Source organism: Onychomys torridus, chromosome 4, assembly GCF_903995425.1.
Source record: "Onychomys torridus chromosome 4, mOncTor1.1, whole genome shotgun sequence".
Lineage (NCBI taxonomy): Eukaryota > Metazoa > Chordata > Mammalia > Rodentia > Cricetidae > Onychomys > Onychomys torridus.
In genome coordinates this window covers 131590758-131650288 of record NC_050446.1, presented here as the reverse complement: position 1 = coordinate 131650288, position 59531 = coordinate 131590758, and the positions used below count along the sequence as shown (strand labels likewise).

Here is a 59531-nt window from a genome sequence, read left to right as displayed (position 1 = left end):
TACACAGATTTACACACAAATGAACACACACACACACATACACACACACACACACACACACACACACACACACACACACACACACGCAGGTTCACATAAGCAGTAGGACAGCAGTACCACTGCCACCTACACACTTCCTGTCTAGGGGTGTCAGAGAGATGTGACATGTCTCTCTAGAACCATGTGACCATGAGAAGTCTGGAGGGCGGTAAAGAGGTGCAGAGGGTGATCTGGAATGAGAGAGTCCCTGCACCCCCAGCTCCCAGGAAAAGGGGAGCCCTCTCTCTTGGCTACTTGGTTTTAGATCTGTCCATTGTAAGGAAGGTAAAACTGAGGCTCCAGGAAGCAAAGTTGCCTGCAGCAACTAAAATAGGCAGGCAGGGAATTCCATGCCCAAAGGAACTCTTGATACACACCTGGCTCCACAGCCTCCCCTGGGTCCTGTGGGCAGATCTTCCTCACTGGCCCAAGCAGGCTGACGGCTGGTGCCCTCTGCAGCTGTCTCTCTCCCCATTGCAGTGGGGTCAGAGACCTCAGCTGGCCCTAGCCAAGTCCTTTGGCAAACCTTACCCCTAGTGCCTTCCGTCAAGACACTGGAAATTGGCTGACCCACGGGAGTGCTCATGCCTAACCCAGGACATGTGGGAGCAGAGGCCTGTGTGTGCTTGGGGGGTGGAGGCGTGACTCAGCCACTTTTGAGGTCCCTGCTGCAGCCAAGGACCCCAGGACCCTTGCACCTCCTTGCTCTCAGGGCTCCAGGGGAACATTCCAGAGCTTCCAGCTGGAAGTTCCTCTAAAGGGGCACACAGAGGAGCGCTGGGTGCCACTGCAGTGGGGCTCTTGGACCCAGTAGTGAGGAGATCTCTGCTGGGTGAGCACTGCCAGCAGGGTGCACAGCTGAAGAGCCTGGCCAGGCCCCACTGCTCAGGCCTTATTTGGTAAGACCCTGTGCTGGTCTGGTCACTAGGACTCCAGAAAGTCCTGGACTGACCTCAGTGCTACCAGATGGGCAGCCACCCTCAACCACCCAGCCAGGGGCTGGCATATTCAGACGTGGGAGCTCTAGGGTCAGGTGGGTCCCCTGGGACTCCATCCCAGACCTGGACAGGGATTCCCTAGCCTTTGCCTATATAAGGCTTAGGAGAGACACTGGCACCGGCAGACCCACAGCCCCAGAGGTATTGTCTTAAGTGAGTGCTTGGCACTGGGCACTGAAGCCTTGGATTCTTGTAAAGACCTGGCAGAGACATTGTCTGACCATTCTGATGGTGTGCTGGAGTTTCCTCTTCTGGGAAGCCGCCCCAGCGAGTGCAACACCAGGCACATGGACACAGCTCTGGCTACTAGGACCCTCCTGTGAGGGAGAGGGGCAATGTGCCTCTGTCCGCAGGGAAAGGGAGTTTCCAGGGCTGCATGCAAGACAAGTGTGGTGCCTGAGCTTCTGAACCCCAGGTCTAAGAGCAGGCTGGCGTACTTATCTCTGTCACCTTGTTTGTGACAAAGGAAGACCCTGAGCTCCTTGGGGGCCCTGATAAAGGGGGTAGGGGGCTGAGGCCAGAAGAAAAGAGTTTGTTTTTTATTGTTTGGTTCCGGGAATTGAATCCAGGGCCCTCCCTTCACATGCTAGCCAAGGACTAGTGTTTACCTGCCTTCTGACTAATCACGCTGAGTGTCCTGTGCTCAGGTCAGCACCATCCTAAACCTGGGACAGTCACAACAACCCAGCCTGATAGTCACTGCTTCAAATAAGGCTGCAGGGAAGGCCTCCCCATGTAGGTGACTTTTATTTTGTTTTGTTTTTCCAAACAGAGTCTCTCTGTGTAGCCCTGGAACTCACTTTATAGACAAGGCTGGCCTCGAACTCACAGAGATCCACCTACCTCTGCCTCTTGAGTGCTGGAATTAAAGGTGTGTGCCACCACCGCCTGCCTCATGTAGGTAACTTTTAAACTGAGACCTCAAAATAAATAGGAGCTAGACTTAGGAGGTGGCTGGTGTTCCCAGGCAGAAGACTCAGCCCTGAGGCAGGGAAAGCTGGATCCAGTGTGGTCCCATCTGGTGACCATGTGGCTGGAGCTGAGTGAGCAGGATGAGCGGGGCCAGGTAGATAGAGACACAGGAGCCGTGGCATCTGTCCAGGAGTTGGGTGCCATTGGGAGCAGTAGGAAGCTGAACCTGAAGCAGGGGACCCAGCGATGTCATCAGACTATGCATTCCATCTTCAATCCTTTGGGTTCTGGGTGGTTTCTCACTATTTCCCTCATCCCTAGTAGGGGTGGGGTGACCTTATCCCCACTTCATCAAAGAGGCACTTGAGGCCCCACTAGGGATGAGACGGGATAAGGATAATTTCCTCTGCTTTGTCTGGTCCCAAGGTCAGGCCAGGAACAGAGGCAGCTAGGGGCAGCACTGCCTGGGCCACTGCAGGTGGGGGACGGGTCTTCTCCCACCTGCTGTCTCCCCCTTTGCCCCCATCAGTCTCCTACTACCTGACAGCCTGCTGGGACATCTCCCAAGAAACTCTGCCTTCTGGGCATCAAAGTGTCTGTCACCTGTCCTGGCCAGCCCAGCTGTAGCTTAGGGGAAGAGAGGAGACAACCAGGTTCCTGGCCTGGGAAAGAGACCTGCTGTGGATATCGCTCTGTATAAATAAAATGCTGATTGGCCAGTAACCAGGAAGGAAGTACAGGCGGGACAAGCAGAGAAGAGAATTCTGGGAACAGGAAGGCTGAGTCAGGAGACGCTGTCAGCCGCCGCCGTGAGTGCCGACATGTAAGATACCAGTAAGCCACGAGCCATGTGGCAAGGTATAGATTTATAGAAATGGGTTAATTTAAGATGTAAGAACTAGACAGCCAGAGGCCTGAGCCATTAGGCCAAACAGTTTAAATAATATAAGAGTCTGTGTGTTTACTTTATAAGTGAGCTGCGGGACTCCTGGGGCTTGGCGGGAGCTGGAGAGAAACTCTCCAGCTATAGAGACCAAATGACCACCCCCCTTCTCTGGCTCCAGATTTGGCTGCCCAATAGTGACAGTGAATTGTTAGGCCCGGGACTTGGCCACAGCACATGTCCCCTAGGCACAGAGTTAGAGTCCCCTAAACCTGCTTTTGAGAACCAAAGCTCCATGGCTTGAAGCACACTTGGGCCTCCGGGCTGGCAGACCATCTTTTAAGGGACACAGAAGTAAGTAGCCAGGCTTGCTGGATACCAGGTGCCATAGCAGGTATATCAGGTATTACCCGAGTACCTGTGCATCTTGGTGAGAAGGGCCTGCTACCATGTGCACACAGAAACAAAGCCCAAAGAGGCTGACACAGCTGCCTTGGGTCACACAGCTTATAGTTATTGAATGAAGATCTGGGCCTCCAGCTTTAGAGACTAACCAGAAGGGGGCATCATGGGTTTAGTAGTCCCTTAGGGGACTACTAAAGGGTCCCCAAAATAGACCTCCTCTGGGCACGGTCTCTGCTACCCACCAGGCACCTGCTGGACACTGGTGTGTGTGTGTCCACAGCGGCAGCAGAGAGCTGAGAAGCCCAGCCTGAGGCTGCCCTCTGAACAAAAGAAGCAGCATCCCGTTTGGGAGGAGAGAAACTAGGGTTGGTGCTCCCAGAGAGTGGATTTGTAAGTAGAGTCTGTGGGACCACAACCGCACCCATCCCATCCCATGTGTCCTAAGGGAGCTTTAGCAGTACTACCCAACGGTGTTAGTGGCATCTGGCCCACAGGCCACAAGGGCACCAGAGTGGCAAGGTTAAACTTGTCACCCTAGTCCCCCCCACACACACACCTACCTGCATGACCCATGGCCCTGCAGTACCTGCCTGGGGCCAGAACACAGTGTGTGAGCCTCATCCACAAATGTCAGGACCACTGGAATGGAGGGGGTCTGTGGGGCAGGGCATGTGCAGTGGGGGCTGTAATGAGGAGCAGGGCATGTTGAGGGGACAAAGGTCCAAGCTGCTGTCCCTGGTACTCCTCAGCTGCCCTCCCTCCACCAGCCATTCTGACTTAGTTAACAAGTGCAGCCAGGCCACCTGTGGGAGGTGACCAGGTCCTATTGGGAACTGGGGGGAGAGGGGCGGGGGGGCTCACCCCAGGCAGCCCACCCCTCCATGAAGAAAGCCCCCCAGCAAGACAGGAGCAGGGATGCGGTGTGGGGGTGTTATCAGAGCTGATGCTCTTGGGGCTCAGCTGTAGGGGGAGGCATGCTGGAAAAAGGCAGAAGGGAAGGGGTGAAAGGAAGGAGGAGAGGGGAGGGGAAGATGAGGAAGAGGGGGAGGAGAGAGAGGGCTTTTAGCCACTCTGCCCCAGGAAACAGCGGCAGGGGTGAGGGAGGTGGAGCCCCACCGCCGGGGCCAGGCTGCCAGTGCCTGAGCTGGCTTTAGCCACAGTTCCCAAAGTTGAACCTGGAGGAACCTTTAGGGCTTTGGCCAACACCATGAGCTCTCACTTTGGTTTCCTACGACCTGAGTGTGTTTAAGAGGGAATTCTCCAGCACCCATGTGAACTGTCCCCACCTGTCCTCTTTGCAGGAGGCCGGGGAGCCCATAGAGAGTGTCCTGTTCTAGAGCACCTCCGGGTTCACAGTTGCCTTCAGGTTGTGGGGTCTGGCACCCCACTCTTCCCCTATGTGGACAACCCATGCAGCGTAGACACTGACACAGGGGAACCCCGAGTTTGAGCATCCCCCAGTGTCTGCTCCCCAGTGTGAAGGATGCTGACTTGCTTCCGTGGTGAATAGAGAGCCGCCTAGGTCAGTGACTGGGCCCAAGCCCCTCTGAACCGACCACCAAATGCAGGTCCCCAGGTATAGTGATGTCCACGTTCTGGAGTTTCAGACCAGGGCACGCCTGTGGGCGCATGCTTGCATTTGCTGCCAAGCAGAGGAAAGGAAAAGGCCCTTTGTTTCCAGGTGTCTCCTGGTGACAGCACCCTCTCAGAGCTGTCTGTATCTCCCTGGTGCAGGACTCTGTCAGGAGGACCCGTGGGACTGCCTGGTTCAAACCCAGGCTCGATCGACCATGGCATCTGGTCACTGGCAGAATGGGGCTCTCAGAAAGGACACAGACCAAGGAGTGGCCGAAGGGTGTCAGCTCAGAGCTGGGGACGTGGTCAGTTGGTAAACGGCTTGCCTGGCATGCATGAAGCTCTGGGTAAATCCCCAGTACCACACATACCTAGACTCCCAGCACAGGGGAAGCGGGGCAGGGACATCAAGAAGTTCAAGGTCATCCTCAGTTACTTATCAAGTTCAAGGCCAGCCTGGGTTACATGAGACTCTTCCTCAAAAAACTGAAAAGAAGATAATAAATAAATAACCATGGACCACTAGTAACTGGCCAGGACACAGCACTTTAAACAGTGTGGGGGCCATAGAGACATGAATGAGGGTTCTGGGTTTTTCATTTCCTTCCCCTCCTGATTTTTTCTTGTCTTGTTTTGTGTGTGTGTGTGTGTGTGTGTGTGTGTGTGTGTGTGTGTAAATACACATGTGAAGGTCACAAAGGTTGCCCTTCGGTATTTTCCTCTATCATTATTTTTTAGACAAGGTCTCTCACTGAACCTGGAGCCACACTATCCGACCTCAGGGATCCATGTGAAACCACACCTGACTTTTTACATGAGACCTGGGGATTCGAACTCAGGTTCTCATGCTTATGCAGCAAGCACTTTATTGACTGAGCCACCTTCTCACCCCTGCCCCTCCTGGTTTTATTCAGCACCATTCAGAACACTTGCTCCTGAGTCGCCTCCTTGGCTGGGACACTTGCCACACGGTGATGGACCGGGCCAGACAGAGCTGGGAAGCTTCATGGCGCCTGTCTGGTGGAGCCTCAGAATCTGGTTTGTAAGTCTGTGGTCTTTGGTATTTTCACTTCTGATGTGAACAGCGTGGGGTGGGCTTTGTCTACACTCCTCCCAGCTGCAGGCTGGCCCTCTTCTGAGTGACACAATGGCTGTCTCTCTTCCTTTAGCATGCGCCGCTTGTTCGCCTCCACTGTTTCCCACGTGATCTCGGGGTCACATCTCTCCACGTCACAGGTCAGGGTGCCCTGTAAGGAAATGTCATTAAATTTTTCTTACATTTATGTATGCACTCATTCATGTATTGCTTCTATGGGGGGGGGGGGCACACCACACACATGTAGTGATCAGGGAACAACCTCCACCAGGTCATTTGGTGGCGTCTTCAGGGCAGGACCGCAGGGAAGGGGCCAAGTACCCACCCCAACCCCCACCCCAGCCCCCACCCCAGCCACACCATCCAGAGGACCCTGTGGCTGAGCTCTAGGATCAGCAAATCCAGTGGGCCAAGAGCACCAGACGCTTTTCCTGACCCAGGGACTTCCATCCTGCCCATCTCCTGGAAGTCCCCAGGTCAGATCAGAGCAGCCCACTCCATCGGCTTATTCCAGTGACAATAATGCTTTCTTCCATGGTCACCTGTGCACCAGGTACTGGGTGAGCAGGACCCCAACCCCCCCCCCCCCCCACCCCTCGCCAAAGACTCTCATGCTGTAGTCCAACTCCACCATAGCTGTGGCTTCCTGCCACCACGTGGAGGGGAATTAAAAATGGATGAAGGTCCTGTGGACATGCATGTACCCTTTGGGGTGCCCATGCTGGTTGGACCACTGTCCAAGTCTTGGAAGGCACTAGTACTCAGGTGTGGAGTCCATCACTTTCATGGGTGAATGCCATTTTCATCTGTCCTGCACCCCTTGGTTCCCACACACTCATGCACACTGGCCGGGCTCAGCAGCACCTGGGATACAGCAGGGGTGACTGTCAGCTTGCGGTCAGCACAGTTGGCAACCACTTCTGGCCCTTTTCACACTCCTGCTGCATTTCCATTCAGAGGTGGCCTGACCTTCCCCAGACCCCAGGACTCTAGGATCTGTCCTGGAACTCAGGAGTTCAAACAGTCCCCACCCACCTGCACACTCCAGACATCAGCCTTCTCCTCCCGTTTTTCCTGTGCTGAGGACTGTCCTGGCCCCTGCAGAGCATCTGTGTCCCTGGCCTTCAGCAGCTGAACACCTGTGCCGGTGACCGCCACATCTCCAGACTTCACCGGTGTCGAAGGGTGACTCCCGTGGGCTATTGCAAACACCCCCATCACTGCTCATCACTGCTCCTACCGCCCACTGTCACCCTTACCTTACCAAGCAGAGTGACTCTCCAGGGCTGGTGCCTCGTAAGGTACCAGAGTGGCTCTCCCTCCCTGTTTGGAGTCATTCCTGTCCTGGTGACCCAAAGGGGCTTTTCCAGGCTGAGCCCACCTGTCTGCAGCTTGTTGACCGATTTTCAGCCAAGCCCCCAGGCCCCCACACCACACCTTTAACCCTTCTGCCTCAAGCTCCTCCCACGTACTCAGGGATTCCTATCCTGTGTTAAACATTTATTTATTTACTTACTGGGTAAGTAAAGCCATGATGTACACATTTCACCCACCTTCCATCAGGTGGGGCCTGGGTTCAAACTCAGGAAGTTCGGCTTGATGGCAAGTGCCTTTGCCTGCAGAGCTATCTTGTCCCGCCCCTTAACACAAGGCTTCCTATAGGCCAGCCTGGCCTCAAACTTGCTGTTGCCAAAGATGACTAAGTTCCTGATCCTCCTGCCTTCACCTCCTCAGTGCTGTGATTATAGCTGTACAGTCTGCCTGGTTTATGTATCATAGGAAGTCGAACCCAGGGACCTCACACATGCAGGGCAAGCCCTCTACCAACTGAGCCACACCCCCAGCTCCGGGCTTTTTCTTAAATTGCCATTTGTGATTTCAATTTCCACCGAAACAGTGCTCAGGGCTCACATGGACAGGGGTTCTATTGCCTTTATTCTTCTACCCAGGTCTACCACAACAGGGGGCTAGAAGACCCTCAGGAAACACAGGTGCCCTGGAGGAAGGAATGGGCCGGCAGCACCCCCTCCTTTGGGAAGGACCTTGCCCTTCCTGTGGCTGTAAAGAGGAGGAGTAAGTGCCTGTTTGGTGCTCTGTGCAGTCTGCAGCTCGGCTTGCAGGTGCCTCTGGCCTAGGGTGCATGAGAGGAAGCAGGTGGAGATGTCAGCTCAGGAAGCAGCCGCAGGCCCCAGCCACACCCGGACTCTGAGCCTGAGAGGTTGTAGCTCTAAATATAGCTACAGGTTGTGCAAGGAAGTGGTGGCTTTGATTACCCTAGGGCGGCTCGGCCCTGCTGAGCCCTCTCAGCCCTAGGAAAGAAAATGGGGAAATGAAGTCCTCCAGTTGGGGCCTCCCACGGACCAGGTTCTGCAACACTGGCCCAACCTAGAGTGTCAAATCAGGTGCTGTCCGCTGTGGCTTTTAGAAGACCTCTGGGCAGGACAGAGAAATGGCAATGTGGAAGGGAAGGGAGCCCCTTAACCTGGAGTCAGGTTAAAGCCTCTGGAGGACAAGAGTCTGGAGTTCCAGCAGTCAGCCAGGCCTGGTGATGCTCACCTTTAATCCCAGCACTCGGGAGGCTGAGGCAGGCAGATCTCTGAGTTTGAGGCCAGCCTTGTCTACAGAGTGAGTTCCAGGACAGTCAGGGCTACACTGAGAAACCATGTTTGGAAAAACAAAACAAAAAAGAGTTCCAGAAGCCTACAGCATTGGCTGTGAAGGTTGCCAGCATAGAGGCTTTTGTGTCCAAAGTGCCCCCCAACCCCCGACCCCTGCCCAAATAAACAACAACCCTACAGCCCTGGTGACAAGGTTAGGAATGTTACTGGGTAAACTGAGGCCTAAGGGTGGGTTTCTGTTTACCAGCAAGTTCCCTTAATCCATCTCCAAAGGTCATCTACCTCAGGCAGGGAGTCTAGTCCAGGTCAATTGGAACAGCCTGTATCAGCTCAAGGCCCCCCACCCTGCTGACTGTCATACCAAATCTGCTGGTTTTCCATCATTTTGCCCCCCTCCACCCAGAGATAGCCTTGATAGTCTGACCCCCAATAAAGCTGTCTACCATGGAGAGGTCCACTTCAGTGATTTCACTGTGCCTTCATTTCCAAAGGCAAGATCCCTTTTATATATTTCTTTTTGAAGATTTATTACTGTTGTTGAGACAAGCAGTCCTAGGTGGGCTGGAGCTCACTACGTAGACCAGGCTGGCCTCGCATTCATAGAGGCTTGTCCATCTCTGCTTCCCTTCTGGAGTGCTGGAATCAAAGGTGTGTGCCACCACATCTGGCCTTTATTTTTCATTATGTGAACATTAGTGTTTCTATGTGTGGGCATGTATGTGCACATGCATATAGGTGTCCTTGGGTCCAGAAAAGGATGTCAGATCCCCCAGAACTGGAGTTACAGGTGGTTGGGAGTTGTCCAGTGTGAGTGCTGGGAACTGAACTTGGGTCCTCTGCAAGACTGAATCATCTCTCCAGTCCCAAGTGAGGGTGACACGGTGAAGGATGAGGAGTCAGAAGGGCAGGCCTGAGCTTCCAAGCTCCACTCAGTACCTCAGAGAAGTTCCCAGCACTCGGCTGGGGGCCAGGCCATATGCTTTGCCTGAACTAGGCAATGCCCCACACTAGTGGCAAGCAAGATGCCCCCAAAGAGTCTGTGCAACCATTTATCCAGTTGTTTATGGCAGAAACAATAAGCCCTGATTGCAGGAGTGGCGCATGCCCGAGTCAACACCACAGCACACGCTTGCATCCTTTACTACTCATGATCTAGGACATGTGAAGAGTTGCATGAAGTCACATGTACATCAAGCATGCAGCTGTGTTTGCAGGGCCAGCCTACACAATAAACTTGAGAAGACTGTCTATCACAGAAAGACACTAATCCTGCTCAATGAGTCACCTTGTGCATGCCACATACCTTCTCTGGTTCTTTCTTGCTCTCCTCTGTAAAAGTGGAAATAGGTTGCCTTGAGAACCTAAGGAATGAAAGGATGTGGTGTCCAGCCCAGTCACACAGAGCTCTTGGGCTGGCACCAAGTTCACTGACTCGGAGAGGGATGTACTCTCCCCAGCTGGTAGAAGGCTGCTGGGTCAAGAGTCTCCCAGGCAGGGGAGTGGGGGGCAGGCATCCTTCCTGAGAACTTGTGGGGGGTTGGGCGAGTGGCATGTTCAGTGGTTGGTTCCTGGCCTGTGTCCTCAGGTCACCTGGGGCGGTACCAAGCAGGCTGGCCTATACCCAAGAGCTTGTCCCAGTCTTGCCTGTGACGCAGACGGTGGGCAGTGGCCTCTTGAGGAGGGTAGGTCCTCGGCTAGGTCTTCAGTACTTTTAATCTGAGTGAAGCTTGGGAAGGAAGGGGCCCGCCCCTACCAGCCTGGAGGGGCTTTCAGAGGGCTGGGAACCCCAAGCTTAGGCAACCCCAACAGCTGGATGGAGGCCATGAGCAAGTGGGAAAGCTCTGGATATCTAGACAGAGTCCTTTGGGAACTGTCATCTCTCTGGGCTTTCTCCCTGGGTCCCTGGGAAACCAGAGCCACACTGTATCACACACATCACTTCCGGATGGCCCCACTGAGTCTCCAGTCTTCAGGGCTCCCCTTAGCAAGTGTCAACCACAGAGGACTTCTCCTCTGCTCTCTCTCTCTCTCCCCGCCTCTGCACCTCAGAACTTCCTCATTGCTGAGCCCTTGCCTGGGATGCTGTTCCCTTCGGAGGCAGGCTTCGCTCACCCGAGCCTGATGGAGGCTGTTAGGGAAGTCCTGGTCCCAGGTTTGTATATGCGACTCGATGTTCTTTTGACCAAGAGCCCAAAGACCAGCCTCCAGTGGAGCTGGGCCTCTGCCAGGCGGCAAGAACACATCCCTGACACCCTTCTTCCTGGCTGCTGAACAGCCTAGGTCACCCCGTGGTGACCCAATGCCCCTCAGTGCGCCCTTGCTGAGCAGTTATCCAGTGGATCAATAAGGGACCTGGAAGTGTGGGTGTGGCCAGAGCCAAGAAGGGAGTGGAGAAAGAAAGGGAGATTCTGGTTAAGAGCAGGAAGAAAGCAGGAGGAGGCAGGGATGAGCATGCCAGAGATGAGAACAGTGTGCCAGAGTCCTGAGAACTCAGCACCTCACTGTGGCGTCTATGGGACTGAAATGCAATTGTGGTTCCAGGAGTGATGCACTGTCTTTCCCACTAGGACTGTGTATTTTCCCTAAGCTGCAGGCAGGCAAAATTTGAAGGTAGTGGATCACCAGTTCATAGCAGCAAGGAACTGCCAACACCTGTCTCTAGCCTGAGACCCCCCACCTCCGCCCCCAGGTGCATTACCACACACAATGCGCGCAGCCTGGGTGCCATGCAGCCTGGGTGCCCTCGGGAGGGGAAGTAGCTCTATGGAGGGAGCAGTGAGTTGAGTTTGGGAAGGTCAGGAGGGGCTGGTCATGAAGCAGGCCTGAGCTCTTTAGGTACCTCAGGCCAGACCTTGGTGTGGGCATAGGTGTCCTGGGCTGGAAGCAGTTGGCATGAGTGAGCAAGTGAGGGGAGGCACCCCAGAGTCCCATCAGGGATGTTCGCAGCTTATAAAATAGGAGCACAAGGTTTGTAAGGCCCAGGGAAAGAAAGAACCCAGTACGGCCCAGTCCCTGTACCCTGCTCCTGTGTGCCCCTGCTCCTGTCACTCTAGCTTGATTTCTCTTGCTGTGATAAAACACTCTAATCGAAAGCAATTTGGGGAGAAAAGGGGTTTTTATTATTATTATTATCATTATCATCATCATTATTATTATTATTATTATTATTATTATTGTATTTATTTTATGAGACAAGGTTTCTCTATGCAGCCCTGGTTGTCCTGGAACTTGCTCGTAGACCAGGCTGGCCTCAAACTCAGAGATCCACTTGCCTCTGCCTCCTGAGTGCTGAGCTTAAAGGCAGGACACGAATTAAGATATTCAGGCCCAGAGAGACGGCTCAAGAGCTGAGCTCCTGCCCCTCTTGCAGAGGTCTCAGATTCATTTCCAAGCACTCACATGGCAACTCACAGCCATCTGTAGCTCCAGGGAATCGGATGCCTTCTTCCGGCCACTGTGGACACCTATGCTCATGTATGTACACACACACACACACACACACACACACACAAATAAAAATAAAACTTAAAAAAAGACAGTCACACACTAGTCATGTGTGGTGGCTTAGGCCTCCCAGCTGTCTGGGAGGCAGGAGGATTGCTGTTTCAAAGCTGTCTTGAACTATACAGCAAGACTTTGTGTCAAAAGACAAAAATGTGGGTCACGGCTCTGTAGCAGAGCACTTGTCTAGCAGGCAGGAGGCGGTATCTGCATTACTGAAGAGAGGGAGGAAGCAGGGGATGCAGATCAGTTAATAGAGCGCTTGTCTAGCAGGCAGGAGGCCCTGATTCAGATTCCCAGCTCTGTATAAACCCAGTATGGTGCCCTGTGCCTGTAATCCTAGCCTAGCAAGGTGGAGACAGGAAGATCAGAAGTTCAAGGTCATCTGCTACAGTTGGAGGCTAGTCTGGGTTACATAAGACTCTATCTCTAACCAATAACAACAACAACAACAAAAAGTTTAAAAAGGAAGAAAAAGAGCAAAAGAAAATGAAGGAATCTGGTGTGCTGGTTCACACCTGGAACACTAGTGCCCGGGAGGCTGAGGCAAGAGATCACTAAAGGCCAGCCTGGACTACATCGTGAGTTCCAGCTTGAGATAGATAGTGAGCTTTTGTATCAAATAAAAGACAAAGGAAAGGGCAGGCAGGCAGGCAGTTTAAATTCAGAAAGCTGACAGCCATCGCAGCTCCAGCCTCAGGAGTGGCTAGATCCTGCCATTTCACTTTTTCCTCTGCTTGTCCCACTGGCCGCCTCTTGAGATGATGGCTTTGGGCTTAGTCTCCCTGTGGTCAAGGTGCTTCAGGCAGGCACTGCACTGCCAGAGTCTATGGCAGCCCTTTGTCCCCATTATCCCTCCCAAGCTGTGTCCCCAGGGCCCTTTTGAGGAGAAACCTATACCTGAGCCCATCCCTGAGGCTGCTGGCCTCTGGGGTTCTGCTCAGCCTGGCCTGCTCACACACAGCGACAGGGACCTGCTGCTAACAAGGTGGGTTAAGAGACCTCTGGGAAAGAGGACACCGTTTTGCCTTCTAGATACTGACCAAGTGTTCTGTAGGCTAAGCCTGGTTTCCTATGTCCCCAAAGGATGGCTCAGAAGCTCCAGGGCCCCAGCTGGGCCAGCCATAGTCCAGCCTCCTGTCCAGGGCCAAGTTGTGAGTGGGCGACACCACCCAGGGAGGCTGCTGGCTCCTCTCCGCTCTGTGGGGACAAAATAAATAAACCTGATAAACTGGTATTTATGCCTCAGCCTGGGGCCACCACAAATCACTGGGCAAATATGGTCAAAATTCAAGTCTACAGACAGCCAGGCTGTCACACAGGGGGACCCACTTCACCTCCCAGGGGCCACCTCTGACCTCTCTCAGGACACTCCCAGGAGCAGAGTCAACTTGCAGACTTGCACTCCGGCTTTATGGGTCACAGATGAGCTGCGTCCTTTCCCCCAGGTAGACCCCACAGATGAGCTGCATGCCCCTCCCCCAGGCAGACCCCACAAGTACCTCTTGTGAGGAATCAGCCTTTGAGGGGACCAGCTGCTGCAGCTTCAGGGTACATCCAGGACTACAGAATTGTTTAACTTAAGTTGTTTGTTTGTGACAGGTTCTCCCTTAGTCCAGGCTAGCCCAGAACTCAAAATGTAGCCAAGCATGATCTCGCTCTTCTGATGCTCCTGCTTCCTGGGTGCTAGGTTTGCACAAGTGTACCCCCATGCCTGGGTTATACAGGGCTGGGAATTAAACACAATACTACCGTGTGCATTCTGTGCCAGTGTTCTATCCACTGAGCACCCCAGCCTCCAAATTAAGTTCTTTGGAAGTGAAGCTGGCACTGAAGTCTGGCTTGTCAGGAGGGGCCAGAAACACCCTACCTCTGTATTGATATTGTGTTCCCCAAAATATTGTGCACCCTAATAAACTTATCTGAGGTCAGAGAACAGAACAGCCACTAGATATAGAGGCCAGAAAATGGTGGCACACACACCTTTAATCCTAGCATTCTGAAATCTGGATCTCTGTGAGTTCAAAGCCACACTGGAAACAGCCAGGCATGGTGGGTGACTCATGCCTTTAATCCCAGGGAGTGATGGCAGAAAGAGAAAGATATATAAGGTGTGAAGACCAGAAACTAGAAGCTTTTGGCTGGTTAAGCTTTTAGGCTTTTGAGCAGCAGTTCAGCTGAGATTCATTTGGATGAGGACTCAGAGAGGAAACAGGATCAGCTGAGGAACTGGCGAAGTGAGGTTAGCTGTGGCTGGTTCTGTTTCTCTGATCTTTCAGCGTTCACTCCAATACCTGGCTCTGTGTTTGTTTTATTAATAAGACCTGTTAAGATTCATGCTTCAGCTGGATGGTGGTGCATGCCTGTAATCCCAGCACTTGGGAGGCAGAGGCAGGTGGATCTCTGTGAGTTCGAGGCCAGCCTGGTCTACAGAGCTAGTCCAGGACAGGCTCCAAAGCTACAGAGAAACCCTGTCTCGAAAAACCAAAAAAAAAAAAAAAGACTCGTGCCTCATACCTCGACTGAGCTCAAGGTTCAGGACTGGAGAGAAGAACTAATGGGCATGTGACCAAGCCCAGAAGCTTGCCCAGCAGTGGGGAGGCGCACAGAGTGAGGGGAAGGGCAGGAACCACCGGGGACGGGCACTGAGCACCTACAAAGGCCCTGTGGTTGAGGGGTGCTCTGGCAGGGTGCACTTCCTCCATAGACAGTACTGAGCACCAAGTGTGTTCCAGACAGAGCACTCACTGGGCACTGGAATGACAAAGCCCTCTTCCTCCCTATTGGGGTCACAGGATCCAGCTGAGCCTGCTCCACAATGTGCCCTCAGGCTCCTAGGCCTCCAGTGCAGGTGACTCATGAGACCTCTCCCGGCCCCTGTCTCCACCCACCCCAGTCAGAATCACTCTGCAGGGAGTCTGGGTGGCCTCAGGTGATGATAGTTGTGTGCAGGAGACTCTAAGGTTCCCCTCCCCCCCATCCCAACACTGTTCCCAGGCACATAGCAGGCCTTGCCTGCTTCCCAGACAAAGCTGGGTGTGGGTGTGACATGCCACCTGCCTGCCAAGCCCAGGCCCGAGGTCCCCAGCCCAGCTTGCTGTAGCACAGGGGTAGAAAGTGCCACTCTGTTGTTTTTGTTGTTTTGACCCTCAACCACACCTTCAGCATGGCCTGTCAGCTCCCCTTCATAATTTCATTTTATTTTTTATTTCATGTGCATTGGTGTTTTGCTTGCATGTATATCTGTGTGAGGGCATCAGATCCTCTGGAACTAGAGTTACAGTTGTGAGCTGTCACGTGGTACTAAGAATTGAACCTGGGTCTTCTGAAGAACAGTCAGTGCTCTTAACCACTGAGCCATCTCTCCAGCCCCAGTTCCCCTTCAAATGAGCCCAAAGATGACCTCCTCACTTCCAGCCTTCCCCACCAGTCACAGTGGACACCTCCCTGGTCCTCCAATGTGTCAAGCCCAGCCCCACCTCAGGACCTTTGCACATGCAGTGTGCTGTTCCTTCTGCCATATGCTCTTAGCCTGCACTTTTCCGTGGCTCTTCATGGAGGCCTCCTTGGGTACCATCCAGAGGTGAGCAGCATGCTCCTCTCTTCCATCTCTCCCCGTCTCACCTTCCTCTTGACAAGGTTCTGGGCCGTCTGTTCAGGAAAGCACAGTGCTCTTCCAGGTGGGAAAAAAAGAAAGAAAATAAAAAAAGCACATTTGTCCGGGGACTTTGAACACACAGACACACTGTGCTTGCTCAGAGATGTCTGTCGCTTTTTGCTCCTGAAAGCTAATGTGAAAGCCCCTCCACAGAGCTCATCATCTGAAATCAGTGGTCAAGAGGGCCCACCGCTTCACTGAGCCAGCCTTTGGCCTCACACAAATGTGGTCAGCTGGGCAGTAAGAGACAGGGTATGAGAGCCTTTCCTGAACAGCTACACAAACCCTGCCTGCAGGAGGGGCTCAGCCAAGCTGGTGTGTGTGTTGGGGTGACCTTGTAAATTCTGCCAGAGAGACAGAAGGCAGAGAGTCCTCCAGATAATGCTGGAAGCTCAATGGAGGAAAGAATTAACCCTAAATGAGAAATCACCATCTAGAGATGAGCTGTTTGGGTTGGCCATCAAGGCGGATTGTGTGCTCATGTGTATGTGGTGTGTGGTGCTGGGGATGGAATCCAGGGCTTTGCTCATGCCCAGGCTAACAATAAGGTGCATCCAAAGCCCTCCAAGGTGGGATTCTAAGATATTTTATAACTTTTGGGTACTGTCACCTCATTCTAGAAGGTTCTTTTCCGCCCCTCAGCCATATGTTTCAGTTGCTATATAGGGAACTCACCCCAAACTTTGTGGCTTAGCATTGCACGCTCCTTTGACTCAGCACAAAGCCTGACCCCAAAGAACAAATCCTGCATCCTGTGTGGTGGGAGGATGAGGCAGAAGGATCTCAAGTTTCAGGCCAGAGCCTGAGATAGAGTAAAGCTGAGGAAGTCAACAGTCAATGTCCTCTCTATGCAGATGTGTACACAAATCACCCACTGCTTTCTCTATCGGAGTATGTTTATTTGTATTGCAGTTTATGTGTATTCATTTATTTATTTACTTACATTTCTTTCGAGACAGGGTTTCACTCTGAAACGGGCTGGCTCCAAACTCAAGGCCATCCTTCTGTCTCAGTCCTTTGGGTGATGAGATTACAGGCTTAAGCCACACTACCCAGATTCTGGCAGGACTATTTATATTTATAATTTAGAACAATATCTCTATTCTTAAAATTCCTCTAAAAATGTCCCCCATCGCCAGGGCTAGGTAGGGGCCAGCAGGTGGCACCCAGGGCTGAGCCATGGGTCATGCAGGAGTTGGGGGGTGGAGTGGTAGGGGCTCCCCGTCTCTGCTCTCACCCCCCATGAGCACCCGGGGATAGAATAACAGGCTGATAAGCAAAGCCTGACTCTTATCAGCAGCCCCAGGAGTTATTGGGAGGGCAGGTGCCACTGCCACCACTGCACAAGGTGTCACCCAGAGCAGGGAGCTCTGGGCAGCTGTATCTAGACACCCAACCTGTTGCCTGGGGTCCTCATTCAGTGTTTACATGTCTGAGGAAAAACATCAGTGTGACTCAGCAGGCAGAGGGCCAGGGGTGGGGGTGACGCCCAGCTGGCTGTGGTGAGGTAGAAGAGATGGGGCGGTGGCCTGAACCTGGTCCTGACGTCTTAGGTGGCTAGATTCAAGGTGCTTGGGGTAAATCCAGCCCAGTCACTCTCCAGCACTCTGGCAACATCGAGACACAACTGGATTTCTCTGCCTGGGCTGCCTCTCTGGCACAGGGATGGTCAACCTCCCATGGGGTGCCAGGGTTTCAGGGAGATGTAGATGGGGAACCCACAAGATCTCAGGCTCCAACGACAGCCTGAGTTCTGGAGACATGAGGCTGAAGCTAGTAGTGTGTCTGTAGGTAGCTGGAAATGTGGGTCCTTTCTCTGGGGAGCAGAGGACTGAGCTTAAAGGAATTGGGTGTGACTCTCCCCCTGCTGATTGCTCAGTCTTTCCTGGGGCTCAAGTGCTGAGTGCCTACCTCACATTAGACTCTACTGGTGACTTAATCCTCCCCTCTCTGTTTACGAACTTGGTAATTAGCCAGTTTATAGGAGATGTAAGCATGCTGGGTCAATCATCCAAGCACCAGGATGGCTGCTGGAGCTCCAGCCATCATGTCCAAGGTCGAGCCAGAGATGACCTGAATAGCGGCCCCTCCCACTGCATCCTGACTGCAGCAGGTCCTTGAGAGAGAGGTCTGCACATCTGAGAGGGAGGAATGGTGACATGGGAGAGGACTGGCCAATGTTTCACCCGGCACTCATAGGTGCCAGCTGGCCAGTGGGCCACAGCAGACTTAAGGGCAGGCATGCGCTGAAGCCTGGATCAAATTACTCGCTCTGCCCCCAATCCAGCTCCCCTCAAGAGAGGATGTCCATCACACTACCTGGGAGGGGTTCTCAATGAGGAACTGAGGCAGCTGGGAGCAGAGCCAAGGGCAGCAGCTACTATTCCAACCCTACCCAGGATTGGAATTACAGGATTACAGGATTACAAATGCCTACTCCAGCCTCTGCCCTCAGGAACAAGGGAAATCTACCCCTGAGGACCATTCTCTAGTGCAAGGGGAAGCAGATGGCTTGAACAGCTGGGCCAGAGAACCTCACAGAGGTCACTGAGACCATTTGGCTCCCAGCTCTCCTTGCCTGTCCATCAGCACACACCTCCTCCTCCCCCACAGAAAGTCAGGGTTATCTGTTCCTAGCCTGCTTCCTCCAGGGAAGTCCCCCTTCCTCCTGGAGTTCCAAAAGGCTCATGTGGCTCTTGTGACCCAGACGAGGCCTACAGCCATGTTGGAACCAACCCCTGGGGTAGAAGGGAGTGAACAACCAACGAGGCTGGGCAGCAGGAGAGAACCCCTGCCCCCCAACCACTGGGCCCAATAAAGCTAAAGCTGAAACTGATGCCAAGAGAAGCAGAATCAGCTTAGCCTGTGCAGAGGAAACTGAGGCCCCAAAAGAAACACATACATACACACAAGGGCACCGAGCAGGCCTGCTGAGGCAGCAGGGCAGGATTCCACCACCACTGCGGGGCTCCCTGCCTTGGGGCCCTGGACTGCACTGGAGTGCTGGACACTAAAGAGGAAGGAGTAAGAAAGCGGCCAGAGGCTCCAAATTAAAGTCTCAGGACCCCCTGAGCCTGCACGTTCCCACTCCTGGCCAGTCTTCAGGCTGAGGGAGGCCACTCCTGCCAGTGCCCTTAGCTTGGGATGATGGCTAGAGGTAGCCAGTACTTGGATGCCTTGGTCATACCTAGGCTCAACACCTAGACAGAGCTGGGATCTGCCAGTGACTCACACATCTCAAGGCTCGAAAGCCTTACAGCAGTGGGTGCCAGGGATGAGGGTCCCACTAAACAGGGTAGGAGAGAGGTAGAGATCATGCAGCCAGCCATGTGGGAACTGGACCTTAGCTAAGCTTTAGGCTCTGGGCAGACATGGCAGATGACACTCAGCTGAACAGTCCATATAGGAAGGATAGTGTTGGGGCTCAGCTCAACTCTTACCTGGTCTAGGCTAGAAGCTTCAGCAGGGAGTGACAGCTGACTGCCTCTGAACAGAGAGGGTCCAGCCCAGGGCCCAGAGTCCTCTCCTCCCTCAGCCATCCAGACACCCCCATCCCCCCAGATCTAGCTTCTCCCCAAGTGACTCCAGCTCATGCCCCAGAGATCATGGAGCCTGCTCACATTATCCTGTATGCCTGGGTGTGGGTTGTGAGTGCACACATACACTTGGGTGTGTGTTGCTTTGCAGACATTTGTGCAGGTGTGCATTTGAGCTGAGTCGGGTGTGCTTGTGTGATTGTGAATATCCACACCCCATGTATGGAGTTTTGTGTGTACTGTGTCAATGTCCACGGGTATCGAGCAAATGATGTATCCATGTGTCTGGCTGGCTGAACCTTTATGTGGAGGGTGAGCACACTAATGTGTTTACAGTCTGTAAGCATATGCTTGCATGGGAGTGTGCATGGCCCTCGGGCTGGATGGAACCTGTGCTTCCTCTGGGTCACACTGTGCACCAGGTCTGTGCTGGCAGCTGCAAACACTGGGGACAGAAATCCTGTTCCTGGGACAGTATGGGTCTCCAGACCTTTCACCGTGCTGCACCTGTGGTCATGGGGACTCTGCAGCTTGCCACCTGTACCTGGGGACATGCCATGGGCAACTGTCCTGTAGCAAGAACAGCAATTATCATCGCCCTTATTGACGGCAGTGTGGCTGTGCTGACTGGCCCAAAACAGTGCCTTTGAACTTTCCAAGGTTTGCCCTGTCTACAGCCCTGAATCCTAAGACCCATGAGGGCATTTTTCAGGCCAATAGGCCTTCCTGAGGGCCTGTCCCTGTGGCTGCCACCAGCTGATAGAGACAGGAAGTATACTGGCTTCGCGTGGCCTTCCTGATAACCCTGGCAGTGCCCGCCACCCCTCCCTGGCCCCACACTCTTATCATCGGCAGCAAATGTCAGCTGTGGGTTGAGAGCCCCACACTGACCTTCTGACCCTTCAGTGTTTGCAAACTGACACTTGGAAATGGAGGCCCAGGATGAAAGCAAACTCAATCCTGACAGCCCCGCTAGCCTGGGCCACAGAAGAGGGAAGAAGGTACATTATCTTAAAGTCAAACTCAGCAGAAACCAGAACAGGTTCCTGGGGGACTCAAGGGATAGCGCAAGAAAGCAGCCCTAGGTCCACTGCTAAAAGGTTTGAGCATTAGGGTCAAAGGTGAACCCTGGCAGACCTGGCTGCACCTACCTTGTGGTGGCTGGAGTTCTCCGGTTTAGACTACTGGGACATACTGGGGCAGGCCCTGCTTGTTACTGAAGCTTGTAGAGGCCAGCAGAGGCTAAACAAAGCAGGGTAAGGGTTTGATGAACAGCTGTCAGAAACCCTGAGCACAGGACCACCATGACCACTGAGAGAAAAACCTCAGACCAACTTTCTCTTTAAAGAAAACAGGTTTTATTTTTATAATCAGAACATTCTAATAAAAATATTATTATAACATTACTCCCTCTGTTCTTCTGGCTTGAGTGGCAGGCATGCTGCTGAGTGCCTTCACACTGGCTCCCTGAGGTAGGTGTGGAGGGACCCACTGCCCAGCCTGCGGGCAGCCCACGCTGCCAGAGATGCCCACTGCACCCCTCCCAGACGTGGGCTGGACTTCCCTCTATGCAGCCAGGTCATGCTCTTGACTGGCACACAGGGAACAACAGGAGGGAGGGCGCAGGGCCAGGAAGAAGGCCTCAATGGCACAGCAACAGACACCTGAGAATTCTCCCCAATGGGCACCTCTGCAGGTGAGGTGGGCAGCATCAGACAGACAGGAACCCAGGGCCCTGCAGGGCTGCGTTCTGGTGACGGCCGCCCCATGGGGGAGGGGGTAGCTCCAGGCATCCCATCAGTGACACTGTCACAGAGAAATACTGTCATTGTCTCCACAGGGGAACTGTCGACCAAAGCCAGTCTCTAAGTAAAAAACAGGTTTGGGGTTCTTGATGATGATGGTCTTGCCTTCATAGCAGAGGAATCCCAACAGGACATGGCACAGTGCTTCGACTGAGGGGCAATGGCGGGGTTCCCAATGAGGAAGGTGGACGACTGCACACGTCCCAGAGTAAGGCACCTGGCATGGAGTGGCTGCAGAGGTTCCCAAGAGTGCACCCTTACTTTTCATGCCCTTCCTCAAGGCACAGCAGGGCCTGGGCTGGAGAAGAAGCTGTCTGGTGCCCTCAGCAGGTGGGCCCAGGGGCCTGAGGAGACCCAAGTGCTGGTGGCTCCTGAGGCTGGCAGGTGGTGGCTGTGGCCCAAGGCAGGACGCGCCTCATTGCATCCTGTCGGGCTGTAGCTGAGGCGCCTGGTACTGCACGAAGGTGGTGCCTGCAGGTGCAGCGGCAGACAAGGCTGGGGGCATGGCAGCTGGGTAGCCATAGCCCACGAAGCTGGTGGCTGTGGCAGGTGAGGCGGCGTACGGATACTGGTCGTAGGCAGCTGGAGGGTACTGGGCATAGGCTGGGCTGCTTGGTGTATACTCAAGGTAAGGCGAGGACAGTGATGGGACAGGGGTGGCAGGTATCACCACGCTGGGCTGCACAATGGTTGGCGGGTAGATGTAGTGGGGAGTCAGCCTGTGGGCCAAGCAGAGTGTCAGGGGCTGTAGGCCGAAAGGAACAGGATGGTGGCAGAGTGGGGGAGGCCAGGGGTATGGAGAGCGAAGAGATCTGCTCTGCTCTAGTCTACAACCCCATGTACAAAACAGCTGCAGCATCATGTCAGGTGTACTTGGACCTGACAGGGCCTTTGCATGGGCAGTACCATCGCTCCACAGGCCTCTTAATGCCTGTTCTCACAGTAGCCTCCTCCTCAGACTAGAACCACCACCCCCCATATATCTCCTGCAGGGACCCACTGTACAATGTATAAACATGTGGCCTTTGTTTAAACTGGCAATCTCAAGACTCTATGGAGGCGGAAGCTGGCAGAGCTGAAGGCCTGTGGAAAAACTTGCCCATGCTCCTTAGCCACCCACCACCTCCCGGACAGCAGGATGCTCCTCACTCCTGGAGTCCTTACTAAACTCTTGCCAGGAGAGACTGAACAGCAGGGTTGCAGGTATGGCCACTGCAGGACGGAGGGTGCATAGGGCTGCTGCTGAGCTTGGCTCGCACCCTGCTAAGTAACAAGATGCTCCAGAGTTCATATCTTCTACTGTCCCACCAACACACCCACTCTAAAGTCAGGGGGCACCCAACCCCACCCCAAGCCAGGCCATCGCCCACAGTACACCTTTGAAAGAAAACTCATGGATGAGGTGCACAGATTCCAGGCTGAGCACACCTAACATGCACAGGTCCAAGAGATGAAGGCTTCTCAATGACACCCAGAGAACTCCCAGGAGATACAGAGGGAAGAGATGGGTCTACTTGGGTCAGAAGTCTTTGGAAGGCTGAAGAGCACATATGTGCATGACTAAGAAGAGTTCTAGTCAGCTGGCGGTGGTGGTGCACCCCTTTAATCCCAGCACTCAGAAGGCAGAGGCAGGCAGGATTTCTGTGAGTTCAAGGCCAGCCTGGGCTACACAGTGAGTGCCAGGACTATTATATAGAGAAACCCTGTCTCAAAAAAAAAAAAAAAAAAAAAAAGCAAGCAAGAAAGAAAAAAAAGAGCTCTAATCACCAGCAACAGAGCAGCATGCCAGCACCAGCCTGGACTCACAAATGGACAAGTGACATGTGGCTTCGTGTGGTGGAGAATTGGCCCGCCATGGACAGTGGGTGGCAGAGAAGTGAGCAGCAAGCATCCTATCAATGAATTTGAGTAATGTATATGTGAAGACAGGTCAGAGATGGATGCCAGGGTGTCTTCTTGGGTCACCTTACATATTGAGGTAGGGTCTCTCACTTGAACCCAGGCCTCATAGATTCTATAGTCTTGCTCCCAGGACCCCGTCTGTCATTTGCATGCTGGGATTACAGGTAGACTGCCATGGGATCTGAACTGTGGCCATGACACTGGTGCAGCAAGCACTTACCTCTGAGCCATCTCCCCAGCCCCAACAGCAGCATCTGACAGCACATGGACCAAAGGGACACAGGCAGGGCCAGGGCAGAGCAAGGAAGGCCATTGGAATGCATGCAAGGAGGCGGAGCTGACACAGGGAGAACTACACCAGTGCCCTCGCCATTTGCAAAGGGCAGGAGTAGCTGACCAGATGTTGTCAGGACACTATTCACCAGCAGTGGTCACCATCCTATATGCCACATGACAACTAACTGGAGCTGTGAGGCCAATCGGCCTTTGGCAGGAGCCCCAGGTAGGCTTCTGCCCTACCTCCTTGATTGGAATGGCTCTGATGTGGATTTACACCCTCCTTCTGGGCTGATGAAACCCCTCAGATTCCTGCCAGCACACAGCATGGCTGGGCTCTGCAGGAAGAGGGAGAAGACAGAAACCAGAGCTCCGGGGAGGCTGCCCAGGCAGGAGTAGGTAGGACAGGCCTGGGAGGCAGGGCTCCTCCTCCTCCTCAGCCTCCCCATCACCACTCAGCTGGCCCACCAGATCCCTAAGGCCTTGCTGAGACCAAAACCTCCACAGAGCGGACCCATGCACCCAACACTCCTGCACCTGCCTCAGCTTGGGGTCCAGGGCCATTTCCTGAACTGTCCCAGTCTGGCCTGACCCTCCTAAAACCAGAGATCTAGTAGAGGGTACTGCCAGATGCCTGCTCACCAGGCAAGACTGAGGCCTTCCTACAGCAGCAAAGCCTATATGGGTATCCCTACCTGGGTGTGGGATGGGGAGCCCCACCTGGCCCCTGGGACTCAAGCACTGAGGTTCTGAGAGTGTTATGCTCTGAACTTCCCTAAACATGGGTGGGACACCCTTACCCAACCCCTCTGGGCTATGTGGCATTTGCTAATACTGAGGCTCCCTGCAAAGCCAATCCACAGCCCCATGCAAGGCCATATGCCTACAGCAGGGACTGGCTTCCTGCTCTGCCCACCTGGAGGACCTGCCCAATCCTGTATGTCCTAAATAAATGCTCAGGGTCACCCATGTCTCTGCCTACACCTGTACTTCCCTTGCACTACTGTGGTGGCTGACACCATGCCTGTCCAAGGCACAGGACAGGTGGGAGAGGCTCAGACTGGAGTGACCCAACAAGTCACCCACCTATGCCACACTCCACTTGTGGACATCTTTCTGCAGGATCTACTGGTACCTCATGGTAGAGAGGAATACAGCCAACATCCTGAACACCCGGGGCAGTTCCTGAAACACAGCATTATCCAGCTCCAAATGCCGCATGCACACAGTGGAGAACCGAGCTCACTGTGGTGGTACACGTGGGCAGCACAAAGCCACCACCACAGGCGTCCAGGCCCAAAGGAGCAGCAGCTGGGACAAAGGAGCCTCCACACCAGGTAACACTCTGGCACACAATCTCTCACCATCTACTTACAAACCCCCCAGGGTTCCAGTCCTGTGCCCTGTCCAGGGATAGCCCTGGTCCCAGGCTGCACACTGCTGCAGGCCCCAGCCACACCTGCTTGCAACCTGCAAGTGCCATGTGTCCAGAGACATCCCCAGTGCTGCTCAGACTCAAATGCCAGCCACTATTCAACCACTATCATGCCCAGCCTAGCAAGGGCACCTGCCTTTCAACCCACCACTTCAGCAATACGGGCCCTGCAGGACTCAATGCCCTCCATGTTCATTGCACCCACCACCCAAAGCTTCTCATCTCCCCCGACTTCCTTTCTGGGCCAGCCGGACTCCACTTGCCTAGCCCACTACGTCCCTCATACACCACTTGAAAGTAGACTTCAAGACCACATCACCCTAGGAACCAGAACCCTCTAGTACTACCCTACTGGACCGAGAAGCAAAAAACAAACAAACAAACAAACAAAAAAACAACCAAAAACCTCCCGTGCCTTCCTACATGATAGCCCACAGCCACCTCTTCATTCGAATCTCTACCCTGGATTCCTGCTGTCCCTGAACCACACCCACTCCAGGGTGTTGACTCCTGGGGGCACACAGCCTTAAGGGTTCTTCTCCCCAGGACCATCTTGAGCCCCCCCCCCCCCCGTTTTATTTTCACATGAAAACACCCTGTATCTTTTAATTCATAGGTTACTTTCATGGCCCATTCGGGCAGAGCTTTCCTTGCTTCCAGGGTCCCCAAGGGCCCAGAACAGAACAGAATCTGTGGGCACCTGAGCACCCTGGGCAAGCCAGAAGGCCCAGCCAGAGATAGCAGAGCGCAGTAGCCTCAGACAGGGGAGGGTGGGACAGAAGGTACAGCTCTGCCTGTCAAGTTCAGAGCAGACAGTCTGATGGCCATTCTCAGTCCCCTACAGCTGCCTGCTTCAGTCCAAGGACGTCCTTATCACAGCCCTTACAACGACGCGGCCACGGGATGCTAGATGCCCACCCCCGTGAACCCCATACCTGTGCGTGTGTATGTGTGTGTGGGGGCGCATGCGCAAGTGAACTGAGACCTTTCATGCCCAGGCTGTCCAGTCTTTTGGGCTGAAACCTAAAGGCGGGATGACCCACTCTGTTCCGGTGGCTCCCATTCCCAGCCCAGAGGGCTCTGCCACCAGCTTTCTCAGGTTCAGTCCTTGGCTAAGAGCAGACGCCAGCATCTCCTCACCCTTTTCAGGGAATTTTCTGCCCTTTCTCAACCTAGTGGCCTAGGACAACTAATCCCAACCCTGTGTAGAAGACAAGAGAAGAGCTCCAGGCTAGAGGCCGCCAACAGGTCTAGATCCCTGAGCTTTGGGGACGGACCCTCTTGCAGGGGGACCCACGAGATGCTGGGGACGGACGACTCAGGTTCTCAGCTTCCCACTATTACTTGGTTTTGGGTAGCGCTGAGCTACCAGGCCACCAAATGCTGAAGGGAAGTACCCAGAGTGGGCTACTATGGGTGCTGGCCAGGGCTGACAGCTGAGTCTGAAGGGTAGGGCCATGAGAACCTGACCCACTGGAGGGAAGAGATGGCCTCTCCTCCCATCCAGAGTCTGGGTAACAAATAAACAGCCAAGAGCACTTGGCTGACTTGACCTAGGGTCCAGCTCTCACCGGCCTGTTTGAGCTTCCCGTGGTCTCAGTTTCCCCACTGGTAAACTAGGGATGCCACAGGCTGCCCCCAGAGGAGAGGGGGAACTCTGCAGCGACATCTGAGACATCCGACCCCTCACCATGAGCACAGCTACCATGTTCCTGCTAACTAGGGCAGTGCCCGTGGAGGCTCTGGCCCGTGTGAAGCCTAACTCTCCGAAAAATCACTGGCCACAGCCCAGGAGGGCCCATTTCCCGAACACAAAGCCACGACTGAAAATAAAAACGAAAAAGGCAAATGAGCCCATTTCACTTTTTTCTTTCTCCCTGGGGGCCTTCTGCCTCGGTGCCGGAGGTGATCTGGCAGCTTACCAGCAGCCCCAGCCTTGGGGTGGGGTGGTGGCTTGTGTGTAGCAGCCTGGCAGGCCTCCTGGGAATCCCCTGTGATGGGGGACACCAGGTTCCCTGGGGTTCACAGACAGCCGGGTGAGTGTTGGGGGTGAATTCAGGCAGGGAGAGGACACACCATTGTGGGAGCCACATGGGAACAGCAGGTCCACATCAATCTGCCCAAATCCCACCTGCTAGCTATGTTCAACGTTGTACATCACGATGGCCTCTTCCTCCAAGGTCAAGTCCATCTACTATCCACTCTGGAATCTCAGTGCTTCTCCCAGGGCTAGTGGTCCAGGTGATTCCACTGTCTCAGGCTGGATGGCAGAGGTCTCAAAGAGAGGCCTTCTGGCTCAACCCAGCAGTAGAGGGATGCCCTCAAAACAATCTGAATCCCAGTACTTGGGAAGCAGGGGGATTGCTGTGTAGCCCAGGAGTAGAGAGCATGTCTGGCACACATAAGGCTAGGTTCAGGTCCCAGAGAAGCAAGAGGCAGAGTCAGGGAATCAGGAGTTCACAGTCTGCTGAGCTCTAAGACCCTGCCTTTCTTTAGGAAAAAAAAAAGCAATGTGCATGACTTTGATCCCAGCACTTCAGGACCTGGGTTCAGAAAAAAGGGCCCAAACATTGCTGGTCTCTGCTCCCATATCATCACCCCACAGTCCCCTTCCCTCTACAGCTCTTGTACCATCCTGTGTGGGTCTGTCTCCCTTTGCTGCAAGACTCCTGGCAGGGGGCACTGTGGTCACACCAGTTGAGCTAGGGTCCCTGGCCTGACACAAAGGGAGGGTCAGAAGTACTGTAGACTCCCTGTCAGTTCCCAGCTGACACTGAGCCCAAAGGAGAGCTGGGGTAGGGGAACAAGGCCACTGTTCCAATGGATGTCTAAACTCTTGGGCCAAGAACATCTAGGGGCACTGGGCCACCTGGTGGACCTCCATGCCATGGACACATCTCTGGGGCTAACCAGGCCAGCCTCTATAAACCCTTCCTAGAGACTAAGCCATAGACCCTCACAGCCTCGGGCTTCAGAAGCGGCCCCCTGGGCACCTGGCAATAACCCTACCCTGAGAGGAACCTACACACGCCCTGGAGGCTGGCTTCTGTCACAGCAGACAGGGACAAACAGCAGGTGCAGCAGCCTAGGCTGCACGCCCTCTGGGAGGGTCAGACAGGACAGCCCACGCCTGCCTGCAGACAGGCTGCCAAACAGGAAGTGATGATGGGGAAGCAAGCAGAGCCACCCCCAAGATAACACACAGGTGGTGGGGTGAGCATGCTCACACCTGCTGCTCTGGGCCTGGCGTCGTGCCTACGGCACTTCTGATGCTTCACCGCTGCACCCCTAGACAGGCCTCCTGAACGAGCCCGTCACACACCTGCCTCCACTGCAGCCTCACGCTGGCCTCACCTTCCACTGCACTCCATCAAATTAGGACAAACCCCTCTGAAGGGCAGGAACAGCCCCTTCCCCCAACCTCCCCTCACTAGGTATACTGTCTATGCAGGAAATGGCTGGCAAAGCGTGGGACCCTATGGGACTCATTTACACCAGTAACAGCATGTGGCTTAACAAGCCAGTCAGACTCAACACACAGCAGTGTTCATTCCCGAGGAGCACCCCCAGCAGCACCCTGCTTTACTGGAGGTAGTCCTGGCCACCCTGGGCACTGGGTTGGGGACGTCCGCCTCACTCAGCTTCTGAGTCAACAGTCTGACAATGCAGCACTCTTACTCTGACTGGAACCTCCCATCACTTCCCCTTAGTCCACAGGCCCGGGGACATGACGTCAAGACAGACATCTCCATGCGGGGACCAGGTCCATCCCACAGACAGCAGTCTATGGAAAGCCCAAGCCAGAGGGATGATCCTCGATTGTTGTTGGTCTCGGGGACCTGAGCACACTCATCCAAAAACCGTCACATGAGTGCAGAGTTGCTGGGAAGGGAGGAAAGGGCTTGAGTAGCCCTAGGGAGAGAGAGGGCAGGCCAGCAGTCTATATGGCCCTAAGCTTAGGTCAGTGAGATCATCCAGGGGAAACCCCAAAGCTTTCCATGGCCTTGGGATCAGCATGTTCCATACACCATGCTCAGTTAGTCCTTAACATGGCCTTGTCAACCTTGCTACTGTACGGAGGTGCAGCCTGACACCCAGCGGCCTTGACACCCTGGCCTGACCCCAAACCCTAGGGCCTGGCCCTATTTTGGGGAGAAAGGATCAGAGTGCCTGGGCATCTTGCCACAGCAAGGTTCCCATTAAGAACACGGAGAGCAGCCTGCTGGAGCAACAGACCCTTCAAATATAGTTCAGGAGAGGTTCCAATGGCTGCCAGGCCAAAAGCAAATCTCGGCTCTCTGTGAGCCTCAGGCAGAATGTGGACAGACCCTGGGAGGCCCTGACAAGCTAGATCAACACATAACCAGGGTGGGATGATCTCCAACTGTTCAGCCCTCCCTACCCCCCTGCACTACTGACTGTGCTCCAGGACTGGCAGAGACCCCCCCTTGCTAGAAGGCCCTGGGTCACTTATCCCCACCAGGGACTACCACACAGGCCTGAAGGCTGGCAAAAGCTATTGCAAAGGCTGAGGAAGGCTTCACCAGATACCAAGCCTTGGCCCTCAGATACAGTTACATGATTGACAGGCACAGGCTGTCTGTACAGACATCCATCCAGGCTATATAGACTCCATCAACAAGCAGGCATGGATGGGGCAAGCAAATGGGACCCAGGCAAACAGCAAAGCATCGGGTTCTCTCAGAGTCTCTGTAAGTTGATGGGTAGTTCTAACCAGTGCTTTGGCCTATAGGTGGGCTGTGGGATCTTCAGAATGTCAAGGGCCCAGAAGGCCTAGGAAAAGTACAGCCAGGCAGGTGCCTGCAGGCTCTGAACCGCCAGGGCTCTAGCTCCCACCAAGCCCTCAGCCAGGGAAGACTAAGGCTGACTGACAAAACCAACCGCTGGGTCAGGACCAGCCAGGCCGGCCTGACTGTCTGCAAAAACAAAGGGGGCAGCTGACAGCCCAACTCTGCCTCCCAGCTTGGAGGGCAGGGCACTTACAGCAACGGCCCAGGCAGTGAGGCTGCCACACCACCACCACACCCAGAGTCTGGTAAGGGCATGAGGTGGGATGTTCTTGAAGGAACCCAAGGACCAATGGCAATGTAGGCCAGCCGGTCCCTCTGCCCACCTGTCCATTTGGGTCTACACTCCTTGGCAACCTACAAACACTGTGAGGCCGCTTTGTAGTCACAGTGTTAGATGACCAGTCCACTAATCTAGGTAAAAATCACTATGGCCCGATGTCAGCTGCACCTGAGTGTCAGGGATCCTGGAACATGCCTGCACCCAAAGACAGCAAGTGTGCCCTGAGTATACAGGTTCAAACCTCAGCCCCCCGGGTAAGTCATTAGCCATCTACGAGGACAGGAGGAAGGCCTTTTCCAGAAGACTAGAGCATGCTGTCCTTAAGTACTGGGGTCCCTATTTCCAGATGAGAAAAGGCAATAAAGGGGTTCAGTCGGACAGTAACAGACAGGCTGTGAACCTAGATTTGAGGGCCACAGAGGCCAGACACTAGTGATTGCAAGGCCATTATTATGTGTCAGAGCCAGTGGGAAGGTCCTGTCCCAGAGTAAGCAACTGTCTGTGTGAGCATATCTCAGCTCAGCCTAGCACCAGCCTGAAACCCAGGCCCAGGAGCACAGCAAGTTACCAGAAGTAGGGACACCCCCTTACACAGCCGGCAGGGGAGAAGCTAGCTTGAGGATATCATGGCTGGGATGTTCCCAAACTCCTTCCAGACTGGCTAGAATAGATCCCAGGCCAAAAAAGTGACCTGGCACTATGTGCCATAGTAGCACCCCAAGTACTTCCCCAGGAGAACAGTAACACCACGGCAGGAAGCGCAGGCTGGGGCCCAGACCACAGCTCCCCATAGATATGCCCCTGCTCGGTTCACGCCAACTGCCAAGGATAGCCGTGGAGATCAGAAGTGCTGCCCCACAGGACAAGCACTTAGAAGGAGAAAGCTGCACCCTTTCCAGCCATCTGACCCACGGTGCCGGCCAAGCTCAGCTCCAGCCCCACAGACACCCCACTCTACCACTCAGCACCAGCCCCCAGACACCCCGCTCTACCCCACCCACTCAGCTGAGACACAAAAACCTGGCAGTCAGAATCTGGCAAGCTTGCCATTACAAAGTGGGGTGGGTGTCAGAGTTCCCACCAACAGGGCCCATTCACGGCCAGTCTACACTGGATAAACAGGTGACTGTGGCCAAACCAAGTGGCAGAGTCTAACTTTTGTGTCCCTTAAGTGTGTGAGCCCTTCCCTAAGCAGCTGCCAGGCCTGTCCCTTTTTAGGCTGGAAGGAGGTGGGACACAGAGCAAGTGACTCACACAAGACTAGTGACAGTGGCCTACTATGCCATTCACAAACACCAAACCTCACCTGGTACAGACCCACACAGGCTACCTTCATGGCACTGGCCCACATCAGAGAGCACCCAGGAAGAGCCCAGCCCACCAGGCCCAGCCTTGCTGACACTTGAGGAGGGCTGCCTGCACTGGGTGTGGACTGAACACCCCCCCCCCCGAGTCTGAACAGCTGTCCCCACATCCACTGAACAGGTAAGGAAAGGAAGGGCGGCAAGGTGTGCACCAGGCTGGAAGGCGTGTGCTTCCCCACTTTGAGTTAGAGAAATTAGTCTTATCTCTCTCTCCACACTTCCAAAACACAAGCCAATTTCTGAAAACAGTCATTGCCCCAGCCTTTCAGGTCTCAGACGGAGAGGCCCACAGCAGTCCCACCCCAAAGCCCTACCACCCACACCAGCTATATCCACTCACCCATAGGTGCGCTGGATCAAGGTGGGGTGTAACTGCTGCACACCAACAGCAAAGCCTAAAACAAGAGGACAGTTAGGAACAGTGTAAGGTTGGGTAGGTCCCAGAGCCACAGGGAGATAGACTCACAGGGGCCATCACCCCCCTAGTCACAAACGGTAGTTAGCTTCCTTCTCCTATCCCAGCCACCACCTCTGTCCCTGCTCGTGAATTCTCAAAACACCCAGTCAAAGCACAGAAGTCCACAGGTGCCAGCAGCTTCTCTCGGAGACTCCTAATCTCCAGCCTCCTCAGCAACAGACTTCTTCCCTCCCCACCACCAGCAGGGCAGATATTTGAGACTCGGTATCCTGGGGACTATACACTGCCGACGAAGCTCCCAAGCTAGGGGTGGCTGCCCCAGGCTGGCTCGGCAGGCACATGACCGCTGGCCGCCACTCTGGGACAAGGGGGGAGGGGAGGGCAGTGTATTCCATCAGACAGAGCAAAGCTGAATATAGAAACAAGGGCTGGAAAAAAACTCCAACTCTCACCAGTCTGCAGGCTCCTAGGCTTGGCACCCAGGTAGGCCAGGTTCACATTGGCCTTGCGGCCGTCGATGATAGGGTTGGGGTCTTTGCAGGCCCTATCAGCTGCTGCCCGATCCGCCATGGTCACCTGCGGGAACACAGAGGGTCAGGGAGTTTGGTGGCTGGCTAAGGAAGCAGGACAGAGAGGAAGAGGTCCTGCCGGGGCATCAGGCCATCCCTGGGTCTTTCCTCCCAGGAGGGTATCTAGTACTTAGGACCCTTGGAGCTGTCTTCTCTGCAGGATTGCAGCTCCTTCCCCTAAGTTCAAGTGCTGGGAAATCAAGCCTTCAAGGACAGCAACAATCCCCTGGGAGGTGGAGCAAAAGAGAATCTCTGGAGGAGCAACCCCCCGCCCCAAAGGCTGTTCTGCCCAGGAGTAAGTACCGTTAACTTTCTCAGGGGAGCAGTTTGGGGACACTAGAGTGGAAGGAAGTGGGAAACCGTCTTCAAGTAGCTAGTGCTAAAGCTGACGCTTATTTGGGGAGGCTGGAAAGTGTGGGGGAAGGGCCGACGGCCCCGGGAAGCCCCGGAGTCCCGGCTGCGCGCGGCGGGTCTGGGAGGCGGTGGGGGAGGGGCGGCGGCAGGTGCGCGCGCCGCGGGCACTCACGAAGCCGTAGCCGCGGGACTTGCCGGTCTGGCGGTCGGTGATGACCACGGCCTCCTCGATGTCTCCGAAGCCCTCGAAGTACTTTCTGAGCGATGAGTCGGTGGTGTGATAGGGCAGGCCGCCCACGAAGATCTTGGTGAACGTGGTGTCCTTCTGCGAGCCGTGCATGGCGCTGGGGGCGGCGGGCGGCCGCGAGAACACGTTCGGGGCACACGCGGGCTGCAGCAGCATCGGGGCCGCCGCTACCGAGCCGGCCGGCGCATGCGGAGACGTCGCAGGCCGAATCCGACTCCCCCACGCCGTCCTGCGCCGCTCTTCGGTCCGCTGCGAAGCGCCTACTCTGAGCCCCGCGGGCTGCCGGCCGCCTTTGTAGCCGGCCACGCCCAGCGGCCACGCCCCTCGTTCCAGACACGCCCCCGACAGCGGGGGGCGCCGGGAAATGTAGTTCCAGACACGTCCCACGTGCCAGGACGCGGGGCCCGCGGATATCAGCTGGTCTCGCCGGGCACAGGGTTCGGTAGATTCCATATTCAGTGGTTTACGCCGAAGCGACTAGGGGAGCAACGTACTCGTTAAAAGGTCCGAAGTAGTGGCTCAGATGGTCATGTGCGAAACCTTGCGTTTGATCTCAGCATCACGTAAACCTGGCTGGTGGCACACACCTGTAAACCCAGCACTCAGGAAGGGGAGGAAGGAGGATTAGAAATTCAAGGCCACCCTTACCTATGTAGTAAGTTTGAGGCCAGCTGGGCCAAATGAGACTCTATTTCAAAACACAAGTAAATGCAAAGTGGATTTAGCCGTATATATAGAAATAATTCGCATCATAAACACTTCTGGGAACCTGGGGTGTCAGGCACTTTATGCTGGATCTTCAGCAGAAGCATACCCCTGGGACCCTAGCGTCTTTGTGGAAATGAGGGCTACTCCACAGTGAATGTATCTTTTACAGCCTGATGGAGGCTAAGAGCCATAAGACCACCGGGAAGAGCAGAGGCGGCTGGGCTCCTTTGTCACTAACATGGAGACTCCTTAGCAGGGAAACAAGCAGAGAGCATAGCATGCCATGTGTAGAAAGGGGGCCAAAGCTGGGGGTGCCAGCCTGCAGAACTCTTCTGGCCCAGTGCAAATACAAACGTGGGGTCCCTTGTCGAAGAGCCGTGAATCTCAGAGTGTGGCCACGCACTGATTCTAATACTTAGGAGGTGGGAAGCTAGCCTATAAGACATAAAACTGCGTCTAAAAAAGAAATCAGGAATTTCTGCACAGAAGCAGGCTCGACACCTTAGCCGCTGGGCCTGGAAGCAGCTCTCTCATCCAATGTCCCCCAAGTCTCTGACTATCGCATTGGAACCTGACGACCTGCATGCAACTTTTAGTGGGGTTACCACTGGCCCCGCCCAGTGGTCAAGGGGGACAGAGAGGCAGGCAGGTAGTCTCCTGGTGGGCTCACCCCCACGCTGTGCTTACAAAGTCGGCTCCTTGCCGGTGAAGCTTGATTCCACCTAGGCGCCTTCGCAAAGGGCAGAACCCCATGCCGCAAAGCCTGCTGGGATACCTCTTCGTAGCTTCGCTTCACTTCGTAGCTCACCTTTGCCCTCCTCGCTTCACAGAAGTTCCTTTGCTGTTTGGTTTATTTTCCCCAGACACTACCCAACCGGGGCTTTTCCTGATCTAAGGGTCTCCTAATGCTGTTGAGTGAGCTCCCTGATAGCAGGGGTCTTGCAGGTTTTCCTTAAGCTGTAGGGCTCGGTCTGCCTTCGGGAATATCTGTTGAGAGGATCCATGGTCCGATGTAAAAAGGCTCACGACCAAAGATCCCTTAAGAAGTGTCTTTAAAAACCTAAAGTATGTTCTTGACTTATCCTTAGAGGACCGAGACTGCCTGGCCTTGAAATCTTGAGCCACTTGGGTGGCTTCCTGGGGACCTCAGTTTCCCCTGGGTGACACGTCGCTGCTGGTGACCGGGACGGTTGGCTTCAGGGCTTGCCGCCTACAAGTCCCAGCGCCGCCCCTGCCCCCGTCCCGCCCCGCCCCTCCGCTTCCCAAGGGCCCGCCCCAAGAAGGCCAGGCGGACGCTGCAGGCACGTGCGGCTGCCGAGGCGGGAGGAGGGGGAGGGGATCACAGAACACGCGAGAGCGTGGCTCGGGCGTGACCTCCGGGGGCTGGCTGAGCCTCCTACTCTGAAACTCTGGCTGTCGGAGGACGGTCCCTGCACCCAGCTCCTCCTGGCTCTTTGGGGGTTCTGCGTCACCTGCCTTTGCACCTGTTCGGGGGCTCCACGTTCCATGTGCCCCCCCCACCCCGCGCGTCGATTTGCCTTGCTCTTGAACACAGGCCCTATAGGCTGCTACTGTGGGCCAGGGATGCCATGAGTGGGAAGCAGACCTCCACCACTCTCCCATCCTCGAAGCGTGCAGCTGCAGTGAGAGTGAAGGACTAGGTCTGCATAGTAGGTATATGCTCAGGTGGGCACTGTGCAGGGTCAAAGAGGGCAGGAAGGACCAGGCGCAGCCAGAGGCCCCACGTGGGAGGTAGGGAACGGTGGATTGCAAAAGCCCAGAAGTGACAGCTGTAATGAAGACTCCCCTCCCTGCCACCTCACACATAGGGTCTCATTGTGTAGCCCAGGCCCAACCTCTAACTTTCTATCCTCTTGCCTCAGCCTACCAAGTTCTGGGATCACAAGCATTGCACCTCCATGCTTGGCTCAGGGGTATGTTTTGAGTGCTGACAATTGCCTTATGCATCACTAATCATGAAATTCATTTGGCCTTTGTGGTGCGTGCTAAGGCCTTCACTGGGGATCCCTCCAGGTTAGGTGGCTTAACCCAGAAAAAGCCATTCATAGGCTACACCATTATCCATTAGCCTGGTTTTCAGCCGGAGTGGACTGAGGCTCCTGAGCCAAGCCAACTCCAAGACCCCATCTCACCCTGCCAATCTCATTCAGAAGAGGCCCTGGTCCCCTGTTTTAAGGGCTGGGAAGATGGGATCTTCCCAGTGTTGCACACAGTCCAGGACCACATGACCAGACTGGGCAGAGTCAGGATTAGAACTTGGAAGCAGGGGAACCCCCTTGACACCTCATCCTCTGGGCTGGAATGGGGTGCTGTTGGTCATAGCCCAGCTAGCCTGTATCCTAGCTGATCAACCACCAGTTGATGAAAGTTTGTCTAACCCTATGTGTGGATGCCAGCGGCACCTGGCAAGAGGAGACTCCTCTCAAGCTCAGAACTGAGCAGGCTTCAGGCTTGGGCTGCCCCGTTACCCATCTGGCAAAGCCAATTGTCAGCCTTGATGGTGTAGACACAGACAGGCTGCCCAGCTGGCCCTGAGAAGGACGAGGGGCGTGGCCGGGCTGACCAGTCCTCGGTAGCCCTCTTGCCACCAGGGGATAATTATAACTCTCACGTGGTCAGCAGCTCTGGAGGTGGAGCCCTTGGCACAAGCCTGAAACTGCCATCAGCTCTTACCACCCTGTGATGCTGTCATCACTGGCCCTTGCGTTGTGGAGGATCCCGTTGCAGTGGGGAAATCCTGCCCTAGGTGCCGGCAAAGGCTAGGTAAGTGCCAGAGACCCAGACGGGACCAAGTGACCAGAGATTACACAACAAGGCAGTGAGAGACTTCTTAGAGCAAGCCAATTTTCTGAAGACTTTTCTGGACTCAGGGGTCAGCATGGTGACTCAGGGAGTTAAAGGTGCTTGTGTGGAAACCTAGAGACCTGAGTTCAATCCTCCGAACCCTGTAAAGGCGGAAGAAGAGAACTGACCCCACAAAGTCGTTCTCTGACCTGTGCGCACATGGACACACACACACACACACACACACACACACACACACACACACACACACACTCTGCTGCCGCCACCACCACAAACAACAAAATAGTACAAACAGAAACCACTCACTCACTGCAGTAGAGACAGCTGAATGTGACTCCGCTGCTTTCAGGCACGATGGCAGTGGACAGAGAAACCTGTCTCAGTACTCTGGAGCCCTGGACTGGCTGATAACACCCTGTCCTGCCATCTTTTCCCTCTCCTACTATGACAGGAGAGTGTGGATGAATGCAGACAAGTTCCCGTCTGAACTAGGGAGTCCCCGGAGGAAGTCTGTGGGGACTCTGCAGCTTTCCCTTCCTGACTAATGAGAGCAAGTACTAGACAATCCTGGACCTTAGCAATCTCTTCTCCTTCTCCTCCTCCTCCTCCTCCTCCTCCTCCTCCTCCTCCTCCTCCTCCTCCTCCTCCTCCTCCTCTTCCTCTTCCTCCTCCTCCTCCTCCTCTTCCTCCTCCTCCTCCTCCTTACTTTTTTGTTAAGGCAGGATCTCATGTAGCTCAGGCTACCCTCAACTTTGCTATGTGGCCAAGGATGACCTTGAACTCCCCAACCTCTTACTGATGGCTGGTATTGTGGGAGTGCACCACCATGCTTGATGTATGTGATCCTACAGAACAAGCCCTGGGCTCTGCACGAAAGGTTAGCATTCTGTCAACTGAGTTATTCCTCAGTCCAGCCTTGGCATTCTTTCTGTCCTGAGTAGGTGTGAGTGTCTGGAAGACATCTTGTGACCACGAGGCCAAGTCTGAGAGGCTCACACCACTACTGATATAACTGAGCCCAGAGGACATGTGGTGATGCCTGAAGATATCCTTTATAGTCACAGCTTGCTGGGGGATGGGAGTGGGGTAGGACACACTGCTGTCCCTGGGGGCAGGGGGCAGGGTGCTGCTGCACCTGAGGGGAGGTCGAGGCATCCAGAGAGGCTAGCCTGGCCTGGTTCCTGCTCTTCTCCCCACACCCTCTCAGCTGCTGTGGCACACCGGGTGGGGTCTGCCTGAACTTTGACCTCAGCCCCATTTCTTGGGCTCTCAAGCCTTGAATGACTGGTTGTTGTTTGTTAGGTTGGTTTTTGTTTTTGCTTTTGGTTTGCATGGTTTTTGTGTTTTTTGAGACAGGAGTTCTCTGTGTAGCCCTGGCTGTCCTGGAACTCACTCTGTAGACCAGACTGGCCTTGAACTCAGATTCACCGCCTCTGCCTCCCGAGTGCTGAGATTAAAGGTACGCGCCGCCACAGCCCAGCCGTTTTGATTTTTTGCATAGGGAGCAACAGTGGTGTCTTCTGTTCTGCTTGGGAAGCAGAGTGAAAGTGCACGTTTGGGGTGATCAGACTCACTGCAGCCGCAGGATCCGGGCTCAGTTCTCTCCTCCCCGGAGGACAGTGACCTACCTAGACGCCAGTGAGCTCCAGACGTTGTGGGTGGAAAAGACCATGAGTTCCTGTGGATTCCAGGACAGCACAAGCTGCACACTACCTGCCCCCTCTCCATCCTCAGCCAAACTGGGTCTCCAGAGTCCTTGGTAAAGGAGCAAACTAGCATCTATCTAACAGGATGCCTGGGAGGTTCAGAAGGAGGCAGAGCCTGACCCTGTCTGCCCTCTCATCCTCTCAGGCAGTAGCAGGGTACCCCTTCTGCTGGCCTGTTTCTCAGCTCTAATGGCCAGAGCACCAGAAACTTCCTTTCGGGGCTTTTGGAGATGGTTAAGGTTGTTCCCAGAGAGCACCCAACTTGTCCTCATCTGCATAGGAGCACCAATCCACTAATGCATATTCTGCCAAGTAGTGTCCCTTCCTGGGTCCTCCTAGGTCTTGGAGCTCATGGCCATCTGCAGACTGGAGGATCTTCCTCAGAGTCATGGCTTAAAGACAAACAAAATGCCTCCATTTGCAAAGGAAACAATTGTATTAAAAATACAGCTGGGGGGTTGGGGATTTAGCTCAGTGCTAGGGCACTTGCCTAGCAAGCACAAGGCCCTGGTTTCGATCCTCAGCTCAAAAAAAAAAAAAAAAAAAACCCAGCTGGGAGGGCTGGGATGTGGTTCAGTGGGTAGAGTACTTGCTTAGCATGCATGGAGGCCCGAGTTCAAGTCCCAGCACTGCATAACAAGTGTGGTGCCCTTCCAGGGGACAGCATCCTCTTCTGGCTTCTGCATGCACCTGCACGTGTGGCATACCTTGAATGACTGGTTGTTGTTGGTTGGTTGGTTGGTTTTTGTTTTGGGTTTTCTTTGGTTTTTGGCTTTTGGTTTTTTTTTGAGACAAGGGTTCTCTGTGTAGCCCTGGCTGTCCCAGAACTCACTCTATAGATCAGGCTGGCCTTTAACTCACAGAGATCTGCCTGCCTCTGCCTCCTGAGTGTTGGGAATAAAGGTGTGTGCCATCACCACCTGGTTTAAAAAGTATATTTAAAAAAATAAGGTTCTCATCATTCACATAGCAAGTTCAAAACCAGCCTGGGCTACATGATCCTTGTCCCCCCCCAAAAAAATTAAATTCAGCTGTTATGTTAATATCAATCTGACATTAATATTTCATGTTAAGTTCATATTTATTTCATATTAATATGAATATTAATTTCATGACACACTGCTGCATTATAATGGGGCCAAGCTGCTGGGGCTGACACACACACACACACACACACACACACACACACACACACGCACACGAACATCCTGGGTCACTGGGCTCTGGCTGGGGAAGGCAAGGCCCTTCTCCCACAAGGTCCATGGACCTGACTGCAAGCAGCTCCTGTTTACACATTGCCTGGGGGCGTGAAGCATTACCGCTTATCCTCTTACCATGCTGGAGGCCAAAGGTCTCCATGAGACAGGTTATGGAACCTCCAGGCAGAGCCCTCCTTCCTTGACCAGCGATGCCATCCTGTGCTCCAGACCAATGTTCTCTTCTGGCTTCATGGCTTCTCATGGGTTCTGTCGCTTTCTGATCCGTCCGCTTTCCTCCCACTTACGCGCCTTGGACCCTAGTGGGCCTCTGGGCTACCCAGGCTGTGTGAGAGAAGTATGCTGAGCAGACATGCACACATCTGTTGGTTTCTGATTATGGCTGTGATGTGACCAACTCTCTCATGCACCTACTGCTGTGCTTCCTCGGATCCGTGCTATGACAGACTGTAACTTGAAACTGTGAGCTCAAGTAACCCTTTTCTCCCCTAAGTTGGTTTAGTCAGGGTGTTTCAACACAGCAACAGGAAATGAAACTAAGACACTTGGTCACTTAGTCTCATGAGCAGAATATCATCCCTCTTGCCAGCTCCTCTGGCCAGGCAGGATCTGGGGGTCCAGCAGCAGCCACCCCACTTGCCTCTTCCCACCACTCTCCAGAGATCCTGGCTCTCCACCAGGACACAGGCCCCATATCTCTCCATGGCAAGCACCTGCAGAGGGACATATATTTACCTCCAATCAGAGGCCACTGTGGATTTATAAACACATAAAGCTTTTTGCATGTCAAACATTGGTAATGGTGAGAAACCCAGGCAGACACAATAGTCAATTATCTAGTGGCAGTGTTTGGGGGTGGGGGGTGAAGCCCAGGGCCTGTGTGGTAGGTTAGCACTGTACCAGAGCCCATCCCCAGCCCTCTCTGACTTGTACTTTGAGACTGGGTCTCACCAAGTTGCCTGCTGAACTCCAAGTTCCATGTCAGGTCGAGTGGCTCTTAGGCAGGACCAGTCACCCAGGACCCACTGTCTCCAGTTTTTGTGGGATTAAAAGACCCTCAGTGCTGGGAAAGGTGACTGTTCTCTCAGGGCAGGACATCACACCAGCCCCTTCACTCAACACTGATGCAGGGATGGTGTGTGGTTCACACAGCTTTTCAGGGGCTGACAAAAATAATGAACTTGGAACCTAGCATTGATGCTGGGATGGGATGGCTATTTCCTGAGGGTCAGGGAAGAGGGGAGTGGGATGAAGGGAATCAGCAGGCCTTCTTCAAAATATTTTATTATAAAACACAGTACAGGGCTCATCAACAGTTCCCACCCAACACTGTCAAATACAACGCTGCTGGACGACACAATGTCCAAAAGATTGGACTTCAGTGAGAATCTCAGTTCCCCTAGCGTTACAGGAAAGCTGCAGCAGGGAGTGGAATGGAGAGAAGGCAAGTCGCCAGGATGCTGGGCTAACGCTGAACAAGATCAGTCCCTCCAGAGGTGAAGAGCCACATCCAGGACTGCGGCCACCCACAGCTATGGCCCAAATTTGGGCAGAGATGACCTGTTGTGGACAGGAAACTCCAACGGCCCCCAGCTTCAGGCCACTACTTCTTATTCCTTGGCTTTAGTTCTTCAGCTGCGTTACGCAGGAAAATGTAATTTTTCTTTTGAGGATTATAAAACTCATGTCCCTAAAGAAGGAAAGAAAAAAAAAAAAAAAGCCTCCAATGATCTTAGTATTAAAGACAGGACTACAGCTACACTCACATCAAGTCTTGTTCTGAGAAGGTAGAGTTAAGAATGAGATGTTAGCAGTCCTGTGTTATACATGACCTCTACCCTCAGAAGTCAGCCAGGACCTGGTCTTCTGGGTACTGGCCCCTTTATGACTTCACTGCCAAGAAAACTGCTCAGGGTCCCAGGCTTAGCATTAGCCCTGACTAGAGGTTTCACAGATGGCCAAGCTCACCCATGATACTTTATTTTACGAGAGGACCTATTTATTCCACAGAGGGGGCAGCTCCTAGGAGAGCAGAAGTCAGGGGGGCAAAGAAGGGCTCTGGACCAAAGCCCCCGTCTGGGTCTCACTTAGGTAGACCAGGCTGGTCTTGAACTCAATAGAACTCGCCTGCCTCTGCTACCCTAGTGCTGGGATTAGTGTGCACTCAGCTGTGCCTCCACTCTTTAAGCAGTATTCAGAGACTAAGCTTGTTCCTCTCCTGGGTTATTGTGTTTAGTGCTCTGAGTTCAGGGTAAAATGCAGGCTTTTCCTTTTTGCCTTTTCTTTGGCGGTGCTGGGGATTGAACCAAGGGCCTCACCACAATGCCAGCACTTTGCTACTGAGCTATACACAGCCAGCTTCAAGTTTGAGGAGGGTTTTGTCAAGCCGTTCAGACTTTGTGATCCTTTGCCTCAGTCTCCTGAGTGATGCAACTGTAGTATGCACTCACACTACACCACTCACAGCAAAATGCAGTGTTTTTTTAAAGATTTGTTTACATGTGCGTGTGGCCATGCACGTTTGAGGATATGTAGGTTCACCACATGCCTGCAGTGGCCAGAAAAGGACACAGATGGCCTGGAACTGGAGCTAGAGACAATTATCTGCCATGAGGGTGTAACTCTGGCTAAGCCTGGGAACACACTACAGAGACCTGGGGAGAGCCAGGAGGCAGCAGCTGTGCAGACTGGAGCCTCAGGAATGCAACACCTACAGAACCCTGAGGCTGCCCCTTACTGGAAGAGGAAGACTGGCAAGATGGCAGGAGCAGCATCCAGAGGAGGCCTCGAGCAGCTGTGGGAAACAGAGCTAAAGCATTCATCAAACAGAAAGGAGGCTTCCAGAGCTGACAGGGAGACCGAGCACATCTCAGTATGTAGTGGATAGCCATCCCAGCATTGGCCTGGAAGTTCCAACCCCCATTGAGGCTTTGGTAATGGTCACGCCCACAAGGCAGGACGGAGGAGGAGGAAGCGGAAGAGAAGGATCGGGAGGAGGTCTCTCTCTTGGTTCCGGGACCCTGGAGGCTGGACGCTGGAGTAGACCGAGCAGAGTTCTCCAGAGAACACCGCCGGACCATGCTATACCCTGCAACCTACCCCTTCATGTGTAAGTTACCCCACAAAATAAACCTCCCTTTTAACTACGTGGAGTGGCCTTAATAATTTAACCAATATCAGTACCCCAGCTACAGTGTGTAGACACACAAGGCAAGTAGATGGATGCCGAGAAGGTGCTGAGCAGGTTCTCTAAGGCTGGCATGTGTGTGCTCTCTGGCAAAGCAGGGAGAGAACAGTGTAGAGAAACGGAATAGGAACTTGTGTGGGGTAGGAAAGAAGGAACAAAAATTGAGACAGATGGGCAAGCCACTGTGAGTTTGGGGACTCCATCAGAAGCAAGGAGAGTGGGAAAAGGCACTGTATAGCAAAGGGCAGAGAAATGAAAACCATGAGAAATGACCTGGAGGCATCTCCTCCAATAGGCATTCTGTAAGGTCTGAGTTATGGCCCCAAGACCACATATATTACAATCTGCAATGCCTCAAGATGCAGCCAGAACCTTGCCAGCTCCTTACTCCCTGTGCAAACCAAACGATGTCACCAGAACACCACCTTGGTGACACCACCTCTCCCCAGCATGCCCATGTTTTGTGTCCAAGAACAAGGGGGAGCTCATGATGGCTCTCCTTGACAAAACATTCCCATTGTGCAAAGATCTGACTGCAGATGACACTGAACTCCACCCCAAGAGTCAGGCTGCTAGTTTCCCTTATCGGGAAATCGCCTGGTTAAGGGTGCTCAAGTCCAAGAGGAATTTACAATTCAGACTCAGGCCTTTGGCCCCAGAGCCTGAGAGGGAGGGCCCAGAGCGGGCTTGGAAGTTCTCACCTTGGACCAGTCGTAGCTGGAAGCATAGGCAAATATGTTTCCATTGTGATTGAAGCAGCAAGCCGCTATGGGCTGGTCTAACTGTTCCGAAGTCTTCAGTTTTGTCCTGGCGTCTTTGTCCCAGAAGCTGAACCTACCATCAGACCCCACAGTAGCAAGGGTGCCATGGACAGGATGGAAGGCAATTCCGTTCACCTGCCAAGGTTGATATGCACAGTGAGAAGCAGAAGCAGGTTGCTGCCAGTACAGCTCCCAGCTCAAGTCAGGAAACCAAGCACATGGGCACATTTTACTCCTTGGCCATGCTGCCTAAGGCAACTGGCAGCTCAGAACTAAACCTGCCTCAGCAGCTCCCTAGATAGGAATTCACATTTGTACCCTGACTGCACCAAGCCATAACCTCAGCAAAACGTGTGGGATTTCTTTTAGCAAACAAATTTCTTGAATATCACTGGTGTGGAAACTGTCTATGGACCCCCACAAGGCAGAAAAGCCAATGCCCCGTGTCCCAAGCTCACTTCCCAAGCACATCCAGAACAGAGCCAGTCAACAGGTTTGTAAAGAACACTCAAGTCTGTAGACACAGACACAGGCTCTTCCAGGACTTCTGGTCCCAGTGCACTTGGAGAGCCAGCTCCAAGGCTGGTTCCAGGGCTTGCTTTCTCTCCATGACGGAGCGCTGCTGGAACGTACTGCATAGATGTCTTGAGGCGCTGAAGTGTTGGTGCCGTTGGATCGATGGCATTTGAAGGTGAAGTTATCTTTGGCCCTGGAAAGCGGAGGACATCTCAGTTTCCTCTCAGAACCAGTTGGGAAAAGCACCCCAGGGAGTGAGTGTCACTTACGGGTTTGGAGGGTTGATGTAGTGAATGGCAACCCTGCCCTCAATACTTCCCAGAGCAAAACCTGTCGGCTTATTCTGTTTGTCTTTAAAAATAGCCACACATCGATGCTATGATTAAAATAAAAGGGGAAGGATCATTACCAACATGTAAGCAAATAATAGTTAATATGAACGTTACCCAATTTTTAGGTTTCAGAAGAACCCAAACCATGACTCAAATACAAAGGTATTTTTCTCTCCCCTCCTCTCTAACCTTCCTGAGCTCCAGGACCCATCTGTGCACAGCTGAAGCTGCCCCTATTCAGCACAGCCCTCCAAGCCAAAGGCTCCAGCCCTGCTCGGCTGTGCTCAGAGCAAGGTCTCATTTTGATTAGCAGGCACCCTTCAGGTCAGACACCCAATGTCTGTCCTGTTTCCCTAGCCAGGAGGCAGTGTAGCAGCCAGTACTCTTATAGGGAACCCTGGACAGGTACACACAGCAAAGTCAGTATTTTGGTTATCACATGTACGAGGACCCAGTTAGGCTATCGTCCTGTCCTGCCTCACTTCAGTTATTATATACCAGCCCCTAAGTTAATCTACTGTGCAATGACAAGCTTCCTGCAATTTAAGGTAAACACCCATTTACTTGGCTATCATGAGCCTGCTATACTAAAATGAGCATTCTTTAACATCTTTGGTTTGGTTTTGAGACAGGGTTTCTCTGTGTAGCCCTAGCTTGTTGTAGAATATTAGTTTAAGGTATGTTATTTTTGTTTACGTTGCATTTATTTAACTCTGTGAAGCTGTGTTACTGTGCCTGTGTAAAACATCTGATGGTCTAATAAAGAGCTGAGCGGCCAATAGCAAGGCAGGAGAAAGGATAGAAGAAATAGAGAAATATGGGAGGGGAAAGAGAAGTAGTCAGAGAAGGAGTATGACATCAGGGTCCAGCCACGCATATACAACAAGCCACAGAGTAAGAGTAAGATTTACAGAAGTAAGAGAACGGGAAAAGCCCAAAGGCAAAGACAGACAGGTTAAGTTAAGGAAAGCTGGCTAGAAACAAGCCAAGCTAAGGCCAGGCATTCATAATTAAGAATAAGCCTCCATGTGTGATTTATTTGGGAGTTGGGTGGTGGGCTCCCCAAAAGAGAAAAAACACCACTGGCTGGCCTTGAACTCAGAGATCCACCTGCCTCTGCCTCCTGAGTGCTGGGATTAAAGGCATAGGCCGCAGCTGCCACCACCACCACTACCAGGCTTCATTTCCTTCTTAGAAGCTTATGACCTGACAATAATTCTACTTGGGTGTATCCTAGAGACTCAGGCACTTTGGGCCACTTTCATGGTGCAGGAGCTTTTGCCATACCCTCACCAACAGTTGTTATTTTTATTACTTTTGTGTTCCTTGCGTGCATGTGTACACACACACACACACACACACACACACACACACAGTGTATGTGTGCAGGCATCTAATAAATGCACAGGAACCGGAGAAGTATGTCAAATGTCCCCTCTCACTTTCCGTGTGTTGTGTTAAGACAGTCTCTCTAGCTCCCTTGGCACTGAGGTTACAGCGTACATTAGCTCAGGCCCATCTTATCACATGAATGCTGGGAATTCAGGTCTTCATTATTGTGCAAGTGCTCTCAACCATGGCATCATTTTTTAAGGCCTTGCCTTCTGACTTCTGGGAACAGTGGCTCCCCGTGTAGGAAGTGCTGTCTTGGGGCTTTCTTGGGATCATGTACCTGCTGGCCAGGTAGTCCTCTTTGGAGAAGTTTTGAATCGGGTCATTGGTTTTGCTACAAATTCTTCACACCCTTTAAAAGGTAACCCCTTAGCAATACAAATCCCTCATAGTCTATTCCCTGTAGGTTTCTCATTGCTGGTTGCTTCCTTCCTATGTTGAAGCTTGTCTGATGTGGTCCCCTGGGTTATTCATTTCTTGCCTATGTTTCTGTGTGTCATTCCCAAGAAATCACTGCATACAGTTTTATGTAATTGCTAGGAAGACTTGGGATTGGGGGTGGCGGTAGGAAGAGCAAGAAAAGAACCAGGGAAGCCTGCTGGTTGAGAAGGGAGAAGAGAAAGGTGACTCAAGAATGACCTCTATTTGAAGGGCAAAGTGCTCTGGATATAATGCTATCAGCCCATGGGAATTCCTGATGGCAGTGCACAGGGCTTAGTGGAGAAAGGGAGAAGGGTGGTAGGTGTGGGGAGGAAGACTCTGAACTATGAAGGGAAGGATCAGAGACTTGGAAGAGGCAAGGATGGCCTGCTTCCCAGGATGAACCAGACTAGGGCATGCTTTAGTGAAGTGCTAGAGAGAAGTCTTAGTGATGACTATGTCAGGTCCCTGCAAAGGCTGCTGGGCAAGAGGGCTCACCATGGAACCAGCCGCCAGAGAACCTGGCCAGCACCTAGCAGGAGAAGCTGCATGTGCAGACAGACCCTGTAGGAAGAAAGCTAGGATGGTTCAGCCCTCTCCTGAGAGGAGAGACACAGGCTAGGAGAAGACCTAGAGCAGGGAAGCAGGAAGGCCTTGCAGTCCTACGTCCAGGGTAGGGCTGAACTGGAGGACAGAACTAGTCCACCCAGATGGGCTGGGAGCACTCCATAGCACTAAGCTACTTGGGGGGAGGGGGGAGACAGATCTTTGGGTGACAGGAAAGTCTGGCTCAGCCATGGATGTAAGTGATTTGTAAAACTGTGCTTGTTTTTTCCTTTTTTTTTTTTTCTCTCCGTTTTTCAAGACAGGGTTTCTCTGTGTAGCCTTGGCTGTCCTGGATCTCACTCTGTAGACCAGGCTGGCCTCGAACTCAGAGATCCCCCTGGCTCTGCCTCCTGAGTGCTGAAATTAAAGGAGTGCGCCACCACTACCCCACTCTGTGTTTGTTTCTTTAAATTCACTTTCTCTGAACATATCAGCAAGCTTTTCAACACAGGTACTGTATACCTGTACCCCACATGAGCACCATCTTGCACGAAGCAGGTGCCAAATATGTTTCTCAATGGTCTCTGACCCACCTGGTGTTTCAGTGGAGACTCTATCCTCCTGAACTCAGAAGGCTGATTCTCTAACTGGTAGACAATCAGGCCTCTCTCTGCAGTGGCCACCACGGCCATTGGGTATATCTGGGTAACAGAAGAAAGATACACAACACTTGACATGAAGACAACATTTTAGTCACAAAATTCTAATGTTTCAAAAAGTTTAATTCAGTGGTAGCAATGTATTTATAAAAACACAGAGAAATCACACTTGTAAGCAGAACACTCATACATATTTGTTTTACTGAGTGGTGGGGATGCTTTGAGTTTTGTTATTATTTGTTTTGCTAAACAGCATAGGCTGGTATCTTGAACCCTGATCAAGACTGGCACATTGTTACCATGTCCTTTATAGTTTTTAAACTATAAAATGTGGATGCTTAAAAAGTATTCTGAGCCGGGCAGTGGTGGTGCACGCTTTTAATCCCAGCACTCGGGAGGCAGAGCCAGACGGATCTCTGTGAGTTCGAGGCTAACGTGGGCTACCAAGTGAGTTCCAGGAAAGGTGCAAAACTACACAGAGAAACCGTCTTGAAAAACCAAAACCAAAACCAAAAAAAGAAAAAGTATTCTGAGATACCAGTGAGAGTGGATGGTCATCTCCACCCCTTCATATAACAGCCTGTATTTCAGTGTGTTTTCTTCCTGTCTTTGAGTGCCTGATGTTTCTTTCCTTTTAGAGACAGGGTCTCACTATGTGCACCCTGGCTAGCCTGGAACTTGAGCTGTAGACCAGGCTGGCCTAGAACTCAGAGACTGTCTTGCCTCTGCCCTGAGAACTGGGATTACACACATAATCAAACATACTCGGTCAGGTATGTTTCTACATACAGTTTGTAAACATCAGCCCCCACTGTGCACTGTCTGAGGATGGATCTCCCCACTGTGGAATTACCTGGGTAGTTGTAACAAACACTAAGTCTTAAGTAGATGTGGAGAAAGCACTTCGGTTTCCATTCCACTCAGGCAGTCCCAGAGATCAGAACCATCCACAAAGATCTCTGCATTCTTCTACCATCACAGCATGCTGTCGCCCCACATGAGGGAGGACAGGTGACTAGGGGCACGTGCTCAAACAAATGTCTAGAAGTCCAGTGCTTTCATTTCCAGTCCCAATGGAAATATTCAGAACACAGCACTTAGTACTATAGGACAAAGGCAGCCCAAATGTCTGCATGAGTAGTCTGTTAAAGTCCACAGCTTTACATCACCTACAAACCGCAGGAGGCCACAGAGAGCCGCATTTGCTCAGCTGTTGGAAAGAAGTGAGACTCTTTACTTACCACATCTGCACAGTAACAGCGCTCAGGGAGTTGCAAGACCATCATAGGATTTGATGACCGGGTATCCCAAAACTGAAAGCAAAGAAGAGCAGCAGTGAGAGACTGCTGCGGGCTGACATCTGCACAGACGGATAGCCATCTTCAGTGTACAATCCCTCCACCACACAGCATACCTTCAGAGTCTTATCCCAGCTCCCCGTCATCACACAGCTGTAGTTCGGGGCTTTGATCCAATGTATGGTCTTAACAGGAGCATCATGCTGTTAAAAGACAGACACCGGGAGACACTTGAGCAACCGGAGCAATAGCTCTAGTTGTGGAAATTCAAAGGAATTGACTTAATCAAATACTGGGTTCCATTCAACAATAGTAAAATCAAAGGGCATTTTAGTGCTTCCCCAGGACCCAAGGGTGTTACCCAGGGGCTTGCACCTATGTTCTGTCCTAACACAAGCTTTCCCTCACTCATAATTAACTGTGACAGTAAGGCCTTTCCTGAGAACTATCTGGAAATATCTAATGGGGACTGCTACTGGTGCTGCTGACTGTTTACTAAATGCATCACTGAGGAGGCTGAGAGATGCCTTCAGCTGAGGGCTGGGAAGCCCGTGTCAGAAGTCTCCCTACCCTTCACTACAGCGGCTCTGGCAGGGCCTTCACTACTCTAGTTGTTCTTCACACTGAGACCCAGCATAATGCTCCATGGGCACATGGCAGGCACCAGCCAACACCCGCTGAAGGACAAGGGAACAATGACTAGCGAGTCACACACAGGGGCTGGAAGCCAAATGGGTCAGGACTGTCTGCTCTTGTCTACCAATGCTTGTCACCACCTATGTGTACATGGGAGTCCTGTGGCAAAGTCCTCTGCAAAATCTAGTGCAAGTGAGGGTGCTTATAGGTGTAAGCCAAACTGTTTAGTGCTGTCTCCTGGGCCTACCCATGAAGACTTCTCACCTGTGCTATCTGAATGGCCTGGTTGCTGTTCAGGTCCCACATCTTGGCTGTTTTATCACACGATGCTGTGAATACTTTGCTCCCATCCTAAAATAAAACAGACAGTCTGCTCAGGGAGCAAAAGTTAAGTCTCCAAAGTTAAGACACCCAAGAGCTAGGTCATGCATCTGCTCTGCATTTTCCTATATTTAAGAGCTAGCACACAGCAAACTAGGCTTGTAAGTAATACAACTAGAAACTGACTACTAAGAGCTCACGTAGAAACAGGATCTCTAAGAAATCAAGTGGTGCCCAGCGGTGGTGGCATATGCCTTTAATCCCAGCATTTGGGAGGCAGAGGCAGGTGGATCTCTGAGTTCGAAGCCAGCCTGGTCTACAAAGGGAGTTCCAGGACAGTTAGGCCTACACACAGAAACCCTGTCTCAAAGAAAACCAGGAAATAAAACAATTCAAAAATCAAGTAGCTTTGAAAGCTACAGAATGAAAACCAAGTGTTGGCTGGTGAAACACTCAATGGGTAAAGATCACTGCCAAGTCAGACAGATCAAGACCCACACAATGGTAGAAACATCAACACCACCATATACACATCACACCCACAAATACAAATACAAACAAACAAAACCAACTTCAGCTCACTATACATCCAGAGACACAAAAGGCTTCAAGAAATAACCTAAGTCTACTTCACTACCATACCAAACCTGACCAAAACATTTTAGCAGAAGGATTTCTTTTACCTCAGAGCTTCTCAGCAGCAGAGGGACAGCACCTGGGATCCTCACCTGTCACATCTCAGGGCATCCTCAGGTAATCTATATATGTATCTAGCTCTGCCTCTATAGCTCACATCTGATATCTAAGTCTCATATGTCCAAAAGGTTCCACACCCTTCAAAAGTAATGCACTGACATACATGCAGGTGAAACATCCACACTCACAAAAATAAAACCAAGAACCTGTGTAGGTCACTTCACATTCAAGCCATAACACACACTGATAATAATAATAATAATAATAATAATAATAATAATAATAATAATGATAATAATAATAATAATAAAACAAAAACAACCAAGTACAATGATGGGGTGGAATCACGCCTTTAATCCCAGCACTATGGAGGCAGAGGCAGGAGGAGCTCTGAGTTCAGTGCTATCCTAGTCTACAGAAAAACCCCTGTGTTTCAACAAAGCAAAACAAAAGTCTTACACCTGTCACAGAACTCTTATCAAGCATGCACATGCCCAGAAAGGGAAAAGGTCCTTCTCTAAGCTTAGACAGGAAAAGGGAAGGAAATAAATCCTCTATGAACATTCGGAAATGCAGAATCCCCAGTGAAACACTCAGGCTACAAGGTTAATACCCTTAACTCAAAATCCTCACAGGCTCTAATCCTTGAGTGCTACCACATCCAATTGCCTACCAAATTCAAAAGCTTTGGAAACCAAGCCACTTCTGGGTTTAAGCATTCTGCTGTAAAAGGGTAAATCTGCTGAGATATTGGGAGCTCGGAAAGTTAAGGCATGTAGATCTCGGAGTTCTGTGCTGGCCAAGGCTGCACTGTGAGACCTAATGGTGGTCTGAGTGAGAATGGGCTCTTGCATTTGAGGTGTCAAGCCATTCTCAGTGTTTCTGCCTCCTACCTGCAGATCAAGATGGGGACCTCTTAGCTGCTGCTGCTGCTGCTACATGGGCTCTTGCTCTGCCATCATGGACCCTAACCCTCTAAAGTCATGCGTTTAATCAAACACGTTCCTTGAGAAGGTGCCTTGGTCAACGGTGTTTTGTCCCAGCAATAAAAGAGTGACTAACTAGTACAGACCCTGTCTCAAAACCTAAAAGGGAACTAGACGTACATCACTCCAGCAGACGTCAAGCACTGGCCCAGTATGCATCTGCTGGGCTTTCGGAATGGTCTGTCCACTGTCTTGGACTTCCCAGCAGCGAACCTGTAAGAACAAGACAAGTGAATGAGAACAGGGTGGTTCCGGGTTCCTGGTCTCTGGTGCACACACATCTACTACAGTTCACTGTAGGCTTCTTGCATCAATCAGTTACCTGACTTTCAAGAGCAAACCAAGTGAAATGTACAAGCAAGTAGCTCACTTCCTACTGCTGAGCCCCAGAAGCATACAAAAGGTACTGCTCACACCTAACAGCCAAGTATGGCCCTTAAACTTAGGTTTTCTGTGGTACTGGGAATGGGACACAGGGCCTCACACAGCCCTGGTCCTGAGGACACCAAGCTTAGCTGTGCAGATCTGTGCCCCAGTTACACACTTACACACACACACACACACACACACACGAAGCCAATGTCCTGAAGTACGGACATGAGCAGCGTCTAACTCTGGAGATGTTATCAGGCGTCCCTCAAGTTCTAGATGCAGAGTCAACAGGACAAAGGGCTTAAATAGAAAGACTTGTCAAGAGCTGCTGCGACTAGCAATACTTAAGGCTCTAGCTTGGCCCCCTCATACTGACTCATCAAAGCTGCTTATTTTTACAAATTCGTTAGGAAAAAAAAAGGAGCCTACCATACACACTTCTTTCTGATCATGAATGTAACAGAATGATCTGGATCTGCTGTTGTGTGGAGCCTCCTGACATCTATGCCCATTTCTCACATTTTCCTTCATGCACTCAATGAGCTTAGTGTACAAAGTGGCTGAACAGTCTATGAAGAATCTGCCCTGTTATTTAAAGTCTTAAAGGTATTTAAAGTTCAAGATTCACCTGAAGAACATTTGCTGAATGCCAAGAAAGGCTCTTAACAAACAATACAAAGCCAGGCAGTGGTGGTGCATGCCTTTATTTCCAGCTCTCGGGAGGCAGAGGCAGGCAGATCTCTAGGTTCAAGGCCAGTCTGGTCTACAGAGTGAGATCCAGGGCAGCAAGGGCTACATAGCAAAACCACGTATCAAAACAAAAAACAAAAACAAAAACAACAATAACAAAACCCCTCAAACAAACAGTATAAATAGTGCAGTTGAGTTAGGAGTGGGGAACCTTTGGGCAGTGCTGCCATTTAGAAGGACGCACAGCTTCTACACCATGTCTTAGAAAAGGGCATACCTTAGCCTTGACTCACTCACAGAATGCCTGAGAGGCACTTACATCATTAGCCCATGATCCCGCAATAAGGAAATTCCCTGGTAAGGTTGGTGGACTGAAAGACAGACAACCAATGCTATCATCAGGAGAAGACGTTACTTCGATATCCTGGGAAGGAAGGTCAGAGTTAAAACACACACGAGTCATCATAATAAGGCAGTTTCCCATCTCATCAATCACCCAACACCTCAAGCTCATCTCTCCTTGCCTTCAGAGCTAACTGGATCTGACCTTTCTTTATTTTGATCAAAAACAGGAATAAGCAAGTCAGGGAAAATACTAGAGCTGCTGGTTTAGAATCATGTTAATGAAAGGTACAAAGGCAGCATCTGCACAAGGTGGCCCCCACCTACTCCAAGTGTTTGGCCAAGTTGCCCCCCACCCCCAAGTCCTCACTTTCCTGCTGTGCAAACAGAACAGTGCACATTCTCCAGGACTGCTCAGAGAGCCACACTAAAATTATGCAGAAGTGGCCAGTGAGATGGCTCTGTTTTAGGTCTGTGTCTGCCGCAGTTCTCAGGGGGCCCTGGGAACTTTGGCTTTGACAGGTAGACTGGACAGTTGTGGCAAGCTGAAAGTGAGGACAAGATACTAATTCTGCAGACAATGAATTCTGTGCTCCACTGTTTCTCAGTTCATCCCAAAGGCATCTCCTAGGCCAGCCAGAGACCCCCCAACCCCACCCCACTTCTCTTCACCCCACAGGAGGCTCCTAGGCTCTCTGCCTCTCCAGCTGCCAGCAGTACAGGGCATGTGGCCTGACTCTTTTTGTACTCCCTTTGAGGATCTGGGTGATACCTTCATTGGGTTGTGATTATCTGTGGTTGTGCTCCCAAACATGCTGGTCCCACCAGTCCCAAATCCAGAGGCTGACCCAAACAGACTCATGTTGGCTGAAAGACACAAAGTAAAAAATGTTGAGGACAGGCCCTCCTTAGGCAATACAGAGCACACTGCAGAGGGACGAGCACTCTGATGCTAAGCCAGGCCTCGCTCTTCAGTAGAGATTTAAATATGCAGTAAGTAGAAAGTCTTCTAAAAGGAGCCTTTTTGTCTAGCACAGTCCAATCCCACGCTCAGGCAGAGGGAGGCCAGCCTGGTCTATAGAGTGAATTCCAGGATGGCCAGGGCTACACTGATCCTAGCTCATAAACAACCTATGGTCTTTTTTTGAGTAGTTTTAGCCTCTACAAACCATGGAGGGAGAATTTCCCATACTTCTCTCTATTGGAACAATGCCTTTGCCAGCACTGAGGCATTAACACTGACATGTTACAGCATCTTAGTCAGCAACCAGGAGAGAGCCATTCACTCTCCAGAGACGACTACACACCAGGCACCTAGCAGGAGGCAGAAAGGCCTTCTGGGCTCAAGGTCCCCTCCTCTGGTACTCTAGGTCAACGTCTACATGAAGCTACCCAGAAAGAACAGCCAGTTGTGCCAGGAGTCCCAGTTTCTTCTGAGGACTTTAAGAAAAGCAATCCACTTTGACCCACTGAGTACTAACAGGCCCGGTGTGACAATATAAATTCAGAGCCAGCAAGATCCCTCACCATCAGGCTTTGCTTGAACATCACAGTCTACCAGGCCCACCCGTCACTCTCTTTCCTGCTGTGCAGAGAGAACAGTGCACATTCTGCAGGGCTGCTCTGAGAGCCACACTAAATTATACAGAAGTGGCCAGGGAGATGGCTCAGGCAATAACAATATGTGATGTACAAGCCTAGAAACCCCAGGATCTGACCACCACATGTGGGCTGTGGCATGCATGCCCACACACAAATAAATAATGCAGAAAGAGGTTGGGGTCAGCCAGGTGAGATGGCACATGTAATCTCAGCATTTGGGAGATAGCATCAGGATGATCAGGTCATCCCTAACTAAACAGGAAGTCTGAAGCCAGCCTAGTCTACAAGAGAACTTGTTTAAAGAAAAGAAAAACATTTGTACCATCTAGCACATGCTGAATGCAATAAACAATGTCGTTTCCAAGGAAACCATCTGTGCATGGTAGCTCTTCTTACACTTAACACTTCAAACTGTTACTAACTGGCAAACTTTCACACCCAGAAGTCTACCAAGTCAGCCACCTTTCCAAAGGGAAGCTAATACCCTTTCAATCCACTTGCCAATAGGGTTGCTTCCTTAAAACACAGAAAGGGTAAACAGCAAGGAATTTTGGGAACGTGTTTGAGTACCGCTGGCTTTATAACAGACAGAAAGAGCCACAGTTAGCACATTCACATCTATGATAACGACTAGTGAGACAGGGCTGTTGATTGCAAACCTGCCTGTACATGGAGAGATGCACCGACTCACAGATTTCCTGCTTGCTCGAGCCAGCAAAGGAAGGACAGAGCTTCTGTACAGCTGTGTGGCTTGGGAATGTGAATTAAGACTATTTTCCCCACCTTTAAACCGGAAATACTAATCTCTGCTTCCTGGAGTTAAGACACTAACTCCCTTTCAGTTACAGTGCTTGAAACAGCAAGCTCCTCCACTGTGTAAAGATTTATCTTGAAATCATTGTTTGTGTGGGTTTGTGCACGTAAGTGCAGTGTCCACGGAGGCCAGAAGAGGGCCTGGGATGCCCGCAGCTGCTGGGGACAGGAGGCTGTGAGCTGCGGGAGCTCGGGCAGATGGCGGAGCCATCTCTCCAGCCCAGACATCTAAGAGGGATGTTCTGTTGGGCTTTAGACAGTCTCATGCAGCCCGGGCTGGCTGGAAACCTACTCTGTTAGCTCAGGATGGTCTTGAACTCCGGGCCTCCACCTCCCAAGTGCGCGCCCACGCCGCCGGGCGGGCCGCGCCCCTCCCTCGCTCCCTCCCGCCCGCCCGGGCGGGCACGCCTCGGGCACACCCGCCGTGTCTCCCTCACCCTGTCCCCACCTCGGTGGCCTGGGCGGCGCGCGCACACGCCCACGCCCACGGACGGCTGCAGAGGGGCGCAGCCCCCCGGCTTCGGTTTCCCCACGAGGCCCAGGCTTCGTGAGGGAGCGCGGCCCGCGGCGACCGGGTCTCGCCGCGCGACAACCCGAGAACTGCGCACGCGGAGGGCCGCCAAGCCACGAACCTGCTCTGACCCGGGGCGGAGGGGGCGCGGCCAGGAGACCCCAGATCTCCGAGTCGCCTCCAGCCGGTGGAAACTGCCCCGTTACCACAGGAGCACCGCGCACGCGCCACAAGCCACTTCCGGGACTGCCCGGAAGGCGTGGGAACGATGTTCCTCCGGGCTCAAGGAGGGCGCACATGCGCAAAAGCTCTACTGAAGCCAAGGGGAAGTCCTTATGCCAGGAGTTTATGGATTGGTGGAAAGTCGGTCTTGGCGGTTGCCAACTAGTTGAGAAAGGGAGTTGTTTTCACTTGTACAGTTGTTGTTTAAACGTCTCAGATGATCGTGGGGCTGCAGAGGTGGCTCAGCGGTCAAGAGCAGTGACCAAAGAGAACCGATCCAAAGAGAACCGACGCCCTCTTCTGGTCTATGTGCCACTGCCTGCACGTGATACACAGACGTGCAAGCAGTCAAAATACCCATATACATAATAAAATTTTAAAAAATGAGTTTATCAACTCATGTCCAAGGCTATCCTCTGAGAGGCTGCCTACCTGCTTGCCCACTGGAGCATCCCGAGTGGCATGATGATGATGCCTACCCACTGGGCTGTTTATTTCTCTGCCTGGATGTTTTGCCTGCATGTACTTATATGCACCACGTGTGTGCAGAGGCTAGAAGAGAATGTAGGATCCCCAAAACTGGAGTTACAGTTAAACCATCAAGTGAGTGCTGGCAACCAAACCAAGTGCTCTTAACTACTGAGTCCCATGAACTGGTCTGTATTAAGCTGGCCTGAAACAGCAGCAAAAGACTTGCTTTATGGAACATTCCATATAGAATGTTAAACGTGTCAGATAAAATGACCACACAATTAGCTAGACTCCAGACTGAGGATTCCAACGAGCCAATCAAGGAAAAGTAGTTTTAGAGACAGAGAAAGGTTGAATGCCAATAATGAAGAACAAAATGTGATTGGTAGCTACAAAATTACTTTTCTTGGGCAACAGCTGGCAGGCCTTCAATCCCAGCACTCAGGAGGTAAAGGCAGAGGCAGGCAGATCTCTGTGAGTTCCAGGCCAGTCAGAGCTACATAATAAGGCTCTGTCGCCAAAACAAAGAATTTGTGAAATTTAAGGCAGAAACAGGGTCCCTGGACAATAGAGTAGAAACTGACATTGGCTTACGTGTTTTAAAGGGACTTCAGTATTACACAGTCTGAAACTGGCCTGTCTAGGAAACTCTTGATGTTTATACATTTACTGTTTTCCCCTGAAAAGTTGAATAGCAAGTTTCAGTTTGGTTACATGTAATTTGAACATAGGTGACTACATTTTTGTCTGTAGTTGTGCCTGTTTCTGTTGGGGTCCAGTGAGGGAGTTGAGTCCAAAGAAGTGGACTCCTCTAGTTTGTGCCTCACCAGGGACTGTTCCTATGACTTTGCCAAGAGTACTTCAGACATGGTATGTGAGGCAGAGATGATCCAGACTCCTCTGTCTCCCCAGCCCTCCTGGTCTCTAAGAGTTCATTAACTAGCAAGCACAGTATACTCTCTATGAGCATGGCTGACAGTGGCCGAAGAGGCTTCGCACTGACTTCTACACCCATCAAACACAGGACAGCTTTCTTCAGGGATGTGGTCCTTGCAGTCTTATGGGCTGTGCTGGACAGTCTATGTCAACTTGACACAAGCTAAAGTCCACGAAAGGAGGGAACCTCAACTGAGAAAATGTCTGCAGAAGATCAATCAGGCTGTAGGCAGACCTGTAGGGCATTTTCTTAATTAGTGGTTGACTGAGGAGGGCCCAGCTCATTGCGGGTGGTTTCATCCCTGAGCTGGTGATTCATGGTTCTATAAGAAAGCAGGCTGAGCAAGCCATGAGGAACAAGCTAGTAAGCAGCTCCCCTCCATGCCTTTGCATCAGCTCCTGCCTCCAGGTTCCTGTCCTGTTTGGGTTCCTGTCCTGACTTCCTTTGATGATAAATAGTGATGTGGAAGCATAAGTCAAGTACACCTGTCCTCCCCATGTGCTTTGGTCATGGTATTTATCACAGCAATAAAAACACTGACTAAGACATGGGGTTTTGCAGTCTATGGAGACAGATCCAAATAGTTATTAATGATCTCTCTGACAACGTGGGAAATCGCATCAGGTGGAGACGTCATCTTTCTCCCCCAACCTTACGTTTCCTAACATCGGCTCTCCAGCCCTTTGTTCACAGGCTGCTGACTGTGAAGCACAGGCCTGGCTCCAGTGTCCTCGAAGCCTGCTGCTCCCCACGTGGCTGCTTAGCACTGCGAGGCTGCTGTGTATATGTCCTGGGTTCACTTGCTCTGCGGCCTTCTCTTAGAGCTTTAGATTCATGCCATTTTATAAAAATGTACATGTCTAGGGCGGGGCTGGGAACCCACATCTCTACCACCTTTGTAGCTGAGGTGCATGTACCCAAGGCCCCACTGAAGAGTCCAACTTGGCCGTTAGAATCACTGGGAACTTTAAAAAACCTTCATGCCAGGATTCCACTCACAGACCTCTTGATTTAGGAGGTCTTGGGTAGAACTCAGAAATTATTTTTTTTAATCTCCTCGGATAATTCTGAGATACAGCCAAGAACCCTGCTGTTTAGGGAAATATAATGGGCTGGCACTGTTGCAAATCCCATCAGTACAGCAACAGCAATGGTTTACCCAAACACAGCAGCTCACATTCTGTGTCTGTTTCTAACCTATTTTATGCAGACACATACTTCATGTGAACAATCCCACTCCACCCTCACAACGGTCTGAAGGACTCATTATTGCCCTCCCTCATTGTGGCTGTGAGATAGAGATGAGGACGTGTTCCCCACCACAGAGGCAATGAGTGGAGGGAACCTCAAAGCCTGGCTGCACACGAGAGGCAGTGTTGCCTCTTCCTTAGCCTAAACACCACAGGGAGATCAACCATCCGTGTACTCAGTATGGGTAAAAACTCACATAAAGCCTTTAATCCCAGTGCTCTGGAGGCAGAGGCAGGCAGACCTCTGAGTTGGAGGCCAGGACAGCCAGGGCTACACAGAGAAACCCTGTCTAGGAAAAATAAAATAAAACAAAGCAAAAAGAAAAACCTCACATAAAAATCGAAATACTGAAATTTTGGCTATGACTCTCACCCACATTGGTGAAGTTTCAGGAGAAAACTCAGGACGAATTGCAGTTTATAGTACACTTCCAAGAGACTGGATGTGCTTATAAGTTTAGTTTCAGCTAAATTTTCAACTTAAGTGATACTTAATTTGGACTTTTTGTTTGTTTGTTTATTTGTTTGTTTTTCGAGGCAAAGTTTCTCTGTGTAGCTTTGCGCCTTTCCTGGAACTCACTCTGTAGCCCAGGCTGGCCTCGAACTCACAGAGATCTGCCTGCCTCTGCCTCCCGAGTGCTGGGATTAAAGGCATGTGCCACCACTGCCTGGCTAATTTTGACATTTTTAATTGGAAAGTTCTCATAGGCTGGCTTAAGGTTTGCTAGCAGTTTTGGCGGCCAAGTACAAACTCTTGGGAGTGGAAGTACCCAGAACAAACTAGCTCATGAGGACTCAGAAGTACTCAACAGAGGTCCTCCTGGCTCCCCATATCTTCTTTTTATGAGTCGCACACTTTTCCATCTAGTCCTTTTTAAAGTGACTTGGAAGTAATTTTAAGGAAATTCCCACTCAAAAGAGTGGAAGGATTTGGGTGCCCAGCAAACGTTTGCCAGCAGGCGGCAGCCTTGGCTTGTCCTAGGGGGCTGTAGTCACATCTCCTGGACAGCCCATTTAGGGACAGAAGTCAGTGTTGCTCCACACTGCCTTCTGCAGACACCCAGCATCAGTGTTGACATACACATGTGCCATGGTTTTCAGAGTGTCTGTTCTCTCCAGCAGCACCTGACAGATACTGGCCTCACTCTGACAGTCAGCCAGGAGGCCTAAAAGAAGCTGTGAGGGACAGGATTTGCCCTGATTTTATACAATGTGCACTGCTTCTTCCAAATCCCTATGAAACCATGACTTCTGAAATCACTTAGCATCTCCAATAACAACATTTCAGTTTCCCAGAAAAATTACAGCTTTTTTTTTTTTTTTTTCTTAATGAGGGTTGTTAGGAGCTCTTAAGGACAAACCATGAGTCTCAGGACATATTTTGTGGTACTCTTTCCTGCTCACCCTAACTCCAAACAGACTCCAGTCCTGT

General features: G+C 52.2%; 2 protein-coding genes across 5 annotated transcripts; both read right to left on the bottom strand.

Moving 5' to 3' along the window:
- Positions 1–5694: 5694 nt before the first annotated feature.
- Positions 5695–32958, bottom strand: Rbm38 (RNA binding motif protein 38). Of its 3 annotated transcripts, none has more exons than XM_036186309.1 (4): positions 32608–32958; positions 31965–32088; positions 31435–31489; positions 5695–6059 (listed from the first exon to the last, which is right to left on the bottom strand). In XM_036186309.1, the coding sequence occupies exons 1-4, from the start codon at positions 32836–32838 to the stop codon at positions 6050–6052; spliced, it is 420 nt and encodes a 139-aa protein (XP_036042202.1). In that variant the 5' UTR covers positions 32839–32958; the 3' UTR covers positions 5695–6049. The 3 variants fall into 3 exon arrangements, with proteins under 3 accessions (XP_036042202.1, XP_036042201.1, XP_036042200.1); XM_036186308.1 differs by lacking the exon at positions 5695–6059 and adding an exon at positions 15548–15700; XM_036186307.1 differs by lacking the exon at positions 5695–6059 and adding an exon at positions 20580–21745.
- A 7447-nt stretch (positions 32959–40405) lies between these two features.
- Positions 40406–55458, bottom strand: Rae1 (ribonucleic acid export 1). 2 transcript variants are annotated; one of them, XM_036185700.1, is made up of 12 exons: positions 55341–55458; positions 53066–53160; positions 52271–52375; positions 51010–51102; positions 49151–49237; positions 48367–48453; positions 48194–48265; positions 46887–46994; positions 43873–43979; positions 43721–43796; positions 43028–43222; positions 40406–40829 (listed from the first exon to the last, which is right to left on the bottom strand). In XM_036185700.1, exons 2-12 carry the CDS (start codon positions 53153–53155, stop codon positions 40743–40745), a joined length of 1107 nt encoding a protein of 368 aa, XP_036041593.1. In that variant the 5' UTR covers positions 53156–53160; positions 55341–55458; the 3' UTR covers positions 40406–40742. The 2 variants fall into 2 exon arrangements, with proteins under 2 accessions (XP_036041593.1, XP_036041594.1); XM_036185701.1 differs by lacking the exon at positions 55341–55458 and adding an exon at positions 55157–55331.
- Positions 55459–59531: the final 4073 nt, after the last annotated feature.

Excerpts from the sequence above, each read along its gene's own strand:
- Rae1 (XM_036185700.1), bottom strand. The coding sequence starts at position 53,155 with ATGAGTCTGTTTGGGTCAGCCTCTGGATTTGGGACTGGTGGGACCAGC. Across the intron at positions 51,103-52,270 it reads CGGGATCATGGGCTAATGAT|GTTCGCTGCTGGGAAGTCCA; the intron begins GTAAGTGCCTCT and ends TTGTTCTTACAG. Across the intron at positions 49,238-51,009 it reads TTGACGTCTGCTGGAGTGAT|GATGGGAGCAAAGTATTCAC; the intron begins GTACGTCTAGTT and ends GTTTTATTTTAG.
- Rbm38 (XM_036186307.1), bottom strand. The coding sequence starts at position 32,838 with ATGCTGCTGCAGCCCGCGTGTGCCCCGAACGTGTTCTCGCGGCCGCCC. Across the intron at positions 32,089-32,607 it reads AGTCCCGCGGCTACGGCTTC|GTGACCATGGCGGATCGGGC; the intron begins GTGAGTGCCCGC and ends GTGTTCCCGCAG. Across the intron at positions 31,490-31,964 it reads GCCTAGGAGCCTGCAGACTG|GCTTTGCTGTTGGTGTGCAG; the intron begins GTGAGAGTTGGA and ends CTCTTGTTTTAG.